A 60,948-nucleotide genomic window follows, 5' to 3' on the forward strand; every position below is an offset into this window, starting at 1 on the left:
TCCAGAATCCCAAGCATAGAGGGGTGTTGGGAAAAAATGGGAGGGGGGGGGGTCATTATTATAGTTACGTCATTACAGCTTAACATATCATTACCGACATGTGTCTAACGCTGAAATCGCAAAAACCTGAAACCCCCTGTAGGGGGAACACAGGTGAAAAAGTTAGGGGGGGGTGTCACTGAACATTTGGGAAGGGGGGGGGTCTGGGTAAATCACTGAATCGGCGTATCAATAAATTTTGTAGAAAATGGAGTCATAAATGTCCAAGTGATCATAAAGACATCCATTTGGGCTTGTTGGTAGCTCAGAGAGCATTGCCTTGACAGGAAGAATGAGGGAGTACCTGCGTACATAAAAGGACATTAAAGTGTTGAAGTGGCGCTCTATGTGTGCGTTGTCCTGTTTTTAGCGCTTTTAATGAAATGGAAGCCCAAGTTATCGTCAGAAATGGCTCCGTGTACTTGCGTGCGCCAATTTGCCTTCGCAAAGTTGGCACTTCGTGCGATAAGGGCTGCAATCGCCAAATCACATTGCAAAAGCAAAGCGCTGTCTGTAGTACGTTGCCACCACAACGCATAGGAGGACGTGCAGCTCTCTTTATGGTGCGTAACAAGTACGAAAAAATATTTTTCTAGTAGCAGCGTGATCAGGTGTGTCATCCTCGGGATAAGCGCGGGACCTACGTTACAATGGGAAGGGGTAAGAGGGTCGGATCAGCACTTTTCTGCCCATTTGGGGACTCTGGACAAAAGTTATATGTAGAAACATGTCCCCGAGGTTGGGGGAGAAAAGAGAACGAACCACACACACAGAACTCAATCTTTGAGTGTCGCTTTGAGTCAAATTTTGAATTTTTTTAGTTCTCTGTTCTTTTCTGCCCCAAACTCGGGGACACGTGACCACGAGTATGGGGAAGAAAAGAACAGAGAACTAAAAAAATTGACATGTTGAATATGAGGCAAGCTTTTTAAATTTAAAGCAATACTTTTAAATTTACAGGTTGAATATGAGGCAAGCCAGCTGATGTGATGAATCTACAAACATATGTTTGTAGATTCATCTTGAATCTACATCAACATCTAAATCTACATCTGAATCTACATTTGTAGATTCATCTTGAATCTACAAACATATGTTTGTAGATTCATCACATCAGCTGGCTTGCCTCATATTCAACCTGTAAATTTAAAAGTTATACGTATATATGACGGGAAGTAAAGGGTTCAAAATGTTTCAATGAAATCCGCAGCCAATTGTTTGCAATTGCATTTTATAGCCAACGCTTTGGCTGCAGTGACGTCACTGTAACTTCTGGTTCCTGCTCTGCCAAGCAATCGAATCACCGATTCGGGACACAACTTGGCGATGTTTTACCATACTTACGCCTCCCTAAAACATGTCCAAATCAGTCCACAGCACGGGACTGTCCCTTTAAAACGAAAACGCGGAACAAAGCAACATGTTATTACGTCTGAACTGCACAACAAGCTACGTCAAATATCTATCTCACATCCTCGTACAGTTTATTTTGAAAACATCCTGGTAACGTAATATCCGCGTTTGAGCCTAAGTACGTCAGATTTCGGAGCGCCAGACGCAGATTGGGAAGTACTCTAATAGTCGATGTTATTGTGCGTTCGCATTTACAGTTACGTTTGTCGCTGTGTTTCATTCCGGGTTCTTCTACCATGCAGGCACATGACGCAGAGAAAGGAAAGCATACGGACGGACGCTGGTGACATTATACAGCCTGTCTCCGGTTTGTCAGCCGCAAATCCCGTCATGCGGGTTTACGCGCAAACCATAAGAAAATCTGAAAACTTTCTGAAATGCCGTCAAACCCAGATATGTTATGCCGTGTGACTTCATGCAACCTCGTTGCCCGCCGTCATCATTCATGTTAGAAGGTATACTGTGACAGGGACATGTCTGCGAAACGAAACGAGGACACGCATTAAAAAGAGCTTGAGTACATGTAGTACATCTTCACATGTAGATGTACATCTTCACATGTACATCTTCACATCTACATGTAGTACATGTAGTACATGTGCAACGCTCACCGGATGAATTTATTGACGTCCGGGATACATTATTATAGGATACGCGCCTGTAAACTGTTTAAAGACAGAAAAGCCTCGAACACCGTCACACACGCGTTACATGTCATGCCGCCATCTTACATTGTCTCTCTCCTCCCCCAGTCTCTTCCTCATGTCTTTCTCTCCGCCGCCTCGCTGGCGCCCCATCGTTCTGTGCAGCAAAAAGCGCCCTTACAGGCGCCCACCCCTAAGCGGTGACTGCTCGGATAAACTGCTACTTTCGCTACACATGTAGTAAATCTTCGACAGTAAAGTCCTAGGTGCACTTGCCTTCTTCGGGGAACTTGTCTTTCTATTTCTTCTGAGCAGAATCGTCCAATACTCTTAAAAAAATGCATTGGCCGTCTCTCTACGCATGGCATCAGACTGATGAGAAAGTTGATGAAGTTGATGAGAAAGATGAGGGTCAGTTGTAGCACTAACTAACTCGAGACAGTCTCAGGTGCATATATGTAGTCGTGACATCTCAGGATCTATAGTCTCCGACAGTTCTTGATGGGGCAGCGGAACAACAGTGAGCAGATATAAATTATTAAAGGGTCACTAAATGCAAACATTTCTCCTCGCTTTACTTGTAAATCTATCTCAAATTATTGCTATTATTATTCTCCTCGCGAAATGAACGACGGCGTTACTTTGGCACCAACACAAAAGGAACAGTATTTATCTGTTGCGTTGTTCATGACTTATGAGCGAAAGAAACAGCAATGCACCCTTCACATTTCCTTCTCCTTCTCAAGAAGCGCGGCAATGCGGAGAGGACTCGGATTGGTCTGGTCAAACGACCTCGCGCGATTACTGGATGAACGGTGTTTGCGGAGACCAATGGGAGCGCGCTCCGCGTTGTCGGCCTTCTTGTGACAGAGAAGGGCGAGGCAGTAGGCGATTGCAGGTGGCTTTCGCTCATAAGTGACGAACAACGCAACCGACGAATACCGTTTCTTTTGTGTCGATGTCAAGGTAACGTCATCTATCATTCCGCGAGGATCACCATAAGTATATACCAAGCCCCCTGTGAAGCTCGGCACCCCCCCCCCCCCCCCACACACACACTTTCCAGCTAAAGTATGACGTTGCATGCGGGATTGGATTGGATTAGTTCGAGCTCTGGCACAGATGCTGATCGGATTTCATGTGCACAGCTTCGATTACACCACTTCGATTCAATCTAACGAGTAAAGCTACCTTCAACCGCACGACACTAGAAATAGAAGACGTTCATGTTCGAACACCTGGTGAAGCCGCCATACAGACAGCTTTTATTAACCGCTTGTTATCGACACCACATCAGCTGGCCAAACTTGGACGAAGAATGTATTTCCCTTAAGCGCCATTACGGCAGCCACCTAGCTCCAATACACCATAATGCGGTTAAACCCATATTATCTAGGGAGCAGAAGTACAACACGACACGCAGAACGATTTTTTTCGTCCATAAACCAGTTACTAGCTTGCCTCCTTTTTGTTCCTTCTGTCCGATCTTGGAGCTCGTTCCTTCTTGGTCATGTGAAATGTTTCATGTGAAATTCTCGTTTATGTTACATATACCGTGAAGATAGGTATTTCCATACTGCTGGAAGCATACGCAGATTTCTTTTCAATAACGGAATTCCACATTCTTCCCAAATTCCACGTCGTCCTCAGTGGTTCAGTTGGTGGCGCGTCCGCAGTCAGCCGTGTGCTCGGCGGACGAGGGGCAAACTAAATCAAAATTAAATCCAATAATTCAAAATTAAATTGGAAATTAATCCAATTAATTAATCCAGTTAATTAAACTCAATTAAAACTAAGTCCGAATTAAGTCTAACAGTTCAAAACTTAATTGAAAATGAATCCAATTAATTAAATCCAATAATTCAAAACGAAATTGGAAATTAATGCAATTAACTAAATGAAATATTTCAAAATTAAATTGAAATTAATCCAATTAATAAAGCCCAATAATTCAAAACGAAATTGGAAATTAATCCCATTAACTAAATCAACTATTTCAAAATTAAATTGAAATTAATCCAATTAATTAAATCCAATAATTCAAAATTAATTGGAAATTAATCCACACAACGACCACTGTGATGTCTCGCGACGTAAAGTCGCAGATTATCATCCACAGAACGTCTTTTTCGTGTTTTTTTTTTTTCTTCCCCTCCACTAGATCTGGAGTAGCTTCTCTCGCGACGAGCGGGTTCACATCTCCATATTTTTTCTTCTACCATCATCCTCATCATCATCCATGGAAGATGAACCGAAAAGACACGCGCTCGATTTCGAGCCGGTTACGACAGCGGTGGTGGTGCTGATGAAAGTCCTCGCCGTTGTTAACCTCACAGACGGTTACGACAGCCCGCAGAGACCTTCCCGCGTCGTCTCCAACTAATACTAACTGAGTAACATGCCAACCGCTAGCGAAGCGTAAAAGATGGCTTGGGAAGAAGTTTTGAACGCATCCGACGAGCGTCGGAGGTTCCCGGAGGAAACGCTCACGGTGTTATCATTCTGTCATCCTTTTAACGACGGTATGATGGAGACGTCGAGCAAGCAAGTTCAATAGGCAAGGCCGTCTTCGTGATGTATACGGCCTTTTGTGTACGTGTCAGCACTTTTTGTCTGCAGAGCTACAGGGTCTGAACCTATATAGTGCATCAAGTAATGACTGTGGGAGTGCACAGATCCGCCGTCTCAGCTGTTCGCTGTGTGGGTGACCTACTTGGAGCGAACAGAAGCGAAAACAAAATGAATGCGATATCATTCAGCAAAGTAAGTATATACGTGAATAGTCGACGACTGAAGGCACCCTGGAAGCCACCTTCTCCGCGTGCCTACGAGCACTGCGGTGAAGCCTCACGGCAGCCAGCATAACATCTTGGACCAATATTGTTCTAATAATGGGTAGACATTGCCAATATTGGTCCAATATTGGGCCAATATGTTGTGCTGCTTGGGGTGATGGCATCACGAGACCGTTGCGCATACCACACTAGGGGCGTATCTCGGGGGGGGGGGGGGACGATGTCCTGACCACCTTCTCATTTTCTGTCTTCACATAGTGTTTAATTAACCTAGATTGTGTATCTACCATGATGGGGTGATGATCTACCTGTGATAGGTTACCTCGGAGCTTTGGGGCCAAAAAGAAAGAAGGCGTAAATAAATAAATAACGAACAAATAAATAAATTTTAGCGCTTTTAATTCCTGAACTAAGGCGCCGTCGCTGGGCATATTATCCCGCTGTGCACGGGGGCGATATCACTTTTGTTTCCTTCGATATTAGCACAGCGAAGCAACTGTGAGTATGACTCGTACTCGTAGTACTCGTCGTGGGTAACTAGGGGACTAACTAGGTTTCAGGGGGAACTATGCCGCCATCGTCTGGGAAATCTGGAGGAAATCTGGTGGAAAACCTCAGACAACGCAGCCCCGAGAGTGGGATTCGGTCCGGCAGCCCGTTGTTCCGGCCGCGCCGCTGGAGTAAGTGACTTTTATTATAGTTACTTTTAACAGTTAACATTTTATAAGCCGTGTGCAACACGGCACTTGTTCGAAGCAAGAAAGAAGTCACGGAAAAGGTTCGCCAGTTGCAGGACTCGAACCCACATCTCCTGGATTACCGGTCCAGGGGTCTAGCCTTGAGGCACTTCTTAGGAACTTGAGGCTTTGTGTGTTTGTCCTTTCGTCCGCGTTAAAGCCTCAGAACATCAATTTCCATCGTGTTCGACGGCGCTTGTTTTTCTAACTTGCAGTGCACGTTATCAAGAAAGTACTCATGCATATGCAGACGAGAAAAAAAAAAAAAAAAAAGAAAAGAAGGATAAGTTCCTAGAAGCCGATATCAAAAGGACTGCGACCTACCGTTCAGTGATTTCGAGATTACCACGCAAAGTAGCTGAAGAGCCCTTATTGAGATAATAAGATTCCTGCCATTCCTTGGGCGTCGTAACGTATATCGTAAGGCGCCGTGTGATGTACAAAGTACAAAACGCTTGGCTATTTCAAACATTCGTCGTAATCGGGCATTCATCACGGTTTGTCCTTCAATGTAGCGGAAGTCAGCAATATTTGCTCCGCCGTTTAATGCAGCAACTTTATAGTCCACAGGTAGCAGTATACGACAGGAAGCAAGAGATTGATTAAAATGGCGATGACGTCTAGGTAGGGTGATGAGCATCTTGAGTTGATATCGCCTACACCTTAGGATGATCATATTTCTGCAGGTAGAAAACGGTACCACAGGCTTGACAAAAAAAAAAAAAAAAAACAGGTACCACAGGTTTGCCAAAAACGAGGTTCTACAAGCACGGTAAATTCAGCACCATAAAGGTTTCACTGCATCCATCTGCTTACGAAAGAAGGCACTACTGGAAGTAACAACGGATGCAGCAACAAACTGTACTCAATACGGGAGAAAGTATTTTCATGGCATGTTTAATAGAAAACAGTACGCAAAGAGCGAACGTCGCTTTCTTCGTGGCATTGTTTTCTTCGCTCCATACTGATTCCGAAAGTACATTGGTCACCCGTGAAAACAGGATATATTGTTTCACTGTGCCGAAAAAGAGGGAACTGCGGAACCGACACTCCAAAAACAGGACTGTCCAGGTCAAAACCGTAGCGTATCACACCACCTAAACAATACGTTGCAGTTTCTCGTTCTATTACGGTTATTAATACTGTTTTGCCGAACTGGCACCGCATGGAATCGGAGCCATACAGTGCATTTTGATCAGAACAGAATCGAAATTATTGTTTATTTATTTAATTCCGTGTGAGCGCCGCGAAGCAACTGTGGCTATGCGCGGCGTACAGACGTGGACAGATGGAGAGAGGACAGCAGGAAGGAGTGGGGGACAGGGGTGTTAGTATGCGTCCTGGGCCGACTTCAGGGGGAATTGTGCCGACATTCGTTTAGAAGGTCTTTGGAAAACCGCAGACAGCACAGCCGGTGGCAGGATTCGAACCCGTAATATCTCCCAGTCTCGGCGTGGAAAGCGATCATCCTACCCACTATGCCACGGGAGCTGGTCGAAATTATTGTGACGGACAATGTACGTCTTCCGCTGTCTTGTGACAATTGAAAAGAGAGACAGAGAAAAATGGTGTGGGTGCGTGAGAGGATATGGGAGGACTTTTCGGGGATATTCTCAACTACTCCCTGTCGCAAAATTTCAAACCCTTTCCGACGCTTCGAGGGGACCTTACGGTGCGCAGACAAAAGTCGGGGGCGGTTGGGGCTCGCTCCAGCGCCAGACAACATCTGCTCGCCAATCAGACCAGCCACCTGTCCAGCAGTATAAACACAATCACGCGTCTGCAACCCCCCCCCCCCCCTCCTCCCCATTCTTTCTCGAAGCTATACTTTCCATTCTGGAGTCCATCATAGTGTCATTGCACTTGTTCGAACAAAGGGAGAGGCGCCACGCCACGCTATACTCCGGATGCAAGATTTGCCGGCTGCAAGCGATCACCTTTCGTATGGCGGTGACGCGCTATATCAATGTGGGAAACGTCCTCTCAAATTCAGGACTGACAGCCATGATTGAGAGTTTCAAATGGCCAGCCTATTTTAGGATCGTTGCTTTCGTTTTTAATTCGCGAAGTTCGCTCGCGTGATACACCTTGTGGTACACCTCGGCCTTCTGCATGGTAGCGGATTGCTGTGACAGACTGCGAGGAGGCTCAGTAACCCCCCCTCCCCCCCGCGAACTTTCCCAGGAGTGGAGAGCAAGAGCCCTCCGAAAAGTCTTCCTTGCTGATGCTCAAGATGAACGTTGCGAGATGCTGGGATCTACAGTGTGTTAGTAATGTGCACCCTCGCATTCTACTTTTCTGTTTGTTTTTTGAGCATCGCAACTCAAACTGAACTTTTATAGTTGGCTTCGCACTCTCAGAAGGAAACTACCATTGCATTCGCATTACTTTTTACGTGAATTTCAAAAAAAAAAAAAAAAGAGAAGAAAAACCCCCCAATGTTAAAATAATAATTTATGTGTCTGTAATAATACAAGGTTGGTTCAGGAAGTAACCTTAATATTTTAATGAAAATTCCGAACTCTATTTCGTACTTGATATTCTTGAAGCGGGTGGTAGTGTGGCTCCTCTATACTCTGTATGATGCGTCTTGCGACCTCAGCGTGACACGTGCTAGCTCGCGACAACTGTTTCAAAGTGGCTGAACCGCTTCAGGTTTGTACTGAGGAGGAGTGACCGTCAGTCACCTGTTTGCTTATATGAGTGAGGGTGTGAAACCCATTGACATCCACCGTCAAATGAAGGCACGTTATGGTACTGCCTGCATATCACTGCAGCAAGCGCATGAATGCACGCGTAACTTCGCAGAAGGCAACGGAAATGTATTGGACACGCCAGCACCTGGGGTCTTAATCGCTCCATCGTTACGGTCGTTACAAGCTAACGAGTGGCGGGAAATTAAAAAAGGCGGACGGGAAATTTAAAAAGGTGGGCACGTGATAAAACACGTGCACGGCGCTCTTCGCGTGATACGTGAAGGCCGTGGTATACGTCACGCGCAATGTGTCACGTGCCCACCTTTTTGGATTTCCCGCCGCTCGTTAGCTTGTAACGACCGTAACGACGATGAAGCGATTAAGCCCCCAGGATGGCTAACGCACTGCAGGAGGTGGGTCTTGCACAACCACCCCTACAGCACTTTGCACTCCCCGACGGAATCACGCACCCTCTACGCATCTCCACCCTTCATCCTCCATCCGTCGTTCTTTTTTTTTCTTTTTTGTTATAGTTCTGACGACGCCCACTTCTGTGTGGCCAAGAACGGCGAGCCGCTTCTGTCTTCATCTGCCTTTTTGTTTTGCTCTAGGGAACAGCAAGCCTCCATCACGGCTAACCTTTCCTTTCTTTTTTTTATCAGCATTAAGCATATGTCATTAGCCCCCCCCCCCCCCCCCCCAACTGCCCGTAGGTTATCCAGAACCGCAACTTCCGGGGGGTGCAAAGGAATTGGGGGTGCAGTTACGAGGGGAGTTCAAGTCAAACCGGGACTTTCTGTCTCCCGAGTGTACAAATGGCTCCCGCTACTTATTCTTCATCATTTTCACACGCGACAGGCCTCCGCGTTCACCACGTAGTGGTCCACAGTTTGGGCAAAACAGAAGACACGTGCTAGACAAGATGGCCGACAACGAGGTGAGCGCGCGCATGAACAGCGAATGAAGGCGTAAAGTCATCTGAAATTCACAGAAGACTTCATGCTCAGTATGACCACGATACACTTAGCCGCAGCGAAGCGTTTGAGTGGCGCAAACGGTTCCGAGACGGCCGTACACCAGTGCAGGACGATCCCGGCCGGGGTGGCTCAGAGCCCAGTGTCAGAGTTCCTGAGAACATCCAACTTGTGGAGCGCAGGATCCTCAGGGACCGACGGATAACATGTCTCGAACTGGCTCGAAAGACGGACCTTTCTGTGGGAACGTTGAACGCTATCATTCATGAACACATCCAGTTTCGGAAAACCGGTCCTCATCACCAAAGGAGTCCTCCTCCTACAGGACAATGCACGCCCGCATACCGCGCATCTCACGACACGCACCTTACAGGAACTTGGCTGGGAGTTGCTGCCACATCCCCCTTACAGTCCAGACCTCGCCCCCAGCCTTTTCCATCTCTTCGGTTCACTGAAGGCGTTCCTTGGGGGCCGCCACTTCAGCTGCGACGACGAGGCCAAGAATGCGGTCCGATCATGGCTATTACGCGTCGGTAAGGATTTCTACGCTGCTGGCATCCGAGCCCTCGTGAAATGCTGGGACAAGTGCATTAGTGCAGCTGGAGATTACGTTGAAAAATAAAACTAATTTCTCGCCTGTAAGTTCATTTTACTTTTGCGAAAAATGAGAAGTCCCGGTTTGACTTGAACGCCCCTCGTACATTGTTACAGTCACTCTTGGGTAGTAACTACGTTACAAGTAACTTGCAACTGTAACTAGTTACTTTTTGCAGTAACTAGTTACTTTTCTAGGAAAATAACTTCTAACTGTAACTATAGTTACTACTTTTATATAAAGTAACTGCAGAATGTAACTGTGACAAAGTTACTCAGGTACGGCAACATTTATCACGCCTTTGTTCCCTGGCGTCGTTTTGCCGAGGCTTCACAAGTATACGCTGCCGTTTTTCCCAACCAGGAATTCCACGCATTTTGTCACCTCATACGTATCAAGGAAAGCCTTAGTGGAAAGGAAAACTCACATCGTGCTGTTAGTGGCCATGGGGAATCCTCCGCGTATAACACAGTTATATGTTTGCCATAGGCCAGTACAAATGCAAAAACAAAGTTTTTGAGGGTTACATTTATTCGACTTTTTTTTTTCTTCTTAGAAGGTAACTGTAAAGGAACCAAGATACTTTAACGTGGTAACTGTAGCTGTAACTAGTTACATTTTAATAAGAGTAACTGTGACTTCATTACTTTTTTGTAGTAACTTATCCGTGACTGATAGCAGTGGTACACAGGAAAAAGGAAGGGGGTGTTGCCAAACGCTTGGGGGTGTCGCGGGGCGGGGGTCCCAGCGGGTTAGGGCACCCCAGTCCCGGTAGTTGGTAGTAGCAAATGTCGTGCTGAAGACTGGAAGGTGATGGGTTCGAACCCTACCACCGGCTCTGCTGTCCGAGGTTTTCCTTGGTTTTTCCGAAGACTTTCCAGACGAATGTCGGCACAATTCTCCCTGAAGTCGGCCCAGTACGCATACTAACTCCCTTGTCCCCCACTCCTTCCTGCTGTCCTCTCTCCATCTGTCCACACCTGTACGCCGCTCATAGCCACAGTTACTTCGCGGCGCTAACACGGAATAAAAAAAAAATTCTGATGTCGGCATATTTGAAGCATGGGCGTACCGAGAGGACGGCAAGGGCGCCATGCCCCCCCCCCCCCCCACACACACACACACTTCCCCGGAGCCAACGAGCAGCACCCCAAACTAACGTTGCTCAACGACATAAAAAAATTGCTCCCTCTCATTCCAATGTTTCACAAAATTATTTGCGATAAATAAATCCTCGCCGACAGACTTACAGCACGCGATAACGGATATCTGAATCACAGTTTGTTGCGTCAGGGCAATGTGATATAGGCTGATACGAGGTTCAGGTGCGCTCCGCAGCTACTCGCTCAGTGATAGGGCGCCCCCTTCTTTCTGACGCCCCTCAGCATCGGACGCAGAAGCTTGCTAGATTTGTGTGTGTTCGCGTGCCACTCGGCGAAGTAGGATGCGGCATTGAGGCGGGAAATTCAAAAACGGAAGGTCTATCACATCCTGTGCTGAATCCACATTTTAAAGACGGTGTGTGCAGTACCGCGATTAGGATTCTTTTTTTTTCTTTCTGAGCGTGGGTTTTCCGTGGCGACATGAGGTGCTGTCAAGTGGTGTTTGTGCTCGTCGTCATCTGCGTTTTGCTGGATTCCAGTTCTGCTCTTTTCTTTGGGGGTAAGTTATAGACGTGCAGTTCATTGTGGGCGTTTCTTGACTATGTTTTCAAGAGCGGAAGGGTTGGAATGGCTCATTTTTTCACCAAATATGTGTTTCGACCGTGTTTATTGCGAAAGCTTTAAGAGCCGAGCTATGATGCGGACAATTTGCAAAATTATTTGCGGAATTTCCTGGCTTTACGTCTCCCTTAGCACCATCCCCGGCTTGCTTTATGTCCCTCTTCGGCCCAAAACCATTTGGAATAATTTCTCTGGCACTCCACAATCGTTTTTTGTTTTTTTTAATAATCGATTATATACCTGATATTGTGAATTGACTTCTGCTATCTGTTAAATTGATATCACCGTACCTGGCGCAATGGTGGGTAATGCAACATGGTGATACACATACTTTTTGCTTCGTGTTTCGTCTGGCATCTAATCTGATGAGGGTAGCACTCGAGCAGGAAATCTTGTTCCACCTCCTTCGTGATTTTCCTGATGAAAAAGCGGTGGGATCGAACAGGCTGGGCAGAATTTTTTTCTTCCAGCTTTAGTTGCAATGAAACGTACGCGTGTAAACTGCCGAGTACGAGAAGTATATACGCACCCGTACTGTGTCTGACGTAGGTGACGTGATCATTGCTAAAGGTCTGCCAAGCGCAAGAGATCGTTTTCACATCGGCATGTCCGATAGCATTCAATCGAGCCTAATCGAGGTCAAGTATTTTTCCCGCGAATGAGGTGCGCTAAGTATGGTGGTGAGCATAGGCATAAGGAATACTTCTTTTTTCTTTGTGAGGCAAATTATCTTGCTCGCACCAGTATCTTCGTCACAGCTGTCAGCTGTTGCGCGGAACATATTCCATGGAGGTGTTCCGCCATAGGTCGTTCACGGGTTCATTATAATTTGATGTCCATCGAGTGCCGGCACCTTCCGTTCGAAAACCTTTTCCAAAATGCCTTTCCTTTTGCAATACTGACAGTGATGCCCAGCATCTTTATCGAGAAAAAAAAAAAAAAAATTCTCGCGGGATGGTTTATCTGTGAACGATGAAAGTCGCTGAAAAGGTTAGCCAGCTGTAGGAACATCAGTTCTTTCATGGTTTATCTGCTATGACGCTTGCGGCGCCCGATATCTTATCAGACGGCACGTAAAAACAGGAGTCTTTGCTTTTGGGTGCGCCACTGCGTCTTTCAGGTGTGCCGGAGGCGAAAACCATGTTTGTGGTTTTTTGGTTTTGGTCATGCCGCATCTCATTCCGTCCGTGCTTTGCGGTACTGGGCCGCACCTCATATGGGAAATTTTCCCGTTCATCATAATCAGTCTATCTGTTGTTTTTTACACCGCATAAAAGGGGTGTTTTTGCACCAAGCACCCCTTATTCCGCACGGTAAACTGAAAGGTGTAGTAACAGCGTTGAAAATGGCAAAGTAATAGATCTGGCGCGTTGGTGTTGCAAGTTCACAATGAAGAATGATTTCTATGGAATGCACTCCGAGAAATGGCGTGTCTTCTGTAGAATACGCCCCTTGAGATGGTGCTGTTGTAGAATACACCATTTAGTAAGCTGCTTTACAAAATGCCTTTCTGAACATCATCATCGTTCCAAGAGTTTTTCACCAATGTAACTGGTACAAGTGATGTGGAGTTGCTGGTCTCACACTAGTGAAACCGAGATCTCCATTTTATTTTCCCTCCAAATCAATCAATCACCTTTCTGTATTCATTGCGTGATGTTTCAGAGCCACAGGAGTGCAGACGAAAGGAAAGGAAGGTTGTTCCAATTCAAACGTCTGCTACGATACTCACCTTGCGATGTGAGGTTACGAGCGTATAAATCGCTAGTCTTCCCATTAATGCAATATGCCTGTCCAATTTGGGATCCCCATCTTGCCATACATAAAAATAACTTAGAAAAGGTTCAGAAGAAAGCTGCCAGATTTATTTTTGCAGATTATCGCGCAACAACATCTGCATCAGGTTTATGTCGCAAGGCTAATTGGCTACCAGTCGAACAATATTTCGAGCTACAGCGCCTTAAATATTTCTTTCAGTTGCCACAAGAACCCCGCTTTCTTTTGATTCCGGATTGTCACATTTCTAGACACAAGCATAATCGACATGTAAAGGACATCGTAGCTCGTACTCGTTTTATCCAAAAACAATACGTGAATGGAGCAGCCTTCCGGTCACTATTGTGAACCAAGTTGATATGTATCATTTTGTTGAAACTTTAGGACCTGTTTTGCAGTCCAGCCACCTGTAACGGTCCACTTGTAAATAAATCCTCCAAAATAAATAAATAAAATAAAAACTACAAACATGCATATACTCAGTCTACCTTCCTGTGGCTCCGCAGCCTCACGCAATGAATACTTACTAACAGGACCACTTTTCTGTATAGTGTGACACTTAAGCCACAAAGGTATGTCCCATAGGACAAGACACTTATATCCGAAAACTGTAAAAAAAAAAAAGCTATCTATACGGTATATAGATAACGTGAAAAGGACTGTGCGTGTTGAGACAAAACTGCATGTTTCATTCCAATATAACTGATGGTATCCTCCGTATCGTGAGATCGATCAGATATGTTAGGATCTTTTCCAGCCCCCGCATCTGGGTTGCAGCTTATTGCCTCATGTTCTTTGTTCAACAAGTATGCTTTTGTGTTGTCTTTACGTACGTATATTCTGATTAGATTTTCGACCGTTATTATACGTGTAAAGGCGGCGCCACACTTAACCGTAACGCGCGAATCGTTGACGCCGAGTGCGAGACAATAGGCGCAGGGACCCAACGTCTCGAGCCCAGCTTCAACGCTTGGCGGCACTGGCGTCTGTGTGCGGGCCAGAGCCACGCGATCGCGCGTTGCGGTTAAGTGTGACCGCGCCTTTACAAAGTAATTTTTATACCTTTCGGGCGTAAATGTGTTGTCCAATATGACACACGCCTTTGTGGTGTAAGTTTCACGCCATACGGAAAGGTGTCTGGTAAAACACTTTCGGGGCGTGTATGCTGGTTTAGGTGGGTGCTTTGCAAACACGATTTTCAGTACTCTTATTACACCTTTCCAGCTGAGCCTCGGGAATAAAAACAAAAAAAGGCTCTCTACTTACAAGAACTGTCCTTTAACACGCTGCAAAGTAAAAAAAAGCGAGGAAAAGTACTGTTTACGCGTGGCTTAGCAACCATAGTTATATACGATTAAAAATTGCTCCGTTCACGTCTAGCCATGAATCAGCAGTCTAAGAACACAACATTAGACGTGTGCGGTAAAAGCACACGGCGGGGAAAGACTTTGTACGTGTTGCACATACCGTGGGCATGTACATGCTCTGCTTCTGTTGCCCTTGGCCATTCTGCTTGAAAAGCGGAAAAACAATATTGCCCGCGCTACACAGATTTCACGGTAGCGCGTACGCACTACTCTGGCTGTTTATGCAAATGTCGCAGAAATGCGCGTACAGGGGCAGTTTCCAAGGCTGAACGAAATCTGCATCCAGCGTTTGGTTACAGATATAGAGGTCAACCTCGGAGGGGAGATAAATGTGTATAGTCGTGGAGACTCTGCACCAGGAGGGTATCTTTGCGTCTAAATAGCGTCGTAACGTTTGAGCAGATAGCGAAAACTATATAGGAAATGAAATTCGAAAACGTCGAAGGGTGAATGCAAAAGCTGACTGCATGCTAACTACGAAATTTTATGAAAAAAAAAAAATTCAATGCGTAAACGTCAAGCAAATGCTTTAAATCACTTTTCTGTGCGCCCCCAAACGGGGGCCAATACGTATCCAAAATGTGCACGGGGAAAAGAAGATTGCGACAAGTGTCCGTTTCATACTAAATGCGAAAACACACATACAAAAAAAGGAAAAGAAAACAGAAAACAAAGCACGGTGTATACAACGTTTCTTTGCCGAGCCTAAAATTAGGTTCCCACTTATTCGTTTTTAACTTTTTGTAGTTTTACTCATCGTCAATGTGGTATTTGTTGTTGTTGTTGTTGTTCAACGATTACGAACTGGAACAAATGGAGGATACAGGAACTAATCACATACGACGAAAGTCAGGTCCAATAATGTTGCCCGCAGCAGCCGGTAAAATATGAGGCAATTAGCAGACTTTGCTGGAACGAACAGGGGGAGACATTTATTTTCGCAAGTCGGCCAGAGCATTAACTTCATCTTCCACGATTGAAGGTGGCCCCCAAGCTGCTACGAATGGCAAATTAATGCTGCAGTTACGCTAACGGTAGTAAAATACCTAACCGATATTAGGTGTGTCTGCTCGTAGAGTTTTATTGGCACACTCTGTACGTCATACCGGAAACAACGCGGTTGTTAGGAGCTGGTGAGAACCTGAACCGACTGAACCGCAATAAACGTAAACTCCGTTTAAACCGCAATACGCATAGCTCCAAAGGGAATATAGGGTAATAAATTCCATCGAGAACGCTGCGAGAACAACAACAACAATGAAACACAGCGCAAGCGGCAAGCACGCACATACGGAGAAAAAATAAATATGGCGGGGAACACCATCCATTGTCTTGAGATGTCGTAGGTTTTTCTGCCAATGAGCATATAGTTTCGCTCTATTTTCTGAAATAGAAGTTCGGTCTATGTCCTGGCTTTCGCGGTAACAAGGAACCTAAAATAAGTAACAAGGTATACCTCAAGGCTCTATTTTAGCTCTTTTGTTATTTAATCTGTGTGTCAATAACCCGCATCACTCAGTTTCGCGCAGCAAGTTATTTCAATACGCAGACGCTTACTGATACGATACTGATAAGGATAACTCTTACTATGTCAGAGTTCCAGGGGCACAGGGACCTGATCTTCAACTTTCACGTAGCGATCGCTATCGTTATGCTTAAAGTTCGCGCGCACCAAAGCCGCTTTAATTGGCTCGTGCAGGAGCTCGTGACGAATCACGGGCGAAATGATGCATTTAAAGGCGCACTCAGGTGACCCCCGAATATTTCTTTTCTCGTTTTTCGCTGCAGAGTGTTCTTCAACCAATAAAATGAGTTCCTGCGAAAGAACGATGAGCGTAGGTGACCTATACAGAGCGAACGCGAGGGCTCTGTTCCGCACACATTTGAAAAATCCTCCTCCTCGTGAAAAGAACGCAACGCAGAACGAGGACGTCGTGACGTATGCTACACCCCTCACGTGACCAGTGACGTACGGCGGCACAGCTCAAACATGTATAAGCGGCGCGTGAACTGAGAAGAAAAACAAAGCAAAAAAGGCTCGGGACACTCTCCCCGTCACGCGAGGATCGTGCCGGCCGTCAGCGGTTGCTTTCTCAGTTTTTTTTTTTTTTTTTTGTAAATTCGATTGCACAGCTATAACGCACCGCAGAGCGAAAATATTTTGCACGGTGACTCCTGGTGGACAGATTCACAGATGAGACATGGTTTCGAGCCATGTTAAAGTGGGACTCCGCAACAGAATCACCACAAAGGTTGTGGTACAGTCAACCCTCGATTTATGAACACCCTCGGTTCCCCGAAAAATCGTTCATAAATCGAGGGATTCATAAATCGAAAATTCCGTTAAGTGAGTACTATCGAGCAAATGTAACAGTATTTCAGAGTTGGGATTGTGTTTATAATGCAATATATTGTGTAATTTTGCTTTCGACCATGCCTTCTGCTGTGTCAATCTTCCAGAAAAGGGATGTCAGCACATTCGCATCCAACTGGTCTCGGATTTCCTCTGGGATTTTTAACCTACGTTTATTAATCTCCGGGTGACAGCGGACACCTTATTCACCCATTGAGGTCAGGAACACTTCTGGAAAACCCGTTTGTTGTTCGGATTTTGAGGGGTTAAGAACCGAGGGTGCAATACCTGGAAAACGTTTTGTCTGTTCAGGCGTCATTCAAAAGACCATGAATAATCCCTATGAAGGTTTTCGTTGGCCTCGGAACGATACGTTCATAAATTGAGGGCAAAAACGCTGGGCAACTCCTAGTTGGTTCCCAGAAATTCCGTTAATTATTCGAATATCCAGGTTCATAAAACGAGGGAAAAATGCATGTAAAAAGTTTGGTTCCTCGTGCTAGTGTTCATAAAACGAGGGAATTCATAAATCGAAGGTTCATAAATCGAGGGTTGACTGTATATCCGTAATCTTTGGGACGTCAGGAACATGCGTACGAAATATCTCGGTCCAAAACTGCGCTGATTTTACTCAAACGAATTATTACGAAGCCAGCGCTTCGGCCTCTGCGAAGCGAGGGCGCTGAAAGCAACATACTGCTGACATCATCCGGCAAGGGAGAAAGGATACAGGCTTGGAACACCACCACCTAGATAGCAGAAGGCCTGCTCCCACGTGACACAGCGTCACACAGGAAGGCCTGCTGTGGATGCTGCTATGACGTCGATGAAAGAGCGAACGAGAAGAAAGCTGAAAGCAGCTCTCAAAGCCAGGCAGGCCTCCGCGGGATGACGTAAGCGCGCAGGCCTGATGCTCTCTAGGTGTTGCTTGGAAGCAGACGACAATGCTGGGTGACGTCACGGAATCCTCCTCCGGACGAACCACCGTAGTATGGAGCTCTGTTTTGTGCTCTTCGCATTAAGCTTTCGGTTTGCTATTTTCATCATTTACGAATTAATTACTGGCGCAAAATGAACGCGAATGTTGTATTCGGTATCGAGGGGTGGCTCGTGTTTGGTATGATGGTCACCCAATTTTTTTTCGAATCCTTGCGAGGTCTCCCTTTAAATATCACTTCCTTGCTCCTTTAACGCGCGTTATGGTGACAACTACAAGTTGAAGATCGGGCTCCATGACCTTTCTTCGTCATTCTTTCCGATGTCAAGAGAAGATAGCCAACAACGTCACGATTGCGTCATATACAATGTTGGCATAATTTGACACATTTGTCCCATATAATTTCACTAAATGACAGTGAGGAGTCTAACATTCTCGGACGCGCACTTTTCTAGAGCTAGGTATCGACTGTCTAAGACGCCGCACGTGGAATGGCCGCGGGAGTCACAAACTCACCACGCCTCTATCTTTCAGGTGAAAAACCGGAAGAGAAAAAGAGCAATGAGGTGGCACCAATAGCAGGTAAGACGTTTTAAGATTCTACCGCAAATTCACCGATTATGCATTTTTTTTTTTTTTTTGCGGGTTCCATATAGTGATAGTTATAATTTAACGACTTCACTTGTTTTATGCTACTCGCCGGTATGGCTTCGTGCTCCTATTATGACTTCGTAAAGAGAGAGGAACCCTCGGTCATAAAACATTTAAATTTTTCTTTTCTTTTTTGCGTTCTCCCTTAGTGCTTTTTGAGTAGTGGGGTTGGAAGCTAATGTAAGCAAATGTCACGGAATGGCCGAATACGGTCGTCGATTATACGTATGTTCCACGTATATTAATGTTAACACACTAACCTTTAATGTCTATCATTTCATTTCTTCCTGGCCATAATGGTTCAAGGGTCTATCATCATCATTAGTTGCATGTTTTCGTATCTGACTTTTGTGTTCTGTAATTCTAGAGGTAACCACCGATTTTTTTGAGGGCCGAATAGCGCATCACACGGACATACCTTACATCCGTACGTATCTACGTTCCTCAAACTCTTCTAATCCCTTTCTTGTCTTGTCTTGGCTTGTGTCAAGTGGTCGCTCTTACATTCCTGTGCCACGCGATATGTGTGCCAGTGTTTTAGTGTTGCTCACTTCCTGATTTCATTTAAATGTGTACCATTGAGAATATGGCGGAGGGAATGCTCGCTGTGGATGTTGATGATCCTCGACTGCCTTTTGCAGGTCCTCTACGAGACCCAGACAACACGGTACCGGTTATACCAGGTACGGATCGGGTACTGTTCGCGGCACAGCGCGAAACAGTGTTTCCACATTACAGCCTCAAATATACTTGTTATACCCGTATACAGCAACTGACCTTAGCCCTAAAACATTATGTTCGCTACGTTATATGGCATCCCATACCTTGTTGTTGTTTGAAGCCGCAGCTTAAAACAGAAATGAAAGCGTTCACTTCAGCGGTAAAGCTCTTCACAGCTTTTATGTCAGTGCCCCCACACCTGATTGGTGGAAATGAAATTTAAAATATACTGTAGTTCAATCGCTGTTGTCGTTTTCATCAGAGCATCGGTTTTACAAGGTGATACTTATTTTGTGCAACACTAACAGCGCCTCGAGTCCAAGCTATCGCAACACCGTAATTTTCGGTGTATAACACGCTCTTATGTCTAACAAGCACCCGTTGACTTTCGCCCTTAAGGAAGATGTTTCTGCAGGGCACCAATGTATAACACGCACATGCTACGCACGTTTGCATCGTCTCCAGCAGCGGTCAGCACGATTGGCAGAAATACACCAAGCGCAGCTCTATGTAGGATGACACCCTATTCATGATCTACGTCGTTTTTGTCAGGGCGCAGCTAGTCTTATAGTGTAAAATCTGTCAAAGTTCAAGGATTAAGTTCAGTTACATGCCCTTGGGAACGCCGGTGTCATCACCCTGCGTGTAATACAAGATCACCGGCAGTCCTATGTGGAAACTTATCGATGCACGCACTCATAACACGCGCGGCCTATTTTTCAACTTCGCAGCTTTTAAAAATTATAACACTCGTGTTATACACCGAGAATTACGGTATACATAGGCAATATAATACCGGGCGCTTTTTTATTACGTAGTAGCAGATGAGGCAATTAAACATAGAACGAACACAACACAATCCCATCATGCCCATATGCATACTTAAATTGAATGACAATTTTTGAGCTTCACCAGATTTTCAAAAAAGCTATTGGAGCAAGATGGATACGTTTTGCAGCTGTTGCGCAGTCAAGCGGGCATGCTTTCGAAGAGGGTGTCTAACTACTAGATGACTAATTACACTAAAATTTATTAACTCTTTAGTTAGTGCCTTTGAGGGAAAAGTGAGATTCCAGAATGAGTGACAATCCTCGTTGAAAACCACTCAGTTTTTGAAAATCCTAAACTGAGCATGTGTCGCATCCGTTTTATTCCTCCAGCACCACTCACTGACCACGGAATCGAAAATCCCACGCGGCATGGACGTTTTTCACGACGGCTTATGCGCATGACCTTGAGGCGCCGGAGAGGGTTATCTCAGTCTTCATTAGAGGGCGCAGTACGGGGACGACAGAAGTGCAGACCAGTGGGGAGACCGCACGAACGGCGCGAGCTCGTCAGTCCCACTCCGGACCGGTTTTGGTTCTTTGTGCTACCCACGTGGATTTGTTTTGACGCGTAGTCGTGAGTTCTTGTGTGTTCTTTTTGTCTGTGTTTCTGGCTGCGGCGGTGTGAACTTGGCACTTCCATTAACATCTCATCATACTGGTTCGCTGCATTTTCTACCCATTCCATCCATCACTGAATTTTCCCATGCAAATGAGCGCGTGTCAATGCGAGTGTCAGCTAACTGAGAGTGGTTGTTTTTCAGATGCTGCGGAGCATAGGATGGATGACTCTGCCAGTGAAAGCAAGGCAGGCGATGGCCATATGCGTGATAAACTAAATGACACAGGTGAATGCGGAGCTTGATTTGTAGCTTTTTTTGCACGGTTTAGACGGGGCTTCGCCATTAAACAACAGGAAATGTACAGCGTCCCAAGCAGCACAATGTACTGAAAGTCGAGTGCAATGGGGGTGGACGGTATGTGTCTTATCAATGTTCTTCGGTTTCACGGGTCTGTTCAAGGTCATCCACCTACCCGTCCACCCCCATTGCACTCGACTTTCAGTACATTGTGCTGCTTGGGGTCGCCCGATAAATCAGTGTAACAAACCATTTTACTCTTTCTGCGTGTTGTCACGCGTAGAATATGTACTTGCAAAAATGTGAAGCCCATTGGACCCCCCCACCCCCTCCGTTCCTGTTGCATGCCTTGTAATTAAGGTGCACATGATATCTGTGGATAGGGTTACATCTTTATCTCCATCTTATTTCCAGCCTTCGAGGCGCGCAGCGACACATCACAGGGATTCTCTCCAATGGGGGACGAATCTGATGGTAAGGGCCTCTTTGTCATCTCTGCGCAATCGCTGTTAAAAAAATTCAGAATAATAGGTGCAAAAAAAAAAAAAAAATACAGGGACTGTTTGTCCAGTGTAGCGCTGCTTCAAGCGTTTACAGCGGGTGTGTAGATGTCTTGCAGGTGTATCGTTGCCTACACCAAATATCCAAATGGGAACAGAGTAGTGGTAGAAAGCGTGGCTTATATGCTTCGACAGCGAGAGCCGAGAATTTATTTTGGTGGAAGTATCCTGCACTTATTTTACTAGCTATACGTAAAAGTGACCTAATTTTTCAGTTACCTAAAAAGGACACCACAATGTTTTCGCCGGGAGCCATTTTACAAATGAATAGAATTATCGAAAAGAGTCTGCTGCGGCTTCTATTCGAGTTCTGCAGTCACTTATTTTTTTGTGATTTCTTTTTTATAAAGTAGAGAAGCAAAGGCTAAACGTGATGCTATGCTTGACGATAGCGAGTTTCAGTTGAATCGACCAACCCCCTACGAAAATCATACGATAAAAAGGAGGCTGTCAAATCAGATCAGCAACGAGTTGTCAGTAAATAGACCTCTACCCGAGAAACGTCATCATGACGTTGGTAGACAGAATGAAACCGAAACAAATCTGAAGGGGAGGGCTGGGTTCCACGAATAGGCACTTGTTAGCTGCCTCCTATATTGAAAGAAAAGTAGGACCGAAGGTCGCGTCCCTTTCCGGGACCATCGTAATCCCCTCAAGACCGTGGATTTCAGAACAAATTGGTGGCGCTGTCCAACACTATGACGTCATTTGTTTACAAACAAGGAGAGGCCTATTGAGAGGATCATCGTGAACTTCGTAATAACCGGGAGACCACACAAATGTTATTGCAGCAGCATGTCTTCCGTTACACATGTAAAACGTGCAGCGATAGTGTCATATGAAGCTGCCTTCATCATGAACTATCATTACACCATGAACTATCCTCCTTCACCATCCTGCCTGTGCCATATTTTAAACTTGCTACGTCTTTGTCGTTGCAGAAAACTGCACTACAACGGAATTCCCTGGACAGACTCTCCAGATAGAATCACGACAACTCGGAGATACAGGACGTTCAGGTAAAGTAACTCTTTTGCCCAGCGGGAACTCGTTTGCTATAGACAGTGCTACACATAGTGGTCGCCATGTCTCCGATACCGACAGACTGTTGGAACATTGACAGACTGCGTGTCTCTATTTTTGTGTGACAATAATGCACTTGGACTGCAAAACAGTGTTTGTATGGAGCACATACATGTATACTTCACTGGATATTGTATGTGCTTGTAGCTCGGTTCTGTCGTGACACAAGGTACCCTGGATACTACAGGCCAAGACGTATGTATGCAGTTCATTAAGCTGCTAAACTCCCCAGTTTGACCCATCAAACAGCGAATCAAGTAATCATGAACTAGCAACGCCACAATCCAGCAAATGTGATCGACTAACGATTTATACTGATCCAATATGTACTGTGTGACCTTGCTGTCTTTATACAAGTTAGACCATATCCGATGAGTAGATTGATCCCTTTATTTCTCGGATATCGGACGCTTCTTCACGCATATTGCTTAGACAAACATTGCATTTGATAATACAGTCACTCTTTTATAGCGAACACTTTTTTAACGAAAATACCACTACAGCAAATTTTTTTGCGGTCCCGCTGGAGCCCTATAGGTCCAATAATGGACATCCTTTTTAACGAAAATATCTTTACTACGAATTTTTTCGGCTGTCCCCTGAGTTTCGTTGTAGAGGAGTTTGACTGTACTGTATCGCATGTGATGCGCGATAGATTATAGGATGTGATTTTTTGCTTGTTCGCAAAATGTGTTCTCACTGTGCAAACATGCACGCATTTTCTGTGTATGTGTTGTCTACATCGCTCACGCAAAGAGTGCTTGCTATGATAGACAAACATACCCTTGTGTTTTCGGGTTTTGTGTGTTTCAAAAATCGGAGGTAAACAATTCGGCATTTACTTCAGAGGCTGTAAAATGGGGCATATCGAGCGGAAAATGAAAAAAAGGAGCTGTGCTAGCGTTTCAGACGAACATGAGATACTGAGCGGTTGTGCAGAATGCGTACCCCAGCACCCGTATCCGCCGAATATGCGCCGAGTTTGCTGAATTTGCACTTCGGCAAGTACGTTTTCGGGGGATCTTCGGTTTTCCCCAAGTAACGGTGATGCAAATCAGGGGTCTAAAAACTGGTTTTACCGGGTGTAACCCAAGAGCACAAGGGCTAATCAAATTGTTCCGTGCAAGAGGCCAGCGCTTCCAGAACTGTGCTGTCCAAATTGACATTAGTCTTTGTAATCTCTCGCTCACAAAGCTGGCTTTGTCACATCTAATTCGTTTGGACTCGCTTTGTGCTGCACTGGCTGCGATTCCACGTACATTTCCTTGGAAGATGTCTCAATATGCATCTCTTGCACCCATCACACAGGGCCCACACCCTCGTATCCCGTCTATCCCGCTGTCTACGTCCCAGCTGCCTATGGATACCGACCGTACTACAGACCAGAAAGTAAGCATGCTAACCTCAATTCAAAATTGTCCGTGTCAAAGCGTTGATGTTAATGAAAGTTTCTCATGCAGTACCAGAGGTGAAGTTGTTTCAGTGCACCTTCGAGAACCACGCTTGTGGCTTCAGGAATCAGGAAAACATTCCGAACCACTTCAGGCGTGTTTCGGACTCCGTCGGAAATCGTGGAGGTATGTGTGCGCTAGTTTAGAAAACTGAATTTTGGTATAGTTCGTGTGCGACATGCACGTCTTATTCTAATTAAATGACAACTGAAGTGGCACTCCATAAAAACTTGCTTTTGTCTGCGCCTCTGCGGCGTGTTGTCCAACAAATAACATGAACCGACCTGTAACGCGCGTGACCTTCACTCTCCGCCACTCCTTCACTCTCTCTCCGCCACAACATGAGAGGCTGAGCTCTACCACTCCTTCACTCACTCTCCACCACAACATGAGAGGCTGAGCTCTACCACTCCTTCACTCACTCTCCACCACAACATGAGATGCTGAGCTCTACCACTCCTTCACTCACTCTCCACCACAACATGAGATGCTGAGCTCTACCACTCCTTCAAAGAGAGTGTAAGTAAACGAGGGAACAACGTCACTTCGTGACGCTGAGTGCTTGCGGGAGGTCCGATCAGCTGACCCGTGACGTAGTCCGACGCGGCCGAAATGGCGTATAGCAGTAACAGACGAATGTTTGGTGGCTAATGACAGATAGAGTTTGCTCTCCACGCAGGCCTGATGCCGCGCTGGTCTGCAGACGTTAAGTGAAGAGATCGGGCCGGGCCGATTGCTGCTTTCATTGCAAATTTGACTGCGCAGTGACAATATGCGCCGCAGCGAAATATTGTGCGTGGTGGCTCCCGATTGAAAAGTTTAAGGATGAAATAGGGTTTCGAGCCACGTTACATGTCACTTCATTGTGCCGTTAAAAGACGCCGAGTTTTCGGCGCTTTTCACCTCTTTGGTTACTTCACATGGTGTGGATCTCGAATTAAATCGAAATTCTGACGTTTCCAGGTCACTACATGTCAGTGGACGCGCAGGAGTTTGGCCACTCGGTTTCTCGTCTCATCACCCCTTACCTTCCTGGGTATCGAGGTGCCTGGGCCTGTCTCGGTTTCAGTTTCATCATTGCAGGGCCAGGGGCCGATAGAATCGAAGTGTTGGCACAGAGCAACGAGACTCGACGACTTCTCAGTCTGTCCCAGGACACCTACCGCTGGGACGACTTCCAGTACCACATTTTCGTGCCTCAGGACGTGAGGGTAAGACAGATTTAAGGGAGCATTGGAATCCTCCTCAATATATTGTTCCTGCGGCGTGTTCCGCAACAAACGGCATGAGCTCTCGCGAAAGAACGAGTGCAGCTGACCTATTGGGCGTGCAAGAGCTTAGATCTGTACCAGCAACGTTCACCCAAGGTATATGTAAACAGGTAACGCAACTCCCATAGGCCCCTGTGTCTTCAGAATGACGCCATGATAGAGACGGTCAGCGCCATCCATCCGTTGCGCGGACTACTACGATTGTAAATAAATGACGTCAGAGGTGACGTCAGCAGTGTGAATAATAAGCAGTGCATAATTAGCCATGGCACGTTTACGTTCGCGCACTCCTTTTGCGTTGTATTCCCTTTTCCTCATCCTGGCAACAATAGCAGACCTACAGTTATCAGATTTTGACAACTCCAAACAGAAGGGCATCGTGACGACCACACAGAAATTAAGATGGTTCACTTAAGTTCCATTCCTCACCTAGACACGTAGTGATTACACGTTTGCATTTATTCGATGAGTGGCTATTATAGGTCCATTGCAACAAAACATGACATCATTGGTGCACAGCTGATTCCTGCTAACACTCACGCTATCAGGACCGCTCGTCCCATGATTTTTTTTTTTTCTCGAGACCAGCAACAGGGGATGCATTCTGTTCACACGTGTTAATCTTGGTCTACAGCTCCGAGATGTACGAACTCCATATCACAATACACGGACACACGGCACGGATAAACACGCACACTGTGACACATGCGCAAAGGTGCAGGATACGGAAATGTACTCGGGTGGTAATGATTTCGTATCTGTACATTAGCGGGGCAACAAAGCTTTTTCTACATTGAAATTATGAATAACCTATTAGTACACGCACAAGCCATGCCCACGTTGTAAAGTTTTTTGTTTACGATCGTATACCTCTACTACCAACACCCAGGATCGCTCGAGCCTCTTGATGGTAGCCTTGCCGATGCGTCTGATTTTGCATTTTCGCATGTTTTCGCTACTAGTTCAGATATACCTTGGTTCACCCTCTAGAAACCCTCCCCTCCTTCAGAAGAACGTGTAAGTGAACGATGAAAGTCAACGTTACGTCGTGACGTTGGCAGTCTGGATAGGAGGACAGATCAGGTGACTTGTGACGTAGCCCGCCGTAGCAGCAGCAGACTAATTTTCGGTGGCCTATATGCAGGTCCCCCAAGGTCGCCATTTTCCCATGTATTTGTTCCTATCCCGATGCGTGCAATGCCGGAGGCCGCCCTTAGATACCCCATTGTTACCAGACGTTGGCTTGCGTTTGATTGTAGCGCGCTAAAGATCCAGTTGAAGCACAGTCCAAGCCAGGCCAAGTCACCGAAGGAGAAATGGACGACTGCGCCTGCGGCGCCAGTGGCGGCGCCTGGTACGACAGGTACACTATGTGATGCACGCAGCCGTGCACTAGATCCTTCCGATCGCTCAACACGTTTAAAAACGGGACCAAAAAGTGAAACACGACACAAAGTTGTTATACGCGTTTTATTTGGACATACAAAGGCTAGATTCATTCGCAGAAACAACAAAAACATTTTGCCGCTAAACTTAGCGCGCTGAAGTGATCCGGAACGGCAACAGTGGGGTATCTAGTGGCGGCCTTCTTAGTTGCACGCTTTTCCGAGGTGAGTTTGGGGGACCTGCCTATATGAGACCTTGCGGCTGCTCCACAAGCATGCCTGATGCTACAGGGAACTGCTGACGTCACGCGGGTCAGGTCGATGGCTGCTTCTCTCTGGCCCGTCGTTATCAACTTGGTTGCGCAGTGACAGTACAACACCGCAGTGAAAACGCATGGCGGCTCATGTCTGACTGGTAATTGAAACAAGGTTTCGAGTCACGTTAAATGTCACGAGTGATGACGTCAGAGGGCCGCATGTCAGCTGTCACTGACTGACTGGGTTTTTCGGTTCCTACGCGAGTGTTCCCCCTGAGCTGCCTTCGCGCGTTGGGGCAATTAGCAGAAATATGTACGAGTAGTTTGAACATTCATTCATCTGAGTACATCAGTGAGAGCGTTGAAGTAATAACTGTTCTGTCTTTCAGTTCTTCATTGAAGCCTACACGACCAACAAAGGCAGAGGAGTGATTGCCATCGACAATTTCACGTACTACTTCGGAAACTGCAGGCACGATGTGCAGAGCTGATAAGACTTGGTCTTCGCAGCTGTCTTTCACGTGTCTTTCACGAGCGCAGCCATCACGCCGAGGGAGGGGCTATATTTTTAATGTACAGATTGCGGCTACAAAGGGAGTAGCCAACCCGAGAGATGCTCGTTAATATGACTGATATTCCGCGCCTATTTATGACATATGCATTAACATCTGCGTAAAATCTTTCGATTGATGTGTGATAACGAATGCCTGAATAAATTGTTGCGCCGTTACGTTATATAAGCGGTGTCTTCCTGCACTCACTACAGCGCAACGTATTGGGCTTGAAATAGGGAGAAATGCTTGGACCATTTTCTGCACGCACGCACATGCACGTAGTGCTCGCCCTCATAAGCGATGGTCGTTGTTCAAACTATGTGCTGAACAAAAGAATCCAGTAAGATCGAATCCACCTAATGCAAGATAAGCAGCACATTGAAGAAATATCGCTTTTCACATTGGAGGTCCCTCTGATATTGCGCAAAAAAACATCAAACGTTGGAGGTCCCAGCACAACGTTGTTTGAGTCCAATTTCTAACCGATGACCAGCTTATTAGTTCTAAGCTATGAGAGTGTATAGAGAGTGAAATCTGCAACAATCGCAGACTCTCATCTGTCGTGGATGGACGTGAACGTAATCATCTGGTACACGATCTGCTAGACTTTAGCGATCAAGTCATATAGTCACTAGTGTCCCTCAAAACAAGCTCCCTCTGCACAGAGAGAGCTAGCATTCGTGCACCCTAATCGGCACCACTTCCCAGCGCCGCAGTTGGATGTTAGCGGTGGCGCTACTCGTCGGTCCGGTTATTGCTTCAATTTCTACAACACTTTGGTAGAGCTGGAGTTAGTATTTTTTATACAAGCGGCGGATGTCCCACGGAAGATGCTTCTTTCTAAAGATGATTGTCATCATGATTCTATGCATTTTCATAGCAGCTGCTACTGTCGTCTGCTACAGTAGTCATAAATAATAATAGTGCCGTGACGTTACACGTAAGGCTTGTCTGCCTAGTGTAGCGACATGATGCACGTGCCTCAGAGTAGGACTGCGGATAATTTCGACCACCGCCGGAAATCTACAACACACGGTGCTGGAAGCAATGTCTACCTCCCTCTCATTTCTGCCGCCCTCGGCGGGATCGAACCCGCGAACTTGAGCTCAGCAAGCCAACACGTTACCGACTGAGCTACCGAGGAGGGCCTACAGTAGTCGTAAGTCCGCTTCTGCGCGTTCAGAATACAAATTCCCATTGTCCAATCAGGATGTAGACCTCACGGGCCGATATGTAGCGCTCCTAGCGGATCGTGCAGACGGGCTCCTCATAGAGGTTGCCGATTATGACACGATCGTTATAACCTATAGTAGGTCGTGATGTGGTATACGCTTAGAAGTGCGGAACAGACACGGAGACACAGGAGGAAAAAAACACTTCACACGCTGGTAGCCGCATTACCATCGATGCCGCCTCGCGCGCTCTGCTAGACAGTAATGGCCGGAGCGCAGGAAATAAGCAAACATTTCGAAACGGCGATTTCTTCTCTGTTTTCGAGCAGTTGCGGTGAGCCAACATGACTCGCCACGGCACCATGACCCGCAGTAACAGATTAGCGACATGACCAAAGCTGCACATGTCTTGGTCATTGACTACCTACTGGTTTTGAGCTTGTTGCATACCTCGAAGACGCAAGACGAAGAAGCCACAGCAGAGGCCGTAACGGGCACTTCATACGACAAGACTATCCCACCAAACGGCACCGCAATCTACGTTCAACTCGAGATCACTTTTATCGGTGACGTGCGCGATTACAGCCTGGACTTCCCCTTGCATGCGTGGGTAACGTTGCTGTGGCAAGACTCGAGGCTCCACGTGAACGTCTTGAAGAACATGGGCCTCGACATAGTGCCACTGTTTGTGCTTAGAAAACTGTGGACACCGAGTATATCGTTCGACAGTGTGAAAGACGCGAAAGACTTCTCGCGTGACGTCTACCTGCGACCAGATGGTTATCTGATGATGGCCCGTCGGAGTGCCTTCCTGGTTCACTGCAGTCGCGGAAGTAGGATGTTTGTATTTGACGTGCGGACGTGCGAATTTGTAATAGCCACGTTTCACGCCGATGAAGGGAATGTCGGCCTGATGTGGCTCGATGAATACAACGGAAGCCTTCCGAGCATCGTCCACAACCCGACGATTCAACCGCTCGTCTACGAATTGGTCAGGGTCGACGCGAACAAGTGGGACAGCGAGAACGTGCCGGGATCCCGCAGGGGGCTTTCTGCAACATTTCATTTCTCGAAGCGACCTCTAGCTGTCCTTCTTCATACGTACATTCCGTCAACGATGGTTGTGTTCGCGTCCTGGGTATCTTTCTGGATCGAAGTTAGTATGATCACTTCCAGGTTTACGTTGGGCATCGTGTGCCTCCTAGTGCTGAGCTTTCAGGGAACGCACAACAAGATCGGCAATCCCGGTGGAACAAACATTCGTGCCGCGGACGTGTGGTTGTTCATGAGCACGGTGCTGGTGTTCTTGTCGCTGGTCGAGTGCGCGGTAGCGAGCAACATATATCGCGAACACGAGACGACGTCCGGCAAGGAATCCGCGCAGGATATCCGCTACGGATACAGACTTCATCGAACGCCGTCGAAAGGGTGCATAGTGTTGTGCGACGCAGGAACGCAGACCGAAGGGTCACACGTGACGTTCGGTTCGGAAGAAATAGACGAACTTGCGCGAATGGTGTTCCCCATAGCGTTCTTCTTCTGTTGTTGTTTCTATGCGCTGTGGTTCGCGACTACGGAAGATTGAGTGTGATGCTCTATAAGAAGCACCTTCCTTCCTTCGCAGCTGGTGGGAGTCTTTTGTGAGACTTTCTTTTATTGCGTGCAGCTGTTGCGAGGAATTTTCTTGCGGACGTTTTGGCTGCACGCGCTAATCGTGCGGGACTTCCGCATGCGTCAATGTGTTTGGTGTCCAGATTGTAGGAAATGTTAAATACGAAATGAGCGGAGCACTGTGATCATGTTCTTTTTGAATGCGAGGTGGTGTGATTGGGTGATGTTGATCGGTTACGTGACACGGGTAGAAGGTGGTGACGTCGTCGGCAAAGGAGGATTTTTGGTTTTCCTGGATAAATTCGTCGGCCCTAGTAATACCCATCCAGGTAAGCATGCCTGTTTCATATTTTGTTGTTGTTGTAGGGTTGGTACTGTACCACAGCAATACGTCGTTGAGTATTTCGGAATTAGCAAGTATTTTGCGACACTATTGCTAATAATGTGTATATAAGGCAGTTACGCTGAAGGAAGAGCAGTATACAAGAATGCTAGGGGACATCAGGGAACAACGGTGTTATGTTAACCTCAGTTCTAACTACATTATACTCCCCTTTCCGCTACAAAATCTATCGAGCAATTCGCCAAGCGATATACTTGAGTTACTGACTTTCGGCCATCAGTATTCTGTATTGTGACTCCCTTGACGTGAACTAAAATTGCGTTACCCAAACCAAAAAATCGCGTTACCTTAACAATTCGTACTGTATATAATATGACGAGTGACGTCACTTCCAAACGCACTGTAGCGGCGCAAGTATGGAGTTACTACATTGAAAGCCGCCTTCATAGCTAATCATCGTTACGCACCGTTAAAACACTGTGCTTGCGATTGTAACGAGACGTCCTCTTTGTATCCGGTATATCGTAATAACCGTGATCGCTCTATCAGGTTTTCGCTGCATTATTATACATTGTGTGCTGTGGCGCATAATTCATGCATAACCGGGAAAATGTACTTTTCTTTCCTAGGCTCCGCGCAATATTTCTTAACTCGGTTCCTCCCCTTCATTATCGTCGTCGGTATTTTACTCGTGGCCATCGCAGTCTGCGTTGGATACTTGTAAGTCCCATCACTGCATCTACCCACCACTCTTGATGTTACGACGGTACCGTACTTCCAGTGATGCTGCAAGCGTTATTCACTTCTTTGCTTACCAAGTCTTATGTCTGCGCAGTTAGAGTCTCCGGAGCATGTATCATTGCAATCTATGTGTATTTTGCCCCATATCATAACGAGTATCATTGCATTAATTTATAGTTTTAAGAAGCATGACGTCACTGCGACATTGGTCCTCCAAGGTCGATTTCCGTGTCCTCGCGATAGCTGCTGGCAGTCTTCCAACCTGGTACGGAGAGCGGATACCAGGAGAGTGCGTGCGCTGTTGCTAGGGGACAGACGTCATAGCTTGCGGTGACGTCACCTACTCGTGGAGAGTTCGAAACTATGCAATTCCCCGGGATCTTTCGAAAATTCGTGGAGGCGCGTAATGTTCACTGACAATGTTTATAATTTGTGTAACAAATATTTAAGTAAGGATGATTTAGAATACGAAATAAAACAAATCGCTATTTTTTTTAGTCCTCGGTGCCACTTTAACCACAAACCCTCGCCTGATAATTCTCGCCCTCACAGTTGTTCCTGCTGTAAAGGTGAAAGGAACAGGAACGAGCGGTGTCAGTCCTGCATTGGAGAAAACATCCCCATGCATGCTGCTTATGTGCATACAGGCATCCCCCTGATTCCATACCCAGCTGTAAGGAAGACACATAATTATTCTAGTAGTATTGACACACACAGCGAAAGAACAGCAAGGACGGAGCCTCTCGGTAGGAGACTTGAGGTCGCATTTAGTATAGGGTGCCTGAGTATTAGCTCCCTCTATGTGCTGCTACAATATCCGCCATTTTGACGCCGATTCGCAACCAGTAGTACACACAAATGGTGAATTCGGGTGGTCATTTCGTGGCAGCACGGCCTGTAGCGCTCGGAAATTGCTAGACTGGCGCTCGCGAGGGATCATGTGACCGTTACCACCTGAACCTGAGCCAGGAATCTAGCGGTTTTAGTCGCATGGATCACGTTAGGGGCATCGCGGTTGCTCGTCTTCGGGTTTTGTCGTCTGCTAACGCACGAGAACTTCGACGGGCGTGCCAATGAGGGCCGTCGCCACACTCACAGTGCGGATGTGACGACACCGGATATAGCTGGGCAATCCGCTGCCCAGTCGTATTGAGATCGGGCGAAAAAAAGTGCTAGCTGTGGCAAATTCCTGCCGCCCAGAAAGCGCCACGCGAACATGCGAGATTGCTGCGCTTCGACCAAGTGAACATGACTGCTCGGGACCTGCCAAAAGAAGATAAAAGAAAAAAAGTTGCCACGAAATGACCACCAGAATTCGCCATAAACATAAGAACTACCTAACTAACGGTAGAGGAGATTTGAAGAAGTTTGTGAAAGCGGAACACAGCATCCAAACCCAAGGTATGGTGACCGATAGCGTCAAAATGGCTGCCTTATAGCGTTCGCTTCTGCAAAAGGTGACCCCACCCTCCGCCAGAGTGAGCTAAAGTATTCTGCATCCCAGAGCCGTTTACGGCTCTGCTGCATCCTCATTCAGGCTGCATCCGATCAAGGCAGTCCCGCGCGGAGGCTGTCGCTTGCGGTTCTTGACCTGTCTGTCGTGTCTCGCATAGAGTTACTGCGGCTTCTGCTTAATTTTGGTGACGTTTACAGGAATACTGTGCTACTGTGCCCTTGCCGCGAGCAATGCATGGACCACCTGGATACTGCACATTCCCAGTGCCTGCGCAATACCCACCAAGACCGTCAGCCCCTCCACCCGACCTTCCGTGACGTTTTCTGATTACGTCAACAAGCGAACTTGTTGGTGTTGTATTGGCATCAAAGTAGAAGACCGGCCACAAGGCCTAGTGCCTGGACTCTTCTTGTATCTGGACAGAATGCATCCGAATGTGTGTATGTTTCACGCGTCTGAAACCAAAATAAGTGGTGCAGCAGCAGCAGCGCGATTGCGCACTATAGCACAAGGCAGGTGATAATTTCGTTCGATTGATACTTCATATTTTGCTTCACTTTTTAAGCCTGCAAGGAATATACGTCTTATCCAGGGCGTTTTACAATATCATTTTGGGGTAGTTTGTGCTGTGTCTTCTATTCCGTAGACTTTGCGCACAGTCCTTCCTCTTCGTAACGCCTTTTTATTTTGAGCTGAGTTTCAGCTGAGTAGTATTTATGCAAACGGACAACATACGTAAAATAAAGTGTAGTGTTATACCAATTTCGCATAGAAAGTATTGCCGTGCGTTTGTAAACAAAAGTTGGCAGCATCGCCAAACATTGTGCCAAAACGCGTTTACATGGCGAAATTCTTTGTGACCACGTGGCGTGGCACGTGGTGTATTCCGTCGAATAACATTGAAGCTACACCAGTATTTCGCGTGGCGTTTTCGATACCGTGGTAATGACGCTCTAGTTTCGAAATCAACTGGAACGGATGTGACCGCCCCTTCAATAGTCGCTACGTATGCCAACTGACACGTAAGCCAACACAGACGCCTAGTGCTGCATGCATTCACGTCAACAACCGTATATGGTACCAGCGCTGTCCCTTTATTTTCTGTTTCATGAGTTCGCCTTAAGATGGCTGAACAAAAGCATAAAATGTTCAACCGCAATGGGGCGATTCGAATGTTTGCGACACAGCGTACATTTTATTGGTTCAAGCGCACACGATGAAATCAGTGATGATTGGAGGTTTCATAAATACGGCATGCATACACAACTCGAAATATTTGAAATATTCGCGTGGAAGGTAATTCACTGCGTACGGATAATTTTCACGCGCAATAGATGGGAATCACTCTTTCTTTCCCAACCCTTTCCTTCTCATAATTCCTTCTTCTCACATGTGGCTCGCTCCCCACTGTCCCACAACTCGCAGACAAAAACGTTTTGTCTCATTCAAGAAATTAATCTCATGACAAATTAATTTTCCTTTCAATTATGCGTTAAGATACCTCAGTGTTTGAGAGAGAGAGAGAGATAACTTCAGTATTCGCACCCCCTCTTTCCACTTTTTCTCTCTCTTGCAACAGTTCGAAATCATTAAATTGACGTGACAACACCCGCACGTTTCAAAGCCACTGCTTTGGACACAGTTTTTTTTCAATATATGCGTGTTCACAGCAGCACACATTTGGGACAGACCACCACATTTTCGTTGATTTTCTTTTCAGACGGAGGTCGCTTCTTTCACAAACCAGTCTGTAGTTTCACGTGCATGTGACTATAGTAAGCGATTGCGGAACACAGTCGCCTTGCCGCGACGTTCTTATCAAAGTAATGGCTATGTGGCCTGCCAAAAGTCAAGGGCATCTATAAAAAACAAAGCCACATAAACGACGCGGCGAAGTCCTTAAGAGTCCACAAATCACGATGTGCTTTCGGCGGCCGTAGCTATGGAGATGAGCCGCCATAAGTCGCACGGGCAGCCACTGCTAGCCACAGAAAGCCTGTGTTTGAAATCGTCCGCGGCGATTGGCTGAAGCAGATGACGTCGCAACTCTGTATGTCCGCGTGGTGAAGGAGAGGGAAGAGGCGCTGTCACGGCCCCCTCCCCCACTGGCCCCCTCCTCCTCTGTCCATCGGATGGGGTAACTCCGTCAATTCCTCTGGCGGTTACCGTGGTACAGGAACCATCCCCGATGAAGGTTACTGAGGGACGCTCGGATGCTTTCTGCGGTACAGAGCAAGAGGGGCTGTCACCCCTCTTCTACTCCTGCACCACCATCATATTTCCCCTCCCTCTATCACCCTTCCCTTTTCCACTCCCCTTTGGTGCACCGAGCCGCCAATCACGAGAAGTCTGATCACTCTTCCGCCAAACATCACCCCCGTCTCTGTCCATCTTAGGTCCACCGGTGTGTCCACGTCCATGTTTACGAACGTCGGTGAACGCGCACAATGCAACGCCACACCGACGCGTACCCACCATCTGTTCCGACAGCGATCACAGCACAATGGAGACGAAAAACAAACAAGGTGGGCGTCTAAGGCGTGTGCTGAGTCGAAGGAGTTGACACGTCCAAAGCGCACGTCTTCCGCCCTCGAAATAGCGTACAAGACCAACGCCACTGAATGAACCTGAAATAGATGGCATCAGACGTGGAATCAGACGTGGAATTGGGCCAGTAAGCCTATAGTTGCAGGAAGCGAATATCAAGCCAGCAAACGGTGCTCGTGTAGAAGGCGTGAAAGCGAAATTTTTGAAAGCTCGTCAAAGCAGAGATACAGAAAGCACAGAAACCTCGATATGCATCATGCAGGTGTTAGGTGAATAGCGGACCAGGACCGGCGTCTACCTTGCGCCTCCGGGGGGACAAGTGGGAAATTTGCGCCCCCCCCCCCGTAGACACCGGCCCTGTAGCGGGCTATTGGTGCAGGGTCATGTTTATTAGTGCATCCCATGACAGTCGCGGGTATACCGACGCGAGCAGCTTCAGCAGATAGGACTTATCAGAAAAGTCTGTAACGGTCCGACTCGTGGTTGACATCTTGTCCTATCAGTTGTGCGAGCCTAAAATAACAATATTCGTCGAGGCCTCAACCGAGCCTCAGACCTATATCTCGAATGCAGTCTCAAGACCAGAGGCTAACGCTCCGCGTCGCTGGCGTCTGCGCAGGCCAAGCGCAGATGCGTTGCGGTTAAGTCTGACGTCGGCTGTACGTCAAGTACTAAGTATTGACCACTGTTTCTTCTTCAAACGTGCGCTTCCGTACGACACGAGAATTCGCTTGAAGGGACCGATATTAGTAAGCGGGCACACACACAGAGAGAGAGAGAAAACTTTGACAAATTTGACAAGCTCCTCTCTTAGCTGACATGCCTAGAAGTGTTGGGTTTTCTTTCTTTTATTATTATTTTTCATTCTTTCTTTTATTATTATTTTTTATTCTTTCTTTTATTTTCGAGGCACTCACTCGAAAGGTCGGATAGCACTGTATCAGAGATTTCATGTTAGGCGAAGTCACGAGCTCCCTATCGCCTCCGCAGGTGATGATAGAGAGTTCGCGGCTGGGCGCCCTCTAGACTTCAGCCTTGCTCAAGCAACCCTATTTCACATCGCCTTGACCCAGAAGAGGACGAGTGATCGTTATCAAACCAAGCTGAGTACACCGGAAAAATGGGAACCGGCGACTCGTCTGGGTCAGTCGTCGCGATGAAGTGTTTGTGGTAACACTACTCCTGCAGATTAGCGGATATGAAAGACAAACGCAATGTCAAACAGGAAGCGATCCAGGCGTTAATCGTCGCAGCAACGCACATGGAAAAGCGTGTATTGGTGTGTCGTGTAGGGTACCAGCAGTATGTAGATTCGTAAGCACATCGACCAGCAGAAGTACTTAAATAAACCACCACCAAGAGTATAGCTTGCAACATCATGCGACAGGAAAGTGTAAGAACTTGGTAAGGGGACCACCACCACCACAAGCCACCGAGGCTACAACATGAATAGTATAGTATTGAATGTGATACAGTTGCACTGAACGACACAGAAAGTCTGTCGGCTAGTGACAGACCACCAGTCAGAGTCTTTTTTTTTTCTTTGTCACTCTTTCTTGTTTTTCAGTGGCTTGCCATGCCGTTTGGCTGACCTTCACTAGGTACTTTTCAAATAAACACATACAGCACATACAGAAAGCGTGCATTGGGAGAGTCGCTATTGGATATGAGGTGCAAATGGAAATGCAGGTAAGTATAATTAGGACTAGGTTTTTCGGTATCCAGTTGCTAATATATATGCTTCTTCTGAACTCAAAAAGACTTCGATACCCATAACCTTATTTACATTACGTGTAAATCGACTCCAAACGTTATCACTCGGGATACACAAAAAGAGGGAAAAAGGAAACACGGAAAGAAGAGGGCGAACTGCGGGGGATGCCAGCGTGTTAGATTTTTGCCATTACGGTAGCCATAACCCATGCATTTCAAAATTAAAGCACATAAAGCTCAACATTCAACGGTGAGGCTTAGATTAAAGAGCGTGCATCTTACCCATGGTCAAGTTCCTTGGTAATCTCTTCTAGACTTTTGTGTTTCGTCTCGGGCACGCAGAAGAAGACGAAGAGGAAGGCAAGAAGACATACGAGGGAGTACATGATCAGGGTCTCGCCCACTCCCACTGCATCTGTTATGAAAGACAAATGAAGCGTGATGCAGGAAGCACGCCATTTCGGGAAAGGAAAGGACAGAAACCGTGTATTCACACGAGCGACATCCTCACAGAATATTCTAGTGGAAGAAAAAGAAAAACCATTGCCAACGGACCCCAAGTCCCGTCTCTTGTTATGTTGAGCATTCACACGGTGCCTGAATATTGGGAGTAGCGTACTGCACGCTCAGCACGACACTTCGCAGACGACACTTCGCAGATGGTACTTCGCAGACGGCACTTAGCAGGTGACACCGTCAGCGTCTTTTCCTGTCGTCTGCTATACGGAATATCTTGTGGTTGTGTCGCGGGGGGATAGTCCCCCCGAATAGCAACTGTACGTGAAGACAATACGTTGGGCGCTCGCGCTCACGTGCACAAATACCATTCTGTGCCGGCATTAAAGCAAACGGAAAAAGGAACACAGGCGTATCAAGCTTACTGAGTAATGTGAGAAAGGTTGCAGACACGGCCATGTTGGTGAGCCAGTTGAACGCAGTTGCGACGGAGATTGCGCGCCCTCGGACGGCCATTGGGAAAATCTCGCTCAGAATCACCCACGTGGCTGTAAAGTGACCGTACATTTACGTGACGGAACCGTTCCTACTTGAAGGGCTTCACTTACTCGTTCCAAAGCTGATTCCATACGCGAAGACGTACATCATGAGCGCTGCCATGGTCACTCCCCGCTGGAACGAGGTACCCTCAGCCGTGCCAGCACACTCGGACGGCGACTCGGCAGCCTCTTTCGTCTCGTTGACCCGTTTAATTGCATAATCTCCAGCATCCTCTTCTTTAAAATCGTGTTCGCGAACGCTGTACAAGAGTGCTAACTCGCCTTGTACTTGCGGCGGAGACTCCGTTAGGCTAAGCTCTGTGAGGTTCAAGAAAGGTGCGCGAGGAGGCGTGACGGTCGGATCGCTGCAGCGTACGACAAGTGCGCCTTCGCTGCTGAACACCGTCTTCGTGAAGACACCCAATGTCAGAATGCTGGATGCCATAAGAAAGATCCCGAGGAGCAGGCAAACTCGACGTCCAACGCGGTCGAGGACGAGAAGGGCGAAAACGGCCGCAACGACCTGTGGTAAGACGAGGCGTAGGAGATTGTGACATATGTACCTTGTCGGTGAAAAATGAAGCACACCTTGATGGGTGACGTACCTTAATGCCACCAAGTCCCACCGACGCCAGTGTCGCTGCTGTATTGGAACAGAAGCCCAAGTGCTTGAGCAGGGTTGGGGCATAGTACACCACGTTTGTCTGTCCCGTGAACTGGAAGGTAATGGGGGAGGTAGCTGAATTGAAATGTAAAGTTTCCGCTGAATAGTTTGCAAAACTGACTGGGCATTATGTAAAGGTTAGTCACTGACGTCACCCTTCTAGAGGGCACTAACTCCGAAAAGGCGAGATCGCAGCCATGACGCAGGCTGAACGAAGTTTCGTTTCGGTAGTATTTCGAATGCTTTTTACGTTGAAAACATGGAAATTACTGGGATATGGCAAAAATAATATTCACAAGGCTCAATAACTTGGAAACACCAAACAACGGCGAATATGGTGAGGGCGAATTTGTGGACGGGCAAGACCACAGGACTAACTAACATCATGGCAGGAAACTCGCTAGTGTCTGTTGTGCTCCCCCGCGCATTGACATCATGTGAATAAACCCTATCACAAACCAAGGCAGATGCACCAGGGTATGCACTGAACACAAAATTCAGTATCCAAACTCTCAAGAGCTATCCAGATTCTCATACACAATACATGTGGCACATCATGTATAAATACTTTGCAGTATAGGCTACGTAAGGATTTGAAGGCTAATAAAACTTGGGACTCACGCGCCCCTACGTAGTGAAATATCTTCCCGACTATGTAGAAGGGTAGAAAATCCAGCGAACTGGTAAGGAAGTGTGAAGGGAAGTGCCTCAGGGCGAGAGCCGCCGATATTTCGAACAGAGACGGTTCTTCTTGTGGCCCAGAAGAAGGACAGTGTCTGTTCGAAATATCGGCGGCTCTCGTCCTGAGGCCAGAAGAAGGACAGTCTCTGTTCGAAATAACGGCGGCTCTCGTTCTGAGGCCAGAAGAAGGACAGTCTCTGTTCGAAATATCAGTGGCTCTCGTCCTGAGGCCAGAAGAAGGACAGTCTCTGTTCGAAATATCGGCGGCTCTCGTCCTGAGACACTTCCCTTCACACTTCCCGAGTATGAAGGCTCACTAGAACCTTTACAGTGGAGCCAAAAGTACAACCGGGGGGAAAAACTTTGTACCCACTGTACCTGTTGAAGGAAAACAAGCCCCATTCCTATCAGCATCCTACCCTTCAAGCTGCTGGAACACAGGTCAGCGTAGCTGTGATTCTGTGCAAGGAACCATCAAGTTCAGCGTCAGAAAAACTCCGCGGTCATTTCGGGTTCACCTTCTTACTTTCTCGGCGTGCAGTGCTTTGCTCATGCACTTTATCTCTTCTTCCACCACCTCTTCTGGGTGAACTAGCCGCAAAACTTTTCTCGCCTGCAGAAAACGACAGTATATACTTCAGCAAAACAACGAAACTATATAAGACAGACGTCTCGAACCTGTTCAGTCTTGTCCTTGAGCACGAGGTAGTGTGGGCTTTGAGGGAGGAAGAGCGTCCCCACCATTTGTAAGAGAGCCGGACACATGGCAGCCGCGAACATGTACTGCCTGCGCGGGTGTAATAGCATGTTAGAACACTGGCTCTTTATCGACAGCACTGCACAACGTTCACCTCGCTCACTTAAGCTTCACTTGAGCTCATAGAGGAGGAGACATCATTTTAACACCTTACAAGCAACGTGCTTTTACATAATCGTTCTCCAGTAGCTGGTCTTGCACTAAGTGGGGTCTACATCTCCATATTTTTCTTTACTATCATCATCATCATCAGTACACAGCACCCCGGAGTGGGTGCACAGGTTCGATCTATCCTATCGATAATCATTGATACTCCGCAAAGTATTTGAGACATACTACGTAAATGGACATGTGAATTGTGCTAGTTTCCGCAAGAACACCGATCTTACAGAAGGATGCAGTCACTAACGATTTGCTTCAGTCAGAGATAAGAGCATGCGACTGCCGTTTGGGAAAAAAATGTCTCTTCGATTTGGCTGCACTCGTTGCACTAGTTCAAGCAGTGCAGCACTTTACTATTATTTTTTTTTTCAGTGCCGTGCACGCCCTCTGCACTCTCCTATTCGTTTTGTAAAAGAGCACGCCCGTAGTCCTGGACGAGTTCACAGCCGTCCTGAACTTGCTGGATAGCCAGTGCTGCATGAGTACGTGTGGACCAGACTACACGGACTAGCGGCATGGTGGCTAGCCAAGGTCGTGCTGAAGACTTGGAGGTGGTGGGTTCGAATCCTACCACCGGCTGTGCTGTCTGAGGTTTTCCCTGGGTTTTCCCAAGACTTTCCAGACAAATGTCGGTACAATACCCCTGAAGTCGGTCCAAGACGCACACTAAGTCCCCCGTCCCCCACTCCCTCATGCTGTCCTCTCTCCATATCACCAGATCTGAACGCCGCTCATAGCCACAGTTACTTCGCGGCTCTAACACAAAATCGAAACAAAACATAAAAATAAAATAAAATAAACTTCACGGGTCTGCGTCGGCGGCATGGAAAACGACCGCATGCCCTCATGGTCGCTATTGTGACCGTGTTTGAGTCGTTGACGGTCCCTTCCATAAGAGCAAATTTCTTACCAGCCATTATGAAGTGAAATGAACGAGTAGTTGACTGTGTACGCCAGCAGGAACCCGACCGTGATGCCCACCTCGTTCAGTGACACCAACATTCCACGATGTTGCTAGAAAAGTGCATCGTACGATGAATTTTGAATTAACCGCCACAGTAACAATTCTTATCGCTCCGCTTGAGAAATATTGCCACCTGATAGCTACAGCAGGCAGATTTGTGATAGGTAGCAGCTACATTTATGAAAGATGCCAGTTAATGTGGATGCCAAGTGGAGAGTAATTATAGAGATTATTAAGGAGATGATTATGATCTGTGGTTTTATGTCACCAGAGAACTATGATCACGACAATGAGAAGATATCGGCATTTTCTCGCGTCGATATGTGTAGCTAAATTATCGATATTTCGCTTGCAGATATCGACTTAGATCGACAAATTAGCGGTATCCTAATCGTTCTTATTTTCAATATTTATTTTATATCGAGAGTTATTGGGAGATGAAGTTGATGGAATTGTCGGTTTGGCACTCGTAAGCTGCGCCCGAGAGACGATTTTGTGCAACTCGACCTCTCAGGGTCGATGGTCAGGCCTCAGGGTCATAGTTAATGACGGCAGGCCCATCACTCAGGAATAATAATTAGGGATATAAATAGTGCAAAACTAGGTTTGACATCTTTAATGTGTCTTTGATATCAAGGGTCATTGGGAGATAAAGCTGACGAAAAGGTCAACTTTGTACGTGTGAGCGCTGCATTGAAGTTCGGAGAGAATTTTTTTTTCCAAGTGCGCCAATCTAGTGCCTTCATGATGTATCTTGATCACCGTCCGTAGAGCGCGAGTTGCTTCCAATGGATTTAAGCCTTTTGAGAGAGTTTCTTGTCGCTGGACGTTCTTTGAGCAGTCTCCTTCCATGTTGAACAATGACCATCTCTGTACGGAGGCTTTCCCACATAGACGCCGCCGCGGATGGGTGTCCGCGATTTTTGTGAACGTAGCGATTTTTTTAGTAATTAATCGAGTAAACCAATTAATTACTCGGAAAATCACAAAGTGTCGACAGGGGCTAAACACCCGGTAGAGGTAGTCATTCAATTGTCATAGTTGTCTCGCGACGTAAAGTCACAAATTATCAGTTATCATTATCATATTCGTGAGTGTAATGTAACCTCCATGATTAATAAATATGCGACCTTTTGAGGGCATCGCACCGCCCATACCGCCATATAGGAATGCCACAAGGCGCGGACGTGCCACCTTTCGTAGTAAAAAATACCGGCTGAGGGAGAGGAGGTGGAATAGAGGGAAAGGAGGAAAGGCTCGTGGGAAAGTGGATGAGGGGTGGACGAGCACACGCATAGCGAGAGAGAGAGAGAGCGTGCTCGCTCAAGATAATACGAGGAAACATATGTTCCTGTGTGGTGCTGTATCATTGATGCTAGAAATAACAATGATAATAGTAATAACAATGAATAATAATAATAATGAATAACTAAGAAAACGACTGGTGACTGCGGAGCTGGGTCTGTGTTCCAGATTTATTCAAGCTGTAGTGGAATGTTGAAGAGAAAATCCCGTAAAAGCCCTTATGAAAGGTCTTGAACCACAAATACCGGCAAAAGTATCACCGGTATCACCTTCCTGCCGGCAACCGGCAGAGAGCCCAAATAACCGGCCGTGCCGGTATAATACCGGCTTGGTGGCAACCCTAACGCAGTAACAGAAAGAAGCACATGCTCTAAAGTGACCAGGAGGCTTAATCGCTTCATCGTCGTTTCAAATTCAAAAAGGTGGGCACGTGACACATTGCGCGTGACGTTTACCACGGCCTTCACGTATCGCGCGAAGAGCGTCGTGCACGTGTTTTATCACGTGCCCACCTTTTTAAATTTCCCGCCCGCCTTTTTGAATTTCCCGCCACTTACCCTGGGTGAGATTTCTGAAATGTATGTACATTCCGCAGTTGTGGAGAGCGACACGGCGGTACCCGTCACCAAGCGACCACACAAAAGCATGTAGATGTTCGTGCTGAGACTCTGAGTTGCAGCTCCGATGACGAAGAGTAGGCTAGCCACCAGGAGCGCTGTCTTTCGTCCGAAACGGTCCACGATAATGCCTTGAAAAACGCACCAAGACATAGGGATCGTTATAGTCTGCAAGTATTCCCGGTGTTAAAGCTCTCGAAGCTTACCACCGAAGAAGGATGCTAAAAATGCTCCCAGGAACAACGTTCCGACGACGAGCTGTTGTCCCACGCATGACAGGTGGAACAGGTGTCGAAGTTGCAGAAGGGCTCCGGATATTATGCCTAAAAAGAGATAATTGCATTATTTATGTATAACTTCGCGTGTTCGCCGATTATCAGTGGGGTTGGTGTTCTTGTGGCACGAAAAATGCTACATATCCAACTGAATCTCGCGTGATCTTGCCAAGGACACGAGAGTTTGAAAACAAGCAGTATTGAAGCCCTCCAACGTTACGAACCTAGAAAGAATTTTCCATATATAAAGAAGTGATGATAGACGATGGGACACGTATGCTACTATGCCATTCAGGAATTATTGAAGATGTGAAGACAACTGCGACCGTGTCGAAGACCCCTGCGTGATTCGGGCCTCCTGGGCTCTCTAGTCGCGCAAGGAGCGACTGCTTGGTCGGCGTCAGAGAACGGGTCTCCGGCGTCCTCAAAGTGACGTTTCTGCCGTTGCGGGCGCCTTTCCGGGCTTCCGCCGGCAGTGGGAACGTTCGTTTACTCTTTACGTCTTCAACCGACTCGAGATGCGATTCGGAGGTGGTTCCATTAGATCTCATGCCGCTCCTACTGAGTCAGAATTCTATGTTCGTATCCTGCAGCTTTTTCTGACATTAGATACCATCAAAGACTTGTTCATAAGCTGACAAGGTGCTCGGATCAGCGCCGTCTACATCACTAGCAAATTAATTCAAAAAGTGGAAAATGCGATGAAAGCAGATTGAAGCAAAATCCTCAGGCCGCGATATTTCGTACTCTACTGGGCAACGTCCTCATCATTGGCGGTGTATTTAGAGGGTCAGTAGGTTATGAGTTAAAGAACTTAACGTGAGTTAAGAAATTAATTACCGTATTTTCACGCGTATTAGCCGCACCGCAGATAAGCCGCAGGACTCGTTTTTAGATACATTTTGAAAATGTTTTTGCAGATAAGCCGCACTCGCAGATAAGCCGCGGGTAATACGACGCGACTGCTTTGTGCGCTAAACCAGTCATGCACATACAAAATGAATAGAGATGCTCAACGCTCGTCAGCGCCGTACTCCCTGCCAGCTGCCCTGTTCCCGTACTTGTCAGCGAAGTCGACGACTTTTAGTTTGAAGCCGCTGTCGTAGCTGTGCCTCAGCGTTGGAGCCATGCCTCACCTCTAACTACCGTGCCCGTGTCCACGAATGCTACTGCTCTCGTCAAATGAGAACTGACGCTTAGCTGACCACGTTTTATCCCGATGTCAGGTGTATTGAACCCTTCCTGTGGGTCTCCGACAAAGGAGACCGTAGGGAAGGCCATAAACCCTGTCCACATTCCGGTGTCGGCATGATGTATAACAAAGGAGGTCAGTTTCTAGTGTTCTACTAAGATCGGATTGTGCCCTTGTTGCGTGTTTTTCGTGGATTGACGGGTTAGTCCACTCGAATGTGGAGTGGACCTGCCCCTGTTCGGTATTGTTCGTGCACTGGCAGGGCGGTCCTGTTCCGAAAAACATGAGGCACTGTCGGCCCTTTTGTTTAAGCCGGGGTATGGGGAAAGTACCAGGGAAAAATAGTCACCAGATAAGCCGCACCCACGGATAAGCCGCAGAGCGTCCACGAAAAAAATAAATCGCGCATAAGCCGCGGCTAATACGCGTGAAAATACGGTAGTTCCAATATAGACGTTTACACTCGTGCATTCCCCATCACAGAGACAGCCTCGCAATCGCTATCGCACTACCAGATTGTCATATAATCTGACAACAACTGACGTACCTGTGTCATAGCCGAAAAGGATGCCACCCAAAGAGGCGATGCCAGCTGCCAGCAGGACGGATATGAAAGACCTCGTGCTTTGGAACCCGCTATCGCCGTGGGGCTTCACACCAGGGCCTACCTCGCATCTCTCCGTGTGGTTTGTCTGAGTAGGTACCGCTCCGGAATATGCTGGTCACAAAAAAGAAAAAAGAAAAAAAAATGAATAAAGATATAAAAGAACGTGAGCACTTCCGCCGAACGCAGTAAAAAAGAGACACGCTGGAATTTATTTTCGGAAATTAACCAATACTATTTGGGACGCAAGTTTCGCGGTATTCGTTGATCTCGGACACTATTCGCATGACATCATATCGTCAGATTTGTTGGAAAGGAGTTGCCTCAGGACAGAAGCCGCCAATATTTCGAACAGAGACTGTTCTTCTTCTGGGCACCGTCCTCATCATGGACGGTGCCCAGAAGAAGAACAGTCTCTGTTCGAAATATCGGCGACTTCTGTCCTGAGGCAACTCCTTTCCTACATCTCTACCGGTTCGCTGGATTTCTACCCATCTACGCCAGATTTGTTGTTCGTCTGCATTCAATACAAAGAGGAAATAGCGGTATTGGTCAACAAAAGAAGCTCGACTGTTTCTTGACGAGATCTGTTTCTATTTTCTTTTTTGCAGGTACGTACCTTCTCTGTCTTTTTTGGGAGGGGGATCTTAGAGGGTTGTTGGGAAAATCCCTACTATGACCTACACGCCACGAACACTTTCACCTACTTTTATCTTGGCTCGTTATCAGCGGCAGACTCCTGTCATAATTTCTTTTATCACAAGGTCCCCATTTATTTTTATTTCCCTTTTTGCTTTCTTTTCTTTTTTCCCCTATATTGAGCTGCATTTACGTAAAGCTTCCATACCTATGCATCTGGTACCATCCCTAACAAACGCAAGTGTTCAAATAGAAATAGTACGTAGAAATCTTCCATTTTAATTGCGATGACTAATCTCAGGTGGGGGAGAACACAAGTGTGCATGAGAGAATTTGTAACTGAATTTGTGGTTCACTGTCCCAGGACACGCTGGGGTCAGTATGCGATCCAAGACCTTGGTATGACGTAATAACAGATGTCTGTACACTCCATTCCCAAACTTACGTACGCCACGTCATATTCATTGGACAAAGCCCAATAGTTTTTAGCGTCGCATGTTCAGAAAGCGCATGCGCTAAACGTAATACCGTCTTCAGTATGTGCACCAGCTATTTGCTTGCGTATAAGCGGAACTAAAGCTCTCTAATGTCGTAGAACAGGACATAAAAGTCACAATATGAGCTAAGTTCGGTTAAGGCACGCAAAAAGGATACTCTTACAGAGTCCAGGAATGAAAACTGCGCGTACAATGTGAAGAGGCCAATTTATGGCATGTCGTCTACAAAAGCTCCTCTGAACCAATGACCAACCAAAATGAAATGGACATATCCTACCGTAAGCGCGCGGAAGAAGCAACGGCGACACCTCATGCCGTGTCTTCTCATTAAAGCTCATCGCAGACGCCAGGCAGACGCAGACTCCGCAAGAGTAACTTCCAAGATCAGTCAGACTGTATCAATCACTGCCACTTTATCCAATATCCTTTATCAGCTGCGTGCTTACACGATCTTGCAACGCTCCCCCATCGAAACGACGCACGGCCAGTCGGCATAGCGCTCACTGACGTGTTACGAACATCTGCGAGGCTGACGGACAATGACTTGAACAGTGCATGAAAGGTGCGATGAGACGAGAGTGCCTCGACAACAACCTAGCGAGGGACTGATTGGCACTCTATACGCAGTGGGGTTATCGGTCTCCTGGCAGGGTCCTATCGGTAGGAGTTGACATTGCGACGATAAGGTGTCAACTTATGCTCTTTCTTAAAGTACGTGTAAGATAGGAACCTCCTTGCGACTTTGACGCGGAGTTCTTCGTCGGTGTGGGGGAGCGAAAAGTGTGCCAATTGATGGCGTCAGATAAAAGTTAGTATATCGTGTAACAATTAGCCGAAGATAGATTAACGGCGCATTTTCGACTGCACATTGACCACCCTGAGGGCCCAGGTCTGCAACTAAGACACAGGCACGACAGGCCCGTGTTCTAGGCTGTTAGCAAGCCAACACACTTGCCCAACCTTTCAAATCGGTTCTTCTCGCATATCATCACACTGCGAAAGCAGTAACTACCGTGGGCCTGCTAGGACAAACCTGTGACACAGCCAAGCACACAAACAGTATCTTATTTTTAAAGAAGGAGAAGATAACTGTCAATACTTAATATTTGTATCCACATGAAGATCACACAGGTATGACACATAGTCAACGAATAATAGGAACCACGTGCAACCTGTCGAAATTTTTACAAGTCGGACAAATAGCGCATTTTATGTTCTATACTAGCAAGGAAATATCTAGTAATTTGACGCAATAAATATAAGTGTCTAACAACACAATTGAGCGCGTAACCGCGTTGTGCTTGAGTACCCATATGGTGCAAAAAATAATAACACATCTTAATGGTCCTATGTAAATGAGTGGAGGAAGCGGATGTAAACACATGGATACACATATGAGGTCAGTGAATCTATTGACACCGATCCGTCCGAAAATCCACATGTGGTGCACGCTTCAGCAGTTCGTCCAGGGATGCCTCGCCGGAAACGATGCGGGGGCTCGACTCTGTCGTCATATCCTCTCGACAACATTTCACGGGACGCTCTGCAGTCGCAGTGTTTATGTCGTGGTGAATTGCGAACTCCGTGAGCTGGGACCTGCTCAGCATCACTAGCGTTGTTCAGCAAACCAAACCTAAGCTGTACGCAATAAGCAGCGTGCTTTGAGGATGACTTGTGTCATGTATTAGATGGAAATTCTCCAAGCTATACGCATACTGTTCGGTTATTTTGGAAGTGATAAATATATCCACGTCGCAATTTTTCTAATAACGTGATAAGAAAGAGCAAGCGATTTAGAAAACCTCGTACGAGTGTCCGAAAAAGTGCCATCAAAGATTTACTCGATTGTACTGTACACTGGGCGAAGACATGCATTGCAAGTACATATAAATCAGCTTCTTTTTCACATGCGTCACGCAAGATACTATACTATGCTCTACTGTAATATCAAAATCGCCGTGTTTTCCAGCGAACAAAAACCTAATAGGAACAGACGAGCAGGAATATAAGGAAATGATGAACCAGATGAAATCTCTTTAAGTAATATAATCGTCATCAGCTTATGTACCAGGCGTGAATTCAAGTATTTCATCGCTACTGAACTTCCGATGTCAACATCACGTGAGAGAAAAGAAACTGTACGACATAACTAGGGTAGCTGTGACATTTAAACGTTACGCGACACAGATGAACGAAACGTTCCGTATCATCACGTTCAGCGGAATGGCTATTTTGGTAGTATGTGCACATACCTTCAGAGGTGGATGGAATCATGTTTTGTTCTGCAGCTCCGTAGGGAGAATGTTTGTTCCACCATCGTGGATTCTCTATTTATGTGCCATTGGGAATATCTCAATAAGCAGTCCTTGGTAGCGAAAACACACACTTCCGTAGTCTCACATCGTGACCCAAATGATGCTGCACCCTTTCATCCTATTGTTGTGTGTCAACGGGGGATGTTCCATCCGGGCGATTCACTTTTCCTCTTGTCTAACGTAGCAGACGACGATCTCGGCCGCCATGAAAGTACCATAATAGAAACGTCTACGTTCGTTTTCTTTTCTTTCTTTTTTCTTTTTTTTCAGAGGGCTAGCAAGGAAAACTGTGTTTTCAATCATCCGTGACATCGTTTGTGTCTTAAAATTTTTCATAACGCCGTTCTAATTAGAACCCAACTACACGCAGGAAGAGCTTTCTAACACCAATCATACGGATAGAAAGCTTCCGCGATTGTCTCGTCATTTTAAAATCCGGGAGAATTTATAGTGTGTAAATATGAAACACCGTTACAGTGACAGTAACAGAAAAAAAAAAAGTTTTTTTTTCGCTTTATGCTCTCTTAAGGAGGAGTTGTCATTGCAAGATAACTTATCACAAGTTGTCAGTTGTTCCTACACTGGCATCGGTGGAAGGAAAGGTGGAAGGAGGATGATATCCCCAATGATATAGCGCACGCAATGGCAGACAAACGGTGAACACGAACGCCTATGTAGGGTACCCGTGTAGAGTACCCGTGAGTACGGACCTCTTGACATATTGGAAGTACGTACTGGGGGTACGCGCAAGGGTACAATCGGAGGCGAATGGTACGTGGTGTCATGGTGCTAAATTCCCCACCGGTTGAGAACCCCTGTCGTATAACCCGCAACCGTTACCACGCTGTCGTAGACCCGCAACCGTTAGCACGCTCGAGTAGTCGCCCCATTAAGGAGTTGAGTCAATCTCTACGTAACATACATTCCCGTACCGTACATACGTTCCTGAGTTGTTTGATTACGTTATTTGATTTCAACCTCTACCTACATAGGCTATATTTCTTCCCTTTCACACGAAGCCAAACCTCACCTCACCTTCAGTGTCTGGAAGCGCCATAAGTACGCATGAACTGCCGATCTTGCTGTATAGTCACACACGGTCACCACACATGTAATGACTCCCTGCATCTCCCCATCACGAAAGCTCCTGACTGTTTCCGAAAGTATGTTTCCTAATGACGTCGTCAAGCCTGCTCACGGCTAATCAACAAAGTGCTCTGTCTAGGCCAAGAACTGAGAAGCAAGTGAACCAGCTGGTAGCGGCGGCCGTCCAGGCACGTTCAGTAACCCGATGCCGAGTATGTGTATTGCCAACTCAATGTGTATGCAGTCTGAGTATGCGTGTTAAACAGAAATACACACACACGTGCAAAATGACGTGGAAAAATTGGAATGACAGTCAGTGTATAATACTCGAGGCCTGCTTCTGCGTATAGTCTTATGCCTTATAGACCTCTACCCGAGAAACGTCATCATGACGTTGGTGGACAGACTGGAAGCAAAACAAATCGGAAGGGGAGTGCTGGGTTTCACGAATGGGCACTTGTTCGCTGCCTCCTATTGAAAGAAAAGTAGTCCCTTTCAGGGGATTACGATGGTCCCTGAAAGGGACTACTTTTCTTTCAATAGGAGGCAGCGAACAAGTGCCCGTTCGTCCCCTCAAGACCCAATCCCCTCAAGACCGTGGCTTTCGGGCGCGACCTTGTTCGCCCCTAGCTTCGAGCGTAGTTCAACTCTACGGAATTGGTGGCGCTGTCGAACGCTATGACGTCATTTGTTTAGAAACAGGGAGAGGTCTATTGAGGACCGAACGCAGCGGTTGAAATCCGCAAAGTTACACAACCGCCTCACACATTTTCGATTTTCATGAAGCCCGCTACATGCGCTTTTGAGTGGTTTCGGTATCGGACGACTCACTCAAAACGTTCGCTTTCCCACCGCTACGTGGCCGCGCAAAGCGCCACCTTTAGTCTGTGCACGAGGCGCATAATAACACACCAGCTCGTGAGGCATAGTGATTACGATGATCGCCTTCCACGCCGAGACCGTGAGGTGATGGCACCGGCTGTGCTGTCTGAGGTCTGTGTCTGTCATCGTCATCATTATATTAGCGCACTCCAACTGAAGTCACAGAACAATAACCTAAAGTCAGTACGTTCGTTCCATCGTTTTCGGATCATCTTAAGGAACCATTTCATGAATTAGTTACTCATATTCATACACATTCTTTTCATGCATGCTTTTTCAACTATTTGTCTTTTTTCTGCCATGGGTTTTTTCGCCTACGCTGTTCACCTTCATAAACGTCACAATTTTGCTCAATCTCAGTTGTTTTTATTTCTTATATTTATTTAATTTGTTTGTTCTTCTTTTTCTTTTGTGCGTATTGTGCTTTGTCCCATACTGTATTGGATACCTTGTTCTGATGTTGTCGCCACATATGATATCATATTCAGATTGTTTCCGGGAGGCCCCACCTCTAGCTATGCTACGGGGCCCCCACTGTGTACTATGTATTGCAAATATTACTAATAAAATTGAAAAAATTGAAATAGCTTATTACTGTAGCTTCGACAATGTCAACTACTGGACCACCTCTGTCGACAAAACTTAGGTGTTTTAGCGTAAGTTTCATTGCAGTTACCATTCGGATGTAATATAATTACTATTGGTATGGTGAACGTAATGTAATATATGAATGCAACAATGTAATCTACCATAGATACTTCACAACGTTAATCAGAAAGCAGAATTTCGATATACTATTCGCTATTTTGCGTCGTGCGTCGTCAGCATCATCCTCATCACCATCCTCTCATTCTCCCCCAATAGCAATGGGGTAGCATTCTGCTCAATGAGCGGAAGACATGAAAGATGAAAGTCATTGAAAAAGTTAGCCAGCTGTAGGGATCGAACCCACATCTTCTGGATTACCGGTCCAGGGCTCTACCAATTGAGCTTTTCAGTGACTTTCATCTTTCATCGTTGATTTCTTAGGCAAATTTGATGCTTTGTTTGTATCTGTCCCTTCTATGTTGTTCCAGCCTCAGAACACCAGTTTCTCTCTTGAGCGGAAGACATCCCCATACCATCGTCATCGTGTATCTCTCTCTCTCTGTCTCGCTATTTTGCTTTCGATTTCTTTCTCTTTCCAGTATGCAAAAATAATAACTAATTCTACTACTTTCGCCTATCCATTGCTCGTTTGTAAATACACCCATCCGCAGGACCTGACCAACACGTAAACATCCTGTCATAAAACGCAATCGGGTGGCGAATAACACCAGCATTAGACACCAGTGAATGAGAGGAATACTCAGTATGAAAAGTTGGACGCATTTCCACTGCTGCGTGAAATTAATCGGTGCGTGGCAACTAAATGGCGCATCTGCTTCCACTAATTGCTGCAGTAATTACCATTCGAGGCCGGATTTCCCCTTTCCTCGGAAAATTAACGTTCGCTTTGCTCGCGAATCACTTTAGACCCCGCCATGCCGGTTAGTAAATCTCCAAACGGGTGCTTATTCGAGCACCCAGAGGAATTCCTAAACCATTACCACTACCAACGCACCCAATAAAATACGTTACGTTCATGTCAGAAACGGACATATTTGCTTTGCCTGCCGGCTGTTTTTCATAATGGTCGCCCGTTTCCATTGTGATTATAAATGTAACGCAAATAAAAACACACACCTTGGGGCACCAAACCAACGGGGAAGTTTACGACACCGTAACCGTTTTTATGCACACCAAGCGCAGATATGATATCACAAACGCCCTGCTAAAATACGAAATCTGTAGTTGATAATGTCAATGAGCATCATAACCATAACAACACGAACAGCGGAATACCGCAAACTATGTGTACTTAGGGACTACACTACGTAACAAGTGTTCACATAGTTTGCAGAATGATATATGATATATTTCGTTTCTGCCGCAGCGCTTTCAACCTGAAATGTCTCGGTGTCATGTAGTGCGGGGCTCAATGACGTCAACGTGACGTCAAATGTTACTACCAGAGAAAGCACTCCATAATGAGGGCCTGCGAAATGGAGATAGAGCCTTAATCTTCGGACTCAGTACATGTATCGTTGATATGCACAGCATTGTTTATCGTGCGAAGAAAAAGGAAGGCGAATAATCAGGCGAGTTTGTTTTTTTTAAATTCCGCGTTAACGCCGCGAAGCAACTGTGGTCATGGACGGCGTACAGACGTGGACAGATGGGAGAAAGGACAGCAGGAAAGAGTGGGGGGTGTTAGTGTGCGTCCTAGGCCGACTTCAGGGGACATTCGTCTGGAAAGTCTGCCAGAAAACCCGCGGAAAAGCTCAGACAGATTCAGGGTTCGAACCCACCACCTCCAAGTGTTGGACACAACCTTGGCTACCACCAACGGGCGGATGCCTTCACCAACTCGGCCATGCCGCTGGTCAGAAGGATAGAAAAACCAACAAGTGACATCGATGCTAATATCCATGCTATGTACTAACTACTATACTAGTAATTACTAGCAGTCGACACGATCGACAGTATCAATATTGACACTACTACTCATCAATACTAATACTGTGCGTCCATGAAACGAAATACTGGGTCTCAGAAGTTGAAAATATTGCGAATTTCCAAGACACCTTTATTGCCGTTGGCAGTTATATATACAGGGTGTCCCAGCTAACTGTGAACATATTTTTAAAAACTATATATCACACTTTTTCCAAATCAATTGCAATATAGCATATGCTGAAGGGCGCTCCTTAGGGGGGCATTAGCAAAGTCCAAAGGCAATGTGTTAATTAACTTTCATTAATTAACTTTTTAATTATAAAAGCTACGAAGTTGTCCCAATGAGAACATCTGTTCCTTTCGGTCACCTGATATCGTAGCCGTTTTCACAACAAAAATCCGTTCGATAGATCGCCCGCAAAAAAAATTCGTGAATGACCGCCACTTTTTCTTTGTTTTGTTCATTGCGCATCTTCGGAGACGCGTATTTCCTTCATCCCCAACGTGAGAGGGGGAAGGAGCACAGTGCCGCATCATGCGTCGAAGATGAGCTTTAACTTGCGGAAACAAAACAAAAACAAATGTATCGAGTGACTCTATCGCGACTGCCCTTATCTTGGGCTGCATTTTCTGTTTCCTTTTAATCTTTATCCAGGACGCGAGAGGCGATAGTGTGCTCTTTCTCCCTCTCACATTGGGGGTGAAGGAAAGACGCATCTTCTAAGAAGCGCAATGAACAAAATAAAGAAAAAAAATGGTTTTCCTTCACGAATTTTTTGCCGGCGATCTATCGAACGGATTTTTGTTCTGAAAACAGCTACGATATCAGGTGACCGAAAGGAACAGATGTTCTCATTGGGACAACTTCGTAGCTTTTATAATTAAAAAGTTAATTAATGAAAGTTAATTAAGACATTGCCTTTGGACTTTGCTGATGCCCCCCTAATGAGTGCCCTTCAGCGTATGCTATATTGCAATTGATTTCATCTTGGAAAAAGTGTTATATATATATTTTTTTTAAATATGTTCACAGTTAGCTGGGACACCCTGTATACTCTGTATACAAGTTTGTTAGAAAGCCACATGGTCGGAACAGAGTATGAAGAACAGAACAAGCCAAGTGCTCTGTCCGTTTATCTTTTCCCCACATTCAGGAATATGGTGCCAACGCTAAGTAGATACACCAGCTCGCCTGTACATTTCTTTTTTGTTCAGCCTTTATTGATCATGCCGTCTGCAATACCGTGAAAGGAAAACGTGTGGGTTGAGACAAAGGCCGATACGACTCCGTGAAAAATGGGATCAGGGCTGAGGACACCCTCAGGAATTCCATTGCCGAGTACGGGAAGTATAGCTTCATCATGCACCACTGGTTAACCCTCTGATGCCGTCACTTTTCATCAAGGACGGGACGCCCTTATTCCAGAGTCGATACCGAAAGATCGATTTCAAATTCCCGGGGATGCCACGACATCCCACCCGCCGTTTAAAATCCCAGGTGTTCAAAATCCCAGATTTGTAAATTAAAGCTTCAATATGAAGAATGGCGGAATGATGGTGTTGAAGAATACATTTTACTGACGAACCTCGCAGTATGTGCGTGATTTTGACGTCGGTAGAAGCCATTGTCGTGAATAAAAGCCATGTTTTTGGCGACCGATAGGTTTAGCACATCACAGCAGCAGAAACGGTTAGCATTTGGTTAGTTTAGGTTTGTTTTTTGACAGTTCAACACGCGTTTGGGGGGGCTCCGGCAAGCGTGCGACACTCTACGCTTGCGCCGTTTGGGATTTTGGGCATATGGGATTTGAAACGGTGTATTCTTAACGGTGGCATTTCGGGATACCCGCAAATTCCCAACGGCATCGGAGGCATGATGGCATATGTGGATTGCATATGAGTTTGAACGATTCGAGAAAACGCAGGCAATTGGTGTTATAACAACAAATTTATTTTGAGATGATGAATGGTGAGTGGAGCGATGCTCTATCCCATTGCTGGTGGTGATGTGGGGAATAGAATAATGAGCCCCTCCACAACGGGTGTTATCATTCACGAATACTGCACTGAATCCTGACTGCGAGCTGTGGCTCCAGTGATAAAATTAAATCGGCTATAAAATTTATAGACGTTGAACGGGTTGAGAACAGCACAGAGAAAGCAGATGTAACCTATAGTAGCTACAAACGGTGTAAAGTAGGTGGTGGTGGTGCTTCTGAAAGAGCTCGCCGTTGTCGGCCTCACAGAGGGGGGCAACGTCACGAGTAACGCCCTGGAGGGAATGTGCGTCCTGGGCCGACTTCTAAGGGAACTGTGCCGACATATGTCTGAAAGCGTCTGAGGAAAACCCAGCAAAAAAACCTAGACAGCACAGCCGGCACCGGGATTCGAACCCGGGTACCTCCCAGTCTCGACGTGACTATATCGAGGAGAACAACTGCGCTTTAGCTGAGCAATCAGAGTCATCTCCGTTTTTTTTCTCTCTCTCTCTCTCCTTTTATCCTCCTAATTCTAATCAAAGCTGAATGAGTAAAAGCGCATGAACACTGCTCCTCGCACATTATGTTTGAAAACATTCCACATTCTAAAAGTAGCTGTCGCCCGTAGTAGTACTCGTCCTACTGCAAAGTAATTGATCCTATATATGCGTGAATGTGCCAACTCCCGTGGCATATAGTGGTTGGTTAGGACGAGCGCTTTCCACACCGAGACTGGGAGGAGGTTACGCGGGTTCGGACCCCCCCCCCCCCCCCCCGCTGTGCTGTCTAGCGTTTTCCCTGGGTTTTCCGAAGAGTTTCCAGGCGAATGTCGGCACAGTTCCCACTGAAGTAGGCCCAGGACGCATACTAACCCCCACCCCCCTGTCCCCCACTCCTTCCTACTGTTCTCTCTCCATCTGTCCACGTCTGTACGCCGATCACAGCCACAGTTGCTTCGCGGCGCTAACACGAAATTTAAAAAAAAGAGCAGTGACTCACAAAAAAGGTTGTAAGTACAGCTTTAGTAAGGATGCTACTCCGGTTAGTGGACGTTTCCGCAATTCAACAACAACAACTAGAAAGTAATGATGACATGGGATGTTTGACCCGCAGTAAGCAGTTGCAGTCCACGGCGATGGGGGGTTGACCTTGAGTAACTTGTGTCCTGCATGTTATAGTGATGCGCAAATCCCGAGAAAACTCCTAGAAAGGACAGTCGGAGTGGGGGCAACTTCCCAGACTCGGCGGGGAAGGCAAACCAAAGGTGGTCGTCGGCTTCCTAGGGTCCTAAGTGACACTTCCTTGGGAATATGACACCAACCACTTCATCCCTTCCTATTTCTTCCCATTCCTTTTCTCCTTTATGCGCGATGAAAATGTTGCCTCGAACCCACAAGTTACCGCAGTAGTTAAGTTTGTTCGGGGACGGCGAACGCTGTCCTTCCCGATGGTGTCCATACTACGATCCCATTATAAGAGAGCACGACTAACGACCAGTCACGTTTATTTCCAAAAGCCCCGGAGCAGCCTTCAAGGGCGTCCAGAGAGCATCTGCCCGCGTTCCCCTTCCCAGGCCGCGGCTCGTCCCATCAAGTCCCCAACATGGCTAGCCCTTGGCTATGCATGTACAGCCAACAAACGCCTGTTAAGAACATTCCGAGAAGAAAAAAAAAAACGATTTGGGGACTTGAAGGGACGAACCGTGGTCCGGAAAGGGGAGCGCGACCACTTGCTCTGTGGAGGTCACTGATGTAAAACTGCTCCGGGGCTTTTGGAAATAAATGTGACTGGTTGTTAGTCATGCTCTCTTGTAACGTGACCGTAGTATATACATAGGGCCCTCAGTTTTCGGGTAAAACCCGATAAAGCCTTTTTTGAACCCCCCGATTTACATCAAACTAGTTCGGGTTTCACCCGATAAAACCCGTAAACCGGGCTTGCGAAAGTGGAAACCAAGGACCTGAGCCGCACACGCGTTAACTACGGCAATCGCGCGACTGCTCCCGACCGCGCCGCGTCTTACTGGTGAAGTAAACAAAACACGTCGGGTTTGGATTTGTGGACGCTTGCATGCAGTTCCGATTTCTAGCGTGAAAAATGTTCCTTTGGTAGGCGTCACCATTTGAAAGTTGGCTTCACCTAACACTTCCGTGTACTGCGGTTAAGCCCACTTCAACGAATGCTCAGTGTTGCTGTAAGTGTACGTTTGTACATTTAGCGGAACTTTTCGATTCATTTATTTGTGTTACGGGAAAGCCATCTTTAACCCATGACATCATACACCTTGTTTAGTGATATATTAGGTTAGATTAGTGCGGCTGTGGCAGCTTGCCTCGCACTCCCAACTTCATTATCGAAGCGGCCATGGCCCTATTAATCTAACCTAACTTCACTAAACAAAATACAGAAACTCTCACTAAACTAACCTAAGACATCATCAACTTGGTTAGTTCAGTGATAAGTTAGATTAATGGGGTCATGATAGCTTCCCTTGTCCTCAAAATTCATTTCAATAATGAGGTGAAGCCGCCTTGCAGATTGGCAACACCAACCAAGGTAATGCCCTGGTTTCGTACCAGGAATGCCCTGTGTTTTTCACACCCGAAGAAATGTAGTCTGCTACATGAAAGCTTGTGTCAATAAGTAAGTTGAAAACTTAAGTGTTGGATTTTTGTACTGTTAGTGCTTTCCGTGAATGTCGACGGGACCCTTTCTTGTGCTGTTACCAAAAATAGCAAAGGAATCAGGGAAAATCACGCTAAACAGCGAAGAAACAAAGAGTTAAGCAAAGCTTGGCGTTCCTTGATGTGGGTTTGCCCGCAATACACGAAATTGTTAGGTGAAGCCAACTTTCAAATCTTGTAGGGAGTATCTTGTATCAGCAAAGTACGCGGAGTACGCGGAGTAGTAAAGAGGATGCAGCAACAGCCAACGATATACGAGGCATACCAACGCGAGCGTGAGCATGCTCTCAACGCTCATCGATGGATGATGCTTTGCTGAACATGCAACTTATTCTTTCTATAAACAGGGGCCAGTGCAAGCCTTAGTGGTTATACAGTGAATTATCAACCAGTTTCTTAATAAATATTCTTTCATTTAATTTCAACACTCCATAGACCGACCGCTGTGGTGTCGCTCACGATCTCAGTTGTCTCGCGATGTAAACCCCCAATTATTAATTAATTATTTCAACACATAAATTTTTTTTTTCACCCGAAAATACATCACTTCTCAGTATATCACCCGATTTTACCCTGTTTGGCAGGTCCTGATTTTCAATCCGATATTTACCCCCGATTTTCACAAAAAATAATACCCGAAATTGAGGGCCCTATATATACACCGTCGGGACGGACAGCACTCGCTGCCCCCGAACAGCGTTAACTATGCGGTAACTTGTGGATTTGCAGGCAACATTTCCCTTGCGCATGAGGAGAACACGAATGGAAATAAATACGAATGGACGAATGGTGTTGTGTCCCTCGGGCCCCTTAGGAAGCCGACGACCGCCGTTGGTTTGCCTTCCGTGCCGAGACTGGGAAGTGATCCGGGCTAGAACCCCGACACGGATTGTGCTTTCTGCGAGTTTGCTCGGGATTGCCGCAGACCGATAACTCTTTCAACTGTTTATCCAGCTCCGTGCAACGGAAAATGGAGATGCGTCATTTGATTGTTTTCTTTCTTTCTTTTTTCCTTTTTCCGCAAAATACGTACCGTCACTAGAACAGATGAAACGACATTAAAACTTGACGTTCCGGAACCACTCCAGATCTTGAACTCTGACATAGCAAGCGTTATCGTTATATTTAATGTGCGCGCGCTCCAAAGCCGTTTTGGTAGGCTCGCGCGAGAGCTCATGGCGAATCAAGACTGGGAGGTACCCGGGTTCGAATCCCGGTGCCGGCTGTACTATCTTGGGTTTTTCCTGGGTTTTCCTCAGACGCTGTCAGACATATGTCGGCACAGTTCCCTCGGAAGTCGGCCCAGGACGCACATTCCCCAGGGCGTCAGTCGTGACGTTGCTCACCTCTGTGACGTCGACAACGGCGAGCGCTTTCACCATGACCACCACCACGGGCTAAGTGACGCATTTAACGCGTGTTACAGACATAACGACAAGCTGAAGATCGGGCTCAGACGCCGCAAGACAAATGTCGATGCAATTTCATGTGAAGTCGGCCCTGGACGCACAACCCCCCTACCCTACCACGAGCATCGTGACTGCCTTAGTGGCAGGAGGCCCAGTCGGCAATGAAGCAGCACAACCAACTTTATCTGTGATACGCAAGTACAAAAGCTATTGCAAAAGATTGCGATTACAGATTATCCCAACGTTCAGGCATTGCTGCACGTACAGTTGTTAAATCATAGTCTGTCGTTACTGAACAATATATGTACGATGTCCGCTAAAAAAATGCACAGGTTATGAAGGTCTAGCGCAAACTAATACGCTATGAAACAAAACAAAATGTCGAAAGATATCGTTATCGCTATATACATGGAGTGAAAGAATGGCGTCTCAAGATAACACAATGCAACGACAACTCATCCGTTTTTGATAAGCTTCGACATATTAGGTTATATCATGAATATTCCAACCATTAAGTCCTGCAAGGAAAAAAAAAAAAAAGCAATCGAAGTCTCCCACCTGTGTTCATACTGAAGACTTGGCAAACAACGACAGGAACAGTCACAGAGCGCAGTACACCTTGCCTTTTGCAACTAAACCGTCAATGCTACAGTTACAGTGGCTAGAAGAGGTAGTGTAAAGAACGCGCCCGGCTCCACGCTTGCAAGGCCGCCCGCGCGCTGGAAGACGGTGACGTCATATCACAGGCGGCGCTGTAAGCAGTTTCCCTGCTCCATCGCTACAGGCTACAGTGCCATCGCTCACTGTCTTGCTTGCTTGCATGCCTGTATGTGAACAGAGGAACGGAATTTCTAATCCTGTTGGTGATCGGAACGATGCGTGCGAGGTCGAGGCATTGTCAGATGAAGCACTGCCTGCCTTCACAATTGATCTTCTGGCTGCAATGTGCACCCCACGCCATCACAGTTCCTCATTTCAGTTAATTGCTTGAGTTTCTATAACTTAGCAAAGCCACCACAAACAGGAAATTCGTCAGCAGACTGTGAATGCATTGTTAGACTTTCCTTCACACCAGACCAGTGTATCACAGCAGGAAAAGGTTGATGCAGCCTTAGACATCGGCAACCTGGAGGAAGCACAACAGATTCTAAATTCACTGGGTCAGCCTCTAGAACTAGATGACATGACAGGGGAGCGTAGTGATTCCAGGCTTATATTTTGTGTAGCTGGTTACGCTGCTCGGAAGTGCATCTCAGCATTGGAATGTGAAAACTGGGCTGTCCTGTTAGTGAGCAAACATGCGAGAGACGACGGAGTTGATGGCTACACTAGACGCCTTGACCGTGAGGGACTCCTGTATGTGTCTGAACAGATGTGCAGACTGATAGAGACAATGGAAAATGCCTTCACAGCATGCATGAGCAAGTGCAAACTCCACAGTGACGCAGTGA

The 60,948-nt window shown here is 46.5% G+C and overlaps 3 protein-coding genes across 8 annotated transcripts; 2 read left to right on the forward strand and 1 right to left on the reverse strand.

Annotated features, from left to right (window-relative positions):
• The first annotated feature begins 11,249 nt into the window (after positions 1-11,249).
• LOC135399056 (uncharacterized) lies at positions 11,250-27,855 on the forward strand. Of its 4 annotated transcripts, XM_064630720.1 has the most exons (12): positions 11,251-11,555; positions 18,585-18,632; positions 19,069-19,128; positions 19,343-19,384; positions 21,013-21,096; positions 21,523-21,582; positions 22,610-22,687; positions 22,899-22,946; positions 24,060-24,140; positions 24,212-24,328; positions 25,166-25,413; positions 27,505-27,855. In XM_064630720.1, exons 1-12 carry the CDS (start codon positions 11,477-11,479, stop codon positions 27,604-27,606), a joined length of 1,047 nt encoding a protein of 348 aa, XP_064486790.1. In that variant the 5' UTR covers positions 11,251-11,476; the 3' UTR covers positions 27,607-27,855. The 4 variants fall into 4 exon arrangements, with proteins under 4 accessions (XP_064486792.1, XP_064486790.1, XP_064486791.1 ...); XM_064630722.1 differs by lacking the exon at positions 19,069-19,128 and having other exon boundaries at positions 11,250-11,555; XM_064630721.1 differs by lacking the exon at positions 22,899-22,946.
• A 935-nt stretch (positions 27,856-28,790) lies between these two features.
• Positions 28,791-33,754, forward strand: LOC135399055 (glycine receptor subunit alpha-2-like). Its single transcript, XM_064630719.1, has 4 exons — positions 28,791-30,781; positions 31,425-31,515; positions 32,089-32,209; positions 33,190-33,754. The coding sequence occupies exon 1, from the start codon at positions 29,230-29,232 to the stop codon at positions 30,424-30,426; it is 1,197 nt and encodes a 398-aa protein (XP_064486789.1). The 5' UTR covers positions 28,791-29,229; the 3' UTR covers positions 30,427-30,781; positions 31,425-31,515; positions 32,089-32,209; positions 33,190-33,754.
• Positions 33,755-34,071: 317 nt separating this feature from the next.
• On the reverse strand, positions 34,072-60,161 carry LOC135399053 (solute carrier family 2, facilitated glucose transporter member 10-like). 3 transcript variants are annotated; one of them, XM_064630718.1, is made up of 13 exons: positions 60,056-60,161; positions 45,412-45,582; positions 43,604-43,720; positions 43,338-43,528; positions 41,422-41,525; positions 40,271-40,379; positions 40,119-40,205; positions 39,971-40,051; positions 38,853-38,963; positions 38,317-38,770; positions 38,134-38,256; positions 37,535-37,667; positions 34,072-35,619 (listed from the first exon to the last, which is right to left on the reverse strand). In XM_064630718.1, the coding sequence occupies exons 1-13, from the start codon at positions 60,063-60,065 to the stop codon at positions 35,526-35,528; spliced, it is 1,785 nt and encodes a 594-aa protein (XP_064486788.1). In that variant the 5' UTR covers positions 60,066-60,161; the 3' UTR covers positions 34,072-35,525. The 3 variants fall into 3 exon arrangements, with proteins under 3 accessions (XP_064486788.1, XP_064486787.1, XP_064486786.1); XM_064630717.1 differs by lacking the exon at positions 60,056-60,161 and adding an exon at positions 49,955-50,017; XM_064630716.1 differs by lacking the exon at positions 60,056-60,161 and adding an exon at positions 46,882-47,209.
• Positions 60,162-60,948: the final 787 nt, after the last annotated feature.

The sequence above is a fragment of the Ornithodoros turicata genome, chromosome 6 (assembly GCF_037126465.1).
Source record: "Ornithodoros turicata isolate Travis chromosome 6, ASM3712646v1, whole genome shotgun sequence".
NCBI lineage: Eukaryota > Metazoa > Arthropoda > Arachnida > Ixodida > Argasidae > Ornithodoros > Ornithodoros turicata.

Coding starts and splice junctions, on each gene's coding strand:
- LOC135399055 (XM_064630719.1), top strand. CDS start 29,230: ATGACCAAAGCTGCACATGTCTTGGTCATTGACTACCTACTGGTTTTG.
- LOC135399056 (XM_064630720.1), top strand. CDS start 11,477: ATGAGGTGCTGTCAAGTGGTGTTTGTGCTCGTCGTCATCTGCGTTTTG. Junction 19,385..21,012: donor CACGGTACCGGTTATACCAG/GTACGGATCGGG, acceptor GTTGTTTTTCAG/ATGCTGCGGAGCATAGGATG. Junction 24,141..24,211: donor ACCGTACTACAGACCAGAAA/GTAAGCATGCTA, acceptor TTTCTCATGCAG/TACCAGAGGTGAAGTTGTTT.
- LOC135399053 (XM_064630716.1), bottom strand. CDS start 46,942: ATGAGCTTTAATGAGAAGACACGGCATGAGGTGTCGCCGTTGCTTCTT. Junction 45,583..46,881: donor GCTTCTTCCGCGCGCTTACG/GTAGGATATGTC, acceptor TTTTGTGACCAG/CATATTCCGGAGCGGTACCT. Junction 38,771..38,852: donor TGGGACTTGGTGGCATTAAG/GTACGTCACCCA, acceptor GTCTTACCACAG/GTCGTTGCGGCCGTTTTCGC.